This window comes from Aquila chrysaetos, chromosome 10 (genome assembly GCF_900496995.4).
Source record: "Aquila chrysaetos chrysaetos chromosome 10, bAquChr1.4, whole genome shotgun sequence".
Classification (NCBI taxonomy): Eukaryota; Metazoa; Chordata; class Aves; order Accipitriformes; family Accipitridae; genus Aquila; species Aquila chrysaetos.
This window is the reverse complement of record NC_044013.1, coordinates 19803790-19875878: the sequence shown is the minus strand read 5'-3', so window position 1 is coordinate 19875878 and position 72089 is coordinate 19803790. Positions and strand designations below refer to the sequence as shown.

At 39.9% G+C, this 72089-nt stretch overlaps 1 long non-coding RNA gene across 2 annotated transcripts; it reads right to left on the bottom strand.

Moving 5' to 3' along the window:
• Positions 1-13571: 13571 nt before the first annotated feature.
• On the bottom strand, positions 13572-44167 carry LOC115347253. Of its 2 annotated transcripts, none has more exons than XR_003925422.1 (3): positions 44040-44167; positions 15978-16017; positions 13572-14374 (listed from the first exon to the last, which is right to left on the bottom strand). It is a non-coding gene; the product is annotated as an uncharacterized LOC115347253 (long non-coding RNA). The 2 variants fall into 2 exon arrangements; XR_003925421.1 differs by lacking the exon at positions 44040-44167 and adding an exon at positions 29120-29311.
• Between the last annotated feature and the right edge of the window lie 27922 nt (positions 44168-72089).

The following is a 72089-nucleotide window of genomic DNA, read 5'->3' as shown; positions in this document are numbered from 1 at the left end:
ACATATGGGGTTCAGCCCAGAGCCTGACCACACAGCTTTCTCCCTGCTTGTGTGAATGATGTTCACCAACAGCAGGAGTGTCTCATCAGGTCTTTGCTAAGGTCACTGATTTCAAAGAATGCAGTTAATGCAACTCTGATGGTTTCCTGAGAGATCCTGGGTGGCAGATTTATTGACTGATATTAATTGTGCAAATTCACAAACGCTATAAACAAATGCAAACCTCTCCTCTGCTGCAGAGGATACAGAGAATAATGCAACCAGAAGCCTAGTTCTTCTCTAGTGCAGGGTCTTCAGACACAGCAAATGTGTCTTGGTTTCAGCTGTGAATGCTAGTCTTCCCACCAGGCCCTGTTGCCTAAAACACACTGCCCTGCAAGCAAGACAAGGGATTAGGCAAATGTATCTGTGGTAAACAGGTCTGTAACTGCAGACCCTACCTTGCGGACTTAAGAAGCTAACAAATGAAAGCTGTAGGAAGCCTCTTATATGGCTAGTGCATCAACATAAATATCTGACATCTTTCTTATTCATCATTGGGCTATTCCTACATGGTGTCAGTAAGAAGTTGGTCTAAATTACCTAAAAAGTGCAACAGATGAAGAATTTATTATGCATTCACTGGGGGAAAAAAAAAAAAGATGGCACTGAACTATCTGATGAGAGACAAAAAAGAAGACAACATCTGTGACTCCTCATTACAAGAAATGGCTTTGTTCTGTGGTATATTTCAAGAGGGTATTTACCTTTGTCCTGTGTTCCACTTTGGATTACAAAGAGAGAAAAATAAGCAAATGTTCAAGCACAGATGATGTCTTTGTGGCAGAACCCAGTCCTATAGAAATAATGAGAACATGTGACCAAGTTAAAAATATTTATTCCTACTCTTCATGTCACTGGAGTTTCTCTAATATCACTAGAATGATCTAAAAGTAGGTGACAAATACGGTTTAATATGTAGAGTATGTTATTGCTGCAGAAATGTATTTTGCTTAGACACATTGTTTAACCAAATGGGCAAGCAATTGCATTATAGAAATACTGTGACTGAATGGCTACGGATACTCACTGTATTCACTCCTTTGTCTTCAGTTATCTGTATGCAATTTAACTGCAAGACCTTTCAAGCCTGACAGAACAAAAGCCGTTACTTGGAGGCACAGGCAAAGGGAGCTGTGGAGTCCTAAAATTTTGTAACCATACTTTGAGGTCCTCAAGCTTTAGCTACAGTAGATGGAATTCAGCTCAGAGGCAAATGTGTGCAGAAGTGTACAGGCTCTGTAGTTTGCACCAGGCCCTCTCTGAACAGGTTTACTGCAAGAGACAACACAACTCATGGCAGCAAGATGTCAAGGTTCTCCCTCACATATACAGGCAAACAACCATGATTTTTCTTTTTATACCTTTAATGTTAGGTAATAACAAGCAGTCATGAAATCTTCTTAAACAGATCCTACTGAGGGGTTTTCCTAATGCAGAGTCCATGCCCCATGCACACACTTTGTCAGTGCAGCCAGTATTTGCAAAAGTCCTGGTCTGACTCCAAAGGACTGACCTTTGTGGGGAAGAGCTGGAGAGGCAGTTGGGGCCCAGGGCCTGTCTGCGTGGTCACAGCCAAAAGCAGCTCACGATTCACTGCCTAGTCTGAGCGCTTGGAGAACATCAGGTCTAAAGGCATCCTTCAGTTAATCTTATGCTGAGCCACATATCTTGCAGGGTCTGTAGCGGTTTCCTTAAGAGAACAGAAGCTGAAGGGCCAAAATTTTTGCACCTCTGGATTTTTAACCCAATCTTGACAGATAAAACCTCATAGTTAAGGGCTTGCTAGCTGCCTGTTTTAGAAGAGCTTCTGGAAATTTTAATAGATGTGATTGTTCCCCAGAACTGTTAGAAACAGCTCGGTAGACTACAAAACACAGTTCTGCATTGCCTAAGGCTGGAGGTAGCTGCCACAGGTACTTCAGCTAGCTGGGAGATGAAAGACATAGCTCACAGCAGCAGTCAGTGCTATAAAGGGTTGCCCCAAACTTAACAGAATAGAAAATACAAGAAGAATATAAATAAAACTAAAATTTAGCTATCAGTAGTATGTGAGGATGATTGCTCAACTGATTATGAAATGCTATAACAACTTAACCTCATGAGTTGCTTAATAAAGACTTAATGGGGGGAAAATTCTGTTTTCAGAAATTAGTTTTGCTGAATATTTTTGTACAATGTGTGTTAAAAGCCAAAAATATCGACAGGCATCACTGGGGTGAGGCAGAGTATCAAAAAACACTGCAGGAAATAAACACTTGGAAGATGATGGGAAATATATTTGGGCCAATTTGCTTTTTATTTATACCAGCAAATTTAGGGGTTAAACTCCAACCAATACTGGTGTTAGAATTATAAAGACAGAAAACTAATGGGAGATAAATGAATTGATTGAAGCTTTTATGCCTGCTTTTCCTGATGCAGGAAGGTAAAAAGAAAACAAGTTTTCAGAAATGAAAATAGAAATATGAAATTATGATATAGATTAAAATCCAGAGAAGATTGGCCAGAAAAATAGTAGACTTAAATGAGCATTAAAACAGCACCAGCTTGTTCCTGGGGATCTCGTGCTATTTATTGCATGGTTTGCTAATGAAAGGTGCCAGACTCACTGTTCTTGCTGTATAACAACACACCAAGGGGTTCTGGATAGAATACAGGATGATACTAGGGTGTCTCAGAAGCATAGGCAAAGCCAAATAATGCCATCTGGTAGCCAGGTTTCAGTGAGTAAATGCAAAAGCTGGTGGAAGGTTATGACAAGCACACCAAAGCTTAATAATGCAGAGACATTAATCCTTTCTCCCCTGCCTGATTACCCCAGCAGAAAGTCTGCACCAGCCTGTTCCCTGTAAATGATTCAATTTACCTTTTTTTTTTTTTGCCTGATCATGCTTGTGCATCATTTAGCATGTTTTCAGCATTGCCCAAATAATAAATTAACAAGCAAATAGAAAAAAACAAATCTATTACCTCAAACACTAACTTCCCCAGGTACAATCTGTGCCTAGAATTAATTTTGTGGAGGAAAACTGTACTCTTAATCAAAAAGAAGAAAAAAAAAATGTCTTCTCTGATTACTTTCACCAGATATAAATATGGCATAAAGAGGTGTGGTTTTCCTTGTGATCATTTGGTGCAGTTCACTCCTTGTGTACAGGATTATCAAAAAGTTTTACCTAAGTCTTTGCACTCCAACATGCCTGAAGGCTGGTGGAAAGGCAGGAATACTTGCAGATACCTGCTCCCAGAAGATGCTAACCAAGTACTTTGAATCCTAGGATCCCTTATCATGCCCTTTGCTGGGTCACTCCCATCACCAAAGGTTTCTCACAGCATCAAGATCAGGGTGAAGATAGTTTGTGCAGATGCTCATCCTACTTTAAGGGCATCACCTTGTGCCTGACATAGGTGGGTCAGGACAGGGTTTCTTTCCAAAGGACCTGCGGGAGAACAAGATCTGTTCGACTTTGGTGCAAATAGTACAGAATATTGGCTGTGATAAAGGATCTACTAACCGTCTTGCTCCAAACCATCCATGCCATCCAGGGCTGACCCTGAGCATATGGTACCTGTACTGCTACAGAGAGCCCACAATCCCTTCCCCTCTGCATTCAAGTCCATCTTGCTTCCCATGCGCGGGCCGCACGCCACTTGCCAAGCTGCTCCTCTGCTCTCAGCTGCCATTTGGCTGATAACTGCTGTCTCCAAGCTGCCTGACGTGCACAGCCAGGGCAGGGACTAACCTGAGCTGAAAGGCAGGCGATCCTCCCAGAGACAGCTCATCCTCCAGGGATGGAGAGTCGTGGTGAACCAGTCTGTGTTTTGGGAAGAATAAAAGCATGTTTTAATATGCACTGGGAATGAAGGAAAAAAACAACCATGCTGTGGGCTGAAGAGCTATTCTGGTCTCTGTTAATGAGCAGATATGATGCAGTGGTTTTAGATGGAAACCTAAATCCATAGTGGTTGGCTCTGAAACTGGCTGTGGCCCATGCCAGAGAGAGCTCTGCCGGGGAGACACCTGCATGTCGTTCTCCATCAAAGGCTGCTAGACCACCTCCATCAATGGCTGCTGGAGGAGACTGAGCCCTCAAGGGAACAACTACATTCTCAAGATTCACCCCTCTGGAGCATGAACCCATTTCTTGTACACAAGAAATGCAGATCCCTAGCAGAGACACCATCCACTGCACTTTCTTTAAGGATCAAACTGTCTTTGTAGTCCTAATGAACTCTTCGGTAGATGTGGAGGCATCAAAGCTGGTGGACAGGCTGTGAGATCATGTGATGGAACACTGGGAGACAGGTCATGAAGTGTTCAGTGTATAGAGGTGGTGCCTACCTATGGCAAGCTTATTACCCTCGCCTCTGCAGCCTGTAGAAGCCTGAACAAATAAATATAAATTGTCCATGGTATCCACAGAGCAATGAGAATAGGCAATGGAATAGTGATATACATACTAGGATAGCCATATGTCCTTTAAATGTCCCCTCTGGCTTGCTGGATGATGCCCGTATGAATACTTGTAATTAATGGTAAGAACTGAGCTGAATACTTCCTAGTGACAGAAAATAATTTTGAGCTAGGCCCTGGTTTTTTAAAAAAGGAAGGTCTGATGCACCTGCCTGTAGTATGTGTGCTCGACTTGGGTACATGCAGTGGGCAGAGCAAGCCAGGCGGGTGCCCATCCCAAGGGCTGGGGGTCCAATTTTGGCATGTGCCCAGCAGCTGTGAGCTGGCCCTTGCTTTGGCCACTCACCCTGAGGGCTTAGAGTGCTTGGCAGGGTTCAGGACATGTGTTGCTCTGCTAACAAGGGTCACACTTGGTACGTTGGAAAGTTCATCAGCCAGGCCTGAAATTCTGTGTACGGAGGTAAGACGCTCGGTAAAGGGAACTCTAGAATATGAAACTAACAATTTTGTACAAAATATGCCTTTTCAGCCAGCAACAAGCTGAGCCAACGTCCATGGCCCAGTGCTTATTAACGCAATCCTCTGGGTTAGGCGCGCATAAAATAACTTTTTTCTGCATCAGTCTGTCAAGCTTATTTAAAGCAAACAGCACCCCTGCAACTTCTTGCAGAATGTGGTTGTTGTTGGTTTTGAAGTTACTTGAAATGAGAACACCCTCAGTGTTTTTCATTGTGGGAAAAATTTTACAGAGAAGCACCCAAGCAAGGCCAGTTTTGGACCTTGCAATTAACTTGGCTAGAACGTCATTGATCTTGAGGGTAGCTCCCCAGTTGCCATTAAAAGGCCAAGGCAAGCAAGGTTGAAAACTCAGTTTCAGTTGATCACATGGAGCAGTGAGCTGAAGGCTGAATAAAAGCTCAGATGTTAAAGGCTCAGAAGCATGAAGCAGACTTTGGTTTGAAAAAGCCTAGGTCAGATTTCAAGAGGTGGTACCATAGTGTTCGACTTGGAAATCATGCAACACTGAACACCCCTCTCAGAAAACACACATCATTCAAATATTTCCGGCATTTTTACTGATAACCTGTAATACAAATCAGCTTGTTCTGGATTGTCTTAAGGTATTAAATAGGTGCTGACTCGATTGCATTCCAGAGGAACTGCTCTGAGGCATGGAGAAGGATGGTGAATGTAACTATCACTCTCACGGTGGAAAACATGTCATTTTATTTCCAACCAGCCTACGTACTTCCATATCAGAGAAGAGTTGCTGGCCATGCCATGTCAACCTCTTATTTCCTGCCAGAATACTGGAGGGACTCCTTCATGTGTAAGTTTCCTTGGCACATTTTTTTTAATCCATCTAGCACAATTTATGCAAACCTGCCCAGCTAGGATATTCTTCCTCCTCTCCATACTTACTCTCCTGTTCAAAGGAGGGAGTGCTCCTGCAGTGGCCCGTTTGTCAGTAAGTTAAGCTCTGCAGTGTAAACCCCTGTAGATTCATGAAGATAAGTACAGCTTTCACTCCTCTGTGCTCCCTTTGGGCCTCCATCTGGCTTGCCTTGTCCTTTTGTGCCTATTTCATCCGACTGTCTTAAGTGAGACAGAGACTCCTGTCATATATCCTGACCAGTGCCCTGGTCATATGTTGCTCTAAAAACACTGAAGCGGGTATTGGATGGTCAAGGCACCTTCAGCTCAGCAGAAACTCTGGAGCCCTCCAGGAAATATTTCAGTGAAGCTGAGGTGATGGGTGGAAAAAGGCAGCAAGGCTGAGGAGGGAAGACAGGCATATTTTTTGTTATTTTAAACATGCGTACTTGTCTTGAATCATAATGGGAATTTGGGTGGAAAGCACAGCTGGGAGGACAGAGGGAGAGGCTTATTTTTATTATGAAAATATATGCTAATTGTGGCTTAAAGCAGGGAGGGAGGTTGGGACGGTATATCATGGACAAGCCACCTGCAATGGAGGTGGGGAAGGAAGAGAAGAAGTGCAAAAGGATACTACTTTTTTCATATCTGTCAACTGAAAACATATCTATTTCTTCTCTAGTGACTGAACACCAGCTAGCCAGGCAGCCTCAGAGCACTGAGTAACTCAGATTCAGCTCTGCTTCTGGCAATAGGTTTTATGGCTTGGTTCTAGCACCTTTTATTTAGACTTGTGTGTACAATTGTTTTGGGGTGGAATGAAATGTTTCAGATGACCCAAAACTGACATTTGTTTTCATTGAGTCTTCTAAAAAGCATATTCTTTCCCTTTCAGGCATCAATTTGTATTATGTTTGTGTTTGTTTAAAGCCAAGTAGTGGAAATGCAGAGGGGCATGATTTATATATGCAAGAAATTGGAAAAAGTTCTCTTCTTTCTCAGCAATGAAAAATCCAGGAATGTCCACATCACTCTCCCATGTTGTAAGAGAACTCTGAGCCTTTTACTTTCTGAGAAACTTTCAACCCCTAGGGTATGGGTGATTCTGAGCATCAGGGTATGTGGCCAGGACTCTGTATTAAATGCCTGACTATGTATTGGTATTGATGCTGATAAGAAGTCAGGCACCCAGTTGCTCCACAAGTTGAGTAAATGTCCAAATGCTCTTTTTCTCAATGGTTACGGTAGAGCTCCGTACAAAATAGAAAAGCTTCATCAGGAGAGACCCATAGCATGGTGTTAATTAATCTCAAACTATTTGGCAGAGAGAGTTCAGGCAGCAACTCAAAGAGCATTATTTGAGTTAATAGACTAATTGCTGCTGGTCTGACTTTTTTGGAGCCTTAGTTTATTTTTATTAATATCCAGAATGTAAATGTGGCTCCCTAGCACAATGTTATCTGGGGGCCTCAGATGCAATCTTGTTGAGATATGCTGGAGAGGTTCTACCAAAAGTGCCAGGACATACATCTTGTTCTGTAGTAAACCATATAAAACTCCAATGGGCTTGGTACCTCTTCTGAAATAGTAAAAGAAGCTCCACTGCTTCCAATTACTATTCTAGTTTCCTCTTAACCTAAATGATTCAGCCCTGCTCCTCTGGAAATGGCTCTTGGGCCAGTGACCCTCAAGAGGAAATACAGCAGGATTTTTTTTTCATTTTGTTTCTTTTAAGTCTTGTGGGCAGCTAAAAAAGCAGAAGAGCTCATAATTCCCACTGAGTACCTTCTGCTTTCACCTTTGAAAAAATCCTGCTGTGATTCTAACTGCATTGTTTATGTGTCTAATACCTCTGAAATCTACTCCTAAACCACTTCATCCTTTATGCAGCAAACTGCAGTATTTTATGGCTGGCTGAATGAGAAAAAGGCACATTAAGAAGCAGATGAAAAGTAAAATTTGGGTTGTTACTCTCTCAGTTCCAAGAACCAAAAGGGAATTTTGGTGAGGGAGGAAAGAAGGAAAGGAAAAACGTTAGGATATACTGATATACTCTGAGTCTATGGTCAAGTTCTTCCTACTCTCGCACTTGCACCAGACAATGAGAACTTGTTTTTTATGTGAATTATCATTAACCACAATTTGACTGCTCTATTCTGCTTACCCAGTAAGCACACTTAACAGCCTCTGACAACACTCGTAACTTGCCTATGTTTACTGGGATAATTTCAGTATGAAAAACGCTACATAAAAATCAAACTCTTCTCCAGCTCTTTTGACACGGTTTGTCATGAAAATACAGTAAGCAGATAGTTATAGCTAGGATTAATACATGAAGTCTCACAGACAAAACATTTTTCTTAGGCACGATGAAAAGTTCTGCTAATTTTTTTGTTCTTCACACCCAAAAGTTGGCCAGGAGGTGCTCTTGAGAAGAGGTTTACAGTGAGCTTCACTGAACTCTGCAGTGAAAAAAAAGCTCCTAAGGGACTATGCATGAAGCAATATAGAGGGTGAGTCAATTAGAAAATCATCCGTGTCATGTGATGCAGGAAGTTCTGTGGCTGGTATATATACTACAGTTTTCCCATAAATAGAAGTGAGGAAATTGTTGCTCTAAAACTTGAATGTGTAGCTAATTTGAGCATGATCTCACAGAGGGTTGTTGTGGAGTTCCTATTTGTTATTATTTGGTGATTAAGCATAGCTTGTACATCTGAAACTCTTTGTCTGTTCGTTCCGCTTTTAGATTTGTAGCAGCAGATGCCATACCAACTCACAACAGAAGATGATTCAAGCAGAGATTTCTCTCTATTTTGGGGATTTGCAAATGCTTCCTCAGCCCTCATAATTCTGCTCATTAATTCCTTGACTGCTGTCATAAATCTTGTATTTTGATAACTCACTCATTAGCCCAGACAAACAACATGCAACCCTTGGCAGAGCTCAGGACCCATCTTCTATATAGCAGATAGAAAGCAACAAAATATCTGGCTTCTTCACTGGAAATTTAAGCCTAATACATCTACACTTTGCTTTTCACTGCCCAGAAAAATATGTTGATGCTTGGATTTCCCAGGGTCAGGTCTTTTTTTCAGTTAGGCTGCATTTTACCCTGGTGTACTTTCATTTCACTTAATGAGAGCTACTGTTTTCCAGTGAATAGAGAATCATCAATCATACATTGTCTTCAAACAAAATCCACAGACACTTTTCTTACTCTGAAGGAAACCCCTCCCTCTTTCTCTGAAGTCCCATATTTCACAAAGGTTTCCCACTATTCGGAGACTAACCAGTGACTGGAAATCTGTGTCTCCAAAGGCCATGGACTCAAGAAAATAAATAATTAGACTGCCACCAGCTGTTTAAGTTAAAAGTGAGGTAACTGTTGAGATTTGTGCTTCTGTACACACAAACAAGATAAGCAACGGTCAGGAAGAAGTTTTTCCTAACTACTAAATTATTTGACGTACTTAAATAAGAATTTTTAGTCAAGAAAACACACATACAAAAAATATTTGCCAGCATGAATAAATGTTGAAAGTTTGATCTTTGGTGTATAATCTGTAGCAGACATACAGAAACTGGTAGGAATTTATGAGGTTATTTCATTTTAAATTGTAATTCATGTATGATGAGAATATGGTTAACTGGGAATACTAATAGCATCAGTAAAGGCCAGCTCTTTTGCAGTACTGAAAAGCAAGTGTTAACCTATTTGTCTACTACTTTGCAATCAAATTTCAACAGCAAAACTGCAAAATCTTTTTCTGGAATCTTGACATTACCATGAACTTATTTTTCTCATATCTATTCAGAGAGAAAACAAAAAAGGATTCTGTAAGTCCTAACATCCCTGAAAGTCTTCCTAAATCTCAAAGTCACTGTCCGAAAGGACCGATTTAAAAGGGGCACACAGTGAGTAAGGCCTTCATTGTCAAGCTGCAAGTGAACAAGTTATTTGCATGTTACCGGTGATATGCTGTTGTCAGTTTTGCCATTCACTGTGACAAGGAACATGCTTTGATCTGGACACTTTGGGTCTGGGCCACAGCCATATTATCTATTCCACTGGTGTTAATATATGTAGCTAAATGATTGCTATAGCACCAAAATTTTTACCCTTGATGAGGCTCAGAATGAAATTATGTAATGAGTTATTCCCCAAAAAGTGCTGAGGATGGCTTTTGAGGGTTTCCAAACCAGGTTTCAAGTGATGTTTATGTACACACATAGCAGTGATCCACCTGGAAATCCAAGCCTTGATAATAAATTACTATTTTATTTTAAGTCAAGTGAAATTATTGGGAACAACCTGTTTTCTTGACAGACATTATATGAATCCCCTGCCTTCCTAAGGCTTTTTCCATGTCTTAGATTTTATGATTGACAAAATAATGACAGCTGCATCCTTTCTAATTTGTTAAAGGAATGCAGCTAACACTACCCAGGACAAACAGCCAGGGTTGAGGGGAACTGGGAAGGGAGAGAGCTTGCATGGTTCAGGAAAACAAGCAGTGTAAAAGCTTCCTGAAAACATTCAACTAAAATATAATTACTAAAACCACTTTGAAAGGAGGGAGTTAAATTAATGAGTGTGGCTGTGATCATTCTCCTAGTTTAAATTACTCTGGTATAAATGAAATGAAATAGGACCTGGACTCTGCTAATTAACTACCCTACCCACAGGTGATCACAATATGTGCCATGTAAGATCCATGCAAAAGCAAAAATTTATACACCTAGAAATTACAAGTGTGCATATTGTAAACTGCAAAAATGGTTTTAAGAACAGCAAAGTCCTTTGATAGCTAACAAAAAAAATTGGGGGGGGGGGGGCGTTACATGGAGGAAATTCTGCACACATTTAGAAGTAATGATTTAGACAACATTTCCCTTGAATTAGTTCATTTTAAAAGAGAACAAAGGGTTTGTCCTGCTGGGTAGCTTTTCAGCAGGGATGCCCTGCCTGCCTTATTTCAGATCTGCAACATTATGTGGTTTCAATTAGTGGTAGCACTTGCAAAACTAGTAACACAGACATTTTGGCATGAAATCTGACTCCAAGGCGGTGAAGGGTACTTAAGATCTACTCAGGGATGGGTGGAGAAATACAGTATATTTGAAACAGTGTTGATCATTTGTCATAATGGCGTCACTTCTAAAAACGTCGCTGTATTTTTATAGGCTTGGCTTTTCATTTCTTCGTTGCCTCCCTGTTTAGAATTTGCTTTCTGCTTATCTAGCATCCCTATTTCCTGTCTCTTTTGTTACCTGGCTACTTACTAGGCCCTCAGTTAAGTTCCTCTTCAGGCTTTTAGGGCAGCTAAGTGTCCTAGCTAAACATGCTCAAAATACTACAGTACTTACAATGCTTAACATTTACAGAGTCCTCTTCATCTTCAAAGTCCTTTGCAAACACTAGTTACAATAAGAACAATCCTGCATTGTCAGGGACTGACTGGTCCTTTCAAGGCAAATGTTAATTCCTTTAACTTTGCAGTCAGGAAAACTGACTTCTGTTGCTATTCCACATCACCGTAAGTGCCTCTTGTAATACATGTGCTGGCAGAAAAAAGCCTGTGCATGATTCAACAAAGTTTCCCAGTCCTGCTTATCCTAGATAGCTTGATAGGCAGGTGACATTTTGATAAGCAAAATAACAAATGTCACTGCTGTGGTGATAGACATATACAATATTCCAAATATCCACTGAAAGAGAAGTGTTTAATACAGGAATGAAAAAGGCAACTGCTTGACAGGATTTGAACATGTATAACTATAATATTTTTAGCAATAAAGTCAATAATTTGTCTCACTGTCACATCTATCATGGTGCTAAAGTAGTTTTTACCAAGACTTTCCTATATGCTACTCTAGTATGGTGATTGTCAACAAACATAGCATAGCTGAAAGGAGACTACAGCACAGATATGAGGACTTTTTTTTCCAAGTGTTGCATGCCTAGTCTCCACTAAAGGACTTAGATTTGTTTTGGTGGTACTGAAGGTTGGAGATCAAAAAGAACCCTAAAGATCGTCACCGTGTATTTGTTTTGATAGCCTAATGCTGGTAATAGAATTTATAAAAAAATCTTGCTTTAAAATCACTATGTAATTGGCAATGTTTCATTTTGATACTTGTGGTTGCTCTCAAGCTGAAACAAAATTTAGGAGCTGCAAGTGGAAATGAAATGGAAGTGTGGAAAATGCTGCTCATGTGAAAGCCCACACTATTCATTTGCTGAGTTATTCACATGTCTGGTCAACAGCATTTATTTTTATCAGTGTCTACCTTGACCTTGCTTGCACAGACGTTTAGCCTTACTCTCACTCATGCTAGGAAGCAGCAACCTGAACTAAGGAGTGGAGGAGGGAGCAAAAGCATGAGATGTGGTTAGACTTTCTGATCCACTTAACAGAAATGCGAATATAAATGAGCACTTAGGCCACTGTGATCGAACTCATATGCAGTGTAGTTCAACTCATTTAGAGCTAGAATACCAAATTTACCCCACGCTTCTTCAAAGTCTCTGCAATGGGAGCATCTTATTTTGGTATCAGTCTTTCTTTTTACATGACAGGTAATCCACGATGATCCACATCATACAAGCAGGCTTTTACCAATTTCATTGAGACTGCTTAACAGCTTTATTGCAATTCTAGGAATAAAGATGATCACATTTCACTGACTTAAGAGAGTAGGTTTAACGCACTGTGCCATTTGCCACCATCCTGACGGGACTTTTTTGTGTGTGTGATTAATACATGTATTAATGCTAATAAAACACTTACGGAGTTTCCCAGATGTAGACATGGCCCCTTAATCCTTCCCTGTTCTGCTGGGGATAATCATTTTTACAACATGAGATCACTTGCACCAGTGAAGTGCATTTTAACACCTTTCGCTGTTATCTATATGAACTGATGATCCTAATAGAATCCCAGCAGTGCATTTAAACTTTATTTCCTAGGTTAATCAGGCTAAAAGACAGTTAACTAAGTTTCCCAAAGGGGGCCTTCTTTACATTTAAAAATAAAAATAAAAAAAAATGCTACTGGAATTGTTCATCACCAGAAATTTTGCTCATTGAGAAAAGAAAGGCAGCAACGCTACAAAAAGAAAGGGTGTTTTTGTCTTACAGCGGACAGCATGGCGCGCGCACACACACACACACACACACACAAAAAGAGAAATATTTTCTGAACAAAGAAGTCAGGCCAGTCCCCCTCTTTTTTTGATCTTTAATCCCTTCTCTCCCAAGTAGAATGGCAAAGGAGCCCTTCTCTCTTTCTAATAAATAGCTAGCAAAGGCAGGCATTCAATGCTATGTCCCTTTGATCAGCACAAAGCTGTCAGCTCCTGCCGCTTTTTTTTTCTACCAGCTCTTGTTCCTGGTTAAAAGTGGAAGTAATACCCGCTGAAAGAAATACCCTAGGTGTCCTGCAAATCATCAATCCTATTTTTTTCCTTGTTGTTTTTCAGTGGCCCACCCTCCTGGCCTGAGCAACCTCCTTACTAACACCCCTCTTCCTCTTTCCACCCTTTTTCCAGAATACCAGTTTCATTTGATACGCAATTCAATGTGCCAGTCTGACCTACTGGGACCTTGCTGTCTGAGACTCTACCACTGCGCAGACAGGGGAAACCTTCCTTCTAGCAATAAACAATGTTTACTTCCATACATTTATCTTCCTGTAAAGGAATTAAAAAATACTTCACAGACACAGTAAAGGGATTTTTGGAAATTAGCTTTTAATAATTTATAATACAGCTCTAACTTTAAAAAAAGCAGAACCCAAACAACAAATAAAAAAATTACAGGTTGTGCTTGACCAAGTGTGAGATCCCATTTTGCTCCAATCTTCAGGCTGCTGCATTTCAGACGACATCATTGCATCTCAGCAGTAAACAGTTTGCAAATATTGCTGCGTTCAGACAGGTCACTCTGCGCATTTTAAAGCAGTCTCCTTGTTTACTGCTCATATTATCTGCAATCTGCATTTCTGCTCTTCACAGTGTCAGGACCTGATACACAGTTTGCGAATATTATGCAAAGGAAATAATTCACAAAGGCAAACAATGGCAATCGAGTGTAGAACATGAGACTGGCTGGTAATGGGAGAGCAGGGCAGAGGCTTTGGTGTCTGCGTGTATGTGTATAAAGGGTTGGAGCAGGAGGAATGGGGGGAGTAAGGAAAAGCGACTGTATAAAAGATCATTATTACTAGACAATGTCATATCCTTAGTGACATGTAATGATGTTTAAATACCTTTGCCATTTCCCCCTGGTGATTGCTGCACTGGGTGCGTTCTGTGTGCCTATAGAGATATGTTTTTAAAAAATCAGGATGGAGTGAATGCTGCTCGTTGTTCTGGCTGCAAAATGTCAAACTGCAGTGGAAAGAAATACAGCATTGCAGTGGTGGTGCACTGAGGCCCCCGGTAGGAAAGCAGGAGCTATTAAGTGGAAAATTCCTGCAGAGGACGTGTTTCCATTTCTAATGCGAAGAAAGAGGGTGTTGTTTGAGGCTGGCAGGTCTGTGGAAAATACAGAAAACACAGGGAAGATGAGAAAATGACCTCATTGAACTCTGAGAACTTAAGCAAACAAACAGCTTCAGCCAACATACCACATTCTTGCAGCGCTTCTGCCCAAACAACAAATTGACCTATAAGTTATATAATCACCCACAAGCCCCCATGCCCCATGTAAATGTGGGAGGGAGAGGGGGTTTTTCACGGGGTGGGGGCAGTGCAAGTAGTAAAACCTGCTGCATTAGGAAAGACTATATGGGGGTGAGCTGCCTGTCCTCCCACCACCACCACCTGCCCACCCGAAGTGGAGTACTCACATGAGGTTCAGGCTTAATTGCACTCTGAATACCAGCAGAATGATGGCACTAGTTGTTTATTATAGTATGAACTATTTCAGTACAGCATAAATTTTCCATTTCAAAGGATCCTGAATGCCTGCAGGGAAGGGACTAGGTTTTGTGAGCAGAGGGTGGCCTCTGTAAAAGTTGGTAGGGTTTTCATCTTAGGGATGGTTAAAACTGCATTCTTTGAACTTGATTGGGGGGGCTCCTGGGAGCATGTTTAGGGTCTGTGTTTCCCCCTATAGAGGCCCCCTGTAGTGTTGCCTTGGACTGTCTGAGTTACCATTTTATATCAACTGAACAAATCCTAGTGTAAAAATGCAGGGGCTGGTTAGCCATGGGTTCTTCTGTGGTGGTTGTTCTACATAGCTACAGCCTGGCAGAAAGGGAAGATGTATGCCAGCATCCCCAGCATCTGACTGTGCTGAAAGGTTTGATTTCATTGTACAAATGCTTGCCTCTGTGTTATTTCCAATAACTAATTAATTGAACATAATGGAAAGAAAGTTATTAATTGGCAGAACAGCAGATAAACCATAATTAATAGTTTACAATAATATTACTTACAAATCAGAAAAGGGCTTTTCTGTTAACTAATAGTATATTTGCTGTGGTAACATGTTCTCTGCTACCATGTAGTTCTAATGTGCACTTTTAATGGATAGGGCTTTTTTTTTTTTTTCTTGTTTACACTGTTAAAATTCCATTGTCTCCCAGTTGCAGATGATTTGATGCACATCCAAAACCTGCTCTGCCATCCAGCATTTTACATGGACTTTGCCTGTGATAGGCATGTTAGTTTTGAAAGGTCCTTGCAACTTTAAAGACTGCATGATGCTTTAAAGGAGAAGCATAGCTATGAGCAAATAAAGCGTTTGATTTTGAAGGTGCATCTTTAAAGCATATGCATAGGAACGGGCAAGGTTCAAATATTAGCAGCAAAGAAAAAGCAGCTGACACGAGTGACAAACTACAGATGCACATTCAAATTTCATGTAAGCTGCTAGTTAGATCCAGTGGTTTGATCCATTCTGTCGTTAGATTAGGGACCACTAGCCGTGAATGCACTGTGGTATAATTCAGAAAACCCCAGCAGCTGTAAGGACCTGACTAGATTCAGTGCTCAGCTTCCCCCACCAAAACATTTTAGAGTAAGACAAAGTGAATTAAAGATGGGTGCTGAGAAGAAAGTGAGACCATACCAAACTTGATCCAAAAATGCAATGCTTCCCTCTTTCAGGGTTTGAAAAATGGGATTAAATTACCATTTTTTCCTTTCCAGCAGTTTGACATGTCCTTCAATATCTGGAACACAAGAAAAAAAAAAATGACAGAATTACATACTACAAAAAATCTGTACATACCAGACTTTCAGCATTATTTTGTAGGCATACATTAAGTTGTTTGGACAAAGATCAAAAAAGGTGGGTGAAGATTGGGGCATGTGGCTAAATCAGACTGAAATTCTCTCATAGCTGCTAAGTATTGCTTTTCAAGGCTCCAGATGCCAGTTATTTCAGGTATGGAGGAGATAGTGTTGTAGTAATACAAACAGGAAATAATTCTCATCTATGTAGCTCAGATCTGAAAACCAATTTGCCCAGAATACAGCGCTGTTTCAGTTTAACCCTAAATGCCTGCATCCTCTGCAGCACAATGGCCAAAAGACATTCAAGAGCTCCACAGTGTTGTGTTATTCCCTTTCTGGGAATGTTTAACCAGGGCAAACTATATAGTGCAGCATTTCTGCACGATGCCATGGATTCTGTTTCTCTTTTCCTTGTGCTGTGTAACTAAGGGGCACTGTAAGGGGCACATAACTTACAGACGAGAACAGCTTTCTCCTCCGCACTCTGACAGGAAATAAAAAGCTCCCAAAAAACTCAAGAGAAAAACAAACTTTGTGAATGACAAAAAGAAGCACTGCCAAAACACAAGAGTTTCCTGTACCTAATAAAAGGAAAAAGGCAGATTTTTGCTTATCCTTACCTTGTGGCTGCAAATGGCAAGAAAAAGACATAAGGAGTGCCCTGTGTATCATTAGGGCTCTGGAGTTTAGCACCCATTGCAGGATGAACTCTTCTGAGGAGTGCGGGGCTTTGGTTACACTTTCCCTCTGCTTTTTATAAGTTCTCTTTTACATAGCAGACTCGGCTCATAACAGAGCTTCTGTTTTGTGTTCACTTTAGAAGACTTTAGATATCTAAAGAGACTTCTAAGAGACTGTTTTAAATAAAAACTTAGATAAATCTGGGTGATGAAGTACAAACCTAAGCCAAGGAGATTGCAGGCAAGCCATGTTCAGCTCAGTCATTCATGCACCTCGGTCCAGGCCTACCTTACGCTTTCAGAAGTATGCAGAAATGCCTGGTCAAACTAACCTGTGCAGGAGTTTCATGAAGCACAAAAATAGGTAGTAGAATAAACCAAAAAATGCAGTTTTGTGAGTTGCCCTTCTTTGCATCACAGTATCAAAAGACATGGAGTAAAAGAGCCACAGAAATCATTGATAGAGATCTGGCCTTTAGTTCTTTGTTCTTTTATTTTAAATCATCAGATTCACCACAGCTGGGAAATGTGAGCTGTCAGCATGCCCAAGCTAGCTTCAGGACTGTCTGCTTGTTCTGACCATAGTGGAAATAGGACACTTGGCCACTGACCGCTGATGGAAGTACTGAATCCCCAGGATTTTACTATCACTGATCATATGGGTCTGGTTTCCTACCTTTTATGAATCTAAGAGCTTGAAAGAGGTTTTGAGATCATTGCGCCGAGTGTGAATCAGTCTCTTTCCTCGTTTTGCAGTTCAGATGACTCCCAGTTTGGACAACTGGAGGATGAGGACCCCAGGACATGCTGAAGAGTAAGCTTACTGTTTTATCTGGATGCAGAAAGCAAGCCTGTTGGTCAGTGGTTTCATACTGAGGCAGGAACAAAAAAGGAAACTTCACAGTAGGATGTATACACAGGACTTTCATGGATAAAATGTGTGTAACCTGCCCCAGCACTGGCAAGATGAGACCTTTATCTGTCTCAGGAGTCGTAGCTCAAGATGTGGGTCCTGCTTAGGAGCCATAGAAGGCAACAAGAATCATCAGGTGTTTAGAAACCGTGTCTTGGGAAAGCATTGGGATTTCAAGCACTTGAAGGGCAGCTGCAAAGAAGGAGGTAATCTGTGTTTTCCATGTCCATTGGAAGAAGAATTGGCTCAAATTATATTAAGACAGAGTTATCTTGGACTGTATTAAAAAGCTTATGTTGAGTGATAGGAAGAGGTACAAATGCAAAACTGAAAGCATTCTGCTGAATACAGATCCTCCCACGTACCAGAAGAAATAGATAAATCAGTCAAAGTGTGGGTCAGTTTATGCTTGGAAAAAAGTTTGACTCAACCAGGGGTTGAGTGCTCTCAGCTAGTTTTGACTCAGCTGGGTGCTGCCAGCTGCTCATGAAAAAAGCAGGGTGGTAGAACAGGCCGAGCGTTTGAGAGTTATGGCATGATGGAAGGCTTTGGGAGGGCTTGGACCTTGTTGTTTTTCCCGGCTTCTTGAAAGATCTAAGTCACAATTGACCTCTACAGATATATGTATATATGTATTTTTCTTATAGCAATTGATCTGGCAATGAGGAGTGCTTGATTAGACTTTCTGTAGGCAGATCTGTTTGCAGTGCAAGAGCCTAACCATTAGAATTGAAACAAGCCTAAATTTGCCTCCTCTGTTGAAACAGTCAGTTTCAGTAGAACTTCTTCCAGTTTTACAGCAGTGAAGCTAAGTTAAATTGCATGTGAGGCAAGACAATACAGATACTAAAGATCTGAGTCAAGATCAATCAACCTCATGATTTCTCTTACCCAAGTCTTAAGGAGAGCTCCTTGGAGATCATTAGTTTCTATAATGTGTATTACTAAAAGAAGTCCATGGGGTTTGGGGAGAAGAAATAAGGGAGGCTTTTAGTATACTCCCTTTTCTGCTTTTAGTTGTGATTCACATAATTAATGAGCATGATGCTAAACTCACTCCATCCAGCATGGCGGGAATGTTATGTAGTGTCACTAGCAAGTATTTAGTCTGATTCAGCCCTATAAGCCCCCCCACCTCACACAAGCTAATTGCGAGGATTAGGGCACACCAAGACACTCAAGCTCCACTCCTGTGGGTTTGGGGAGAAACAACATATTTAAACATTCCAGCTACAGCTCCCTTGGCAATGTACATAACAACAAATCAGTAAAACTATGGGTTTCTGTTTTCTTAACCCTTCAGGACATTGACTGAATGAATACTTCCTTGAGGAAACAGTTCAGTCAACCAGATATACTCAAACACTTTTAAATCCAGCAGGCCTTTTCTCTGTACAAAACCAGCAGCAGTTGAATTCCATGTCAAACTGATCTCCCCTAGCATTAAAGGGTTTAATTCAAACACACATATGTACGATTAGGAAACCCTTCACAGAAGTCTGCATGAAAAAAAGACAGGAAAAACCAATCCCAAAAAGTCAAGGTTTCATATCGTTATAAAGTTCCTGTAGATCAGAGGACACAGAGAAGAATACACAAGAAATTCTATAAAGCACGTAAGTACTCTTAAAAAACAAAACAATATTAGCATTTGCGTAGGTTATAAACACAATATCGTTCCTGTCAGTTATAGCAATAACAATATCTATAGCAACTTTATAATGATTCCTCTGGGAATTTAAAATACTTCATAAATATTAACTAATACTATGAAATAATATTTGCACCATCTCTGTGAAATACATGAGATCTGCCCCCAAGTTTATTCCACTGCTCAATAAACTGCAGCTTCTTGTGATGTTAAGCACATCTGCTCTTTAGCAGTGGCCATTCCTATTGCACAGAAGTTTGGAAGAGGAACCTCCAGCTGAATGCATGTGCAGGGTGGTGGAAATCACTAGTCCTCACCTGTACCTCAAAAAGAGCCGGTGTAGATTTTGGGCTGTCATTAGTAGGCAGAATTCATGAACATGCTCACAAGGCCTCAGTTAATAGCTGCAACAGCAATGGTATCCTGCAGGTTTATTTAAGACAATGGTCTGTCCCCTACTGTCTTCCTCAGAAGTTTAGGTTTATGAAAGCATTAAAACCTTTGCCCTAGGGACCCTAGGGTGGGCTCATCAAATGATGTGTAGTGATTGTCTGAAGAGAACTTACCTTGCTTCCTCAGCGTACAAGTGACCTGATCTAGCTTTTTAGGAAAGCAAGAGAAACTATCAGTACCTATGATAAACGTATAACTATTCCTTAACTACTAGTGCACTGATGCATGCTTACATACACAAAGGAAGAGATTGAAGCTACAAAAGTAAATCAGGGATCAAACAGACATTGGTGCAGTCTAAAGCAATTACAGTTCATAACCCAGCTTTTTCCCCTTTCTCTCTGTAAGCTTTAATTTTTGTTATTTTCAAAAGGAGCCTGCATGATCTTCCCTTAGATCTTCCATCCTGTGATGGTGAGGCACCTTGTTGCGTTTTGTAGCTTCAAGCAGATACAAGAAGGAATAAGTACACCTGCAAAATTGTTGAAGGCTCTTTAGCTTTAAACATCTAAGGCTCCATCACTCCAGCATTGCTCTCCATCGATGGAGAGTGCTCACCTTCTCCCCTGCAGCAGCTAGTATGTAAATCTTCAGGAAGCAGACCCCCTCCCCCTCCACCCTCAGCCTTGGCTCACAACAGTGTTAAAGATTATGCAGCATCCTCACTAACGCTTGGTTGCCAGGGCTTCCTTGTTCCCTAGCCAACTACTATACTAAGGCTTTTCTGGCAGCCATCCAGCTGTGCTTCATTTAGGAACCTCTGCAGCAGTAAAGGATGTGTTTTCCCAATTTACTGGAGAAATCAGTTTGTTGCTTGTCTCCTAAAGACCCTAAGCAGTTGGGGAAGCAGTAACTTTTCACAGAGGACCTGTAAGACAAAGAACCTCTCTTCTCCCTGTTCTCTACAAACCGGAATTTAAATCTTACTGCAGAGAGCTTGGATTTTGCCCTAACCCAGCTAGTGTGGATCCTAGACACATCAGTGTGGCACTGTGCCCAGACCAGCACAGGCACAAAGCCACAGATGGTGATACCTTCCACAACTGGGCTGGTAACTCTTAGTTTTTTTCTGTGCAATGTGGTGGTATTGTCTTGCTTGGGAAGAGAGAGGGTAACTTAGCATGTGCTGCTGCTTCTGCGTATCCTATTTCACTAAAGATTTCACAGCATCACAGCAATGCAAATCCTAGCTAACATTGCTTTTAATGTCAAGTTTTCTTGGGCCAACTGCATTTAAGATGGAAGGGGTATGATGGCACTAGATAGCTATGAAAGGGCCTTGCTTGCTGTTTCAATCAGCGTTGGTGACATCCAAAGATGTAGCAATGCTATGGTCACTTCCAGGCTGGACTTCTGCCCAACGGCTTGAATAGGCTTTGGTTACAGAAGCTGATTGCAGGATACACGGTGCCAGCAGCAGGCACAAACTGTTGCCATCACGGTAGTACATGTCCAGAGAGAGCCCAAGGCCAGTGCCCAGACTGAATGAAAAGCCACAGGGAAGGTCACACCAAGAGGACAGCTTGACAGGTTTTTATTGCTCATGCCATGATTCTTCTGTCTATTAAAGCCTCCAGGGTGTCACTGCTCTTTAATTTCTCATTGCTAGAACAATTAATGAGGTGCATTTGTGCCCTTAGTGCAGTCTCATGGTAACTTTATAGTACCATTCATGCAATAAGTGCCAGATCAAGAAGGGAGGGGGGCATCCAGATGGAAATAGGATTTACTGGGTTATATATTCCGGCTGTCCCCAAAGTAGAACAGGGTTCCACACACTAAGGAAAGGATAATTTACACTGAAAAAAAAAATCAATAAAAGGCAGATGCTGCCATCAGTTCAGCTGTCACTCATACACCTAACAACTGCTGCCCATATGTCAGTCCTTTATCTGAGATTAATCCAACCTAAACTACACATACCCTGGAATAGGTAAGTAGAATGGGCAAGGAAAGTTTCCTTTTTCAAGCTCTTTATTTTGAAAGGCAAGAAATGGACTCCTGTGTTTAAGGTCAGGAAAGCTGTACAAATTCAAGTTTTGCAAGTCTCTTTACAACCTTAGGCAATTTGTTATAGTAGCATCTATACAATTTTGCTAATTTGGGCAGCAGTTTACAGTCAAATCCTGGCACCCTTTTTAGCCATACTACTTACGTGTTAGCTTACACTCTGGCTTTAGCCTGGGAGAAGCCAACCAGGTTCTCTAGATAGGGGAAGTCAAGACAAATTAAATACCAGATCACACTTAAGGTTTCTCTCTGCAGGATGAGTAAGCCTCAGTTAAATCACTATTCTGAAACTGCAAGCACAGCTATTGATGCCAGATGCAAGCCAGGTCTAGTTCCCAAAGCGTAGAGTGGATTAAAACGTATGATTGCAGATCTAGTTAGGGAGACTTTAACATAGCTTGTAACAGAGGACCTAAAAATGATATGCATTACTAGCACAAAAGTAGAGATTTTTGCACTCTAAGGCTACCTGAGCTATCACTTAAATGTGCTATATAATAAAAGTGGCTGATCCCAAAGACATACATCAGACTAGTTAATGGACTGAGGTGCATTGGCAGTGGACTACATTTTATATATATGTATAAAAATATATATATATACACACAAAAAATACATAAGAATTATATATATGTGTGGCGCTTCTTATTGATAGTACCTGAACAATTTATACTCTAGTCTTGCTAGGGGAAAGGACATTGTATTTGCAATCCATTAGATCTCCAAAGAAATAGTAAACACTGTATCTATCTGTGCTACTAAGTAAATATATAAGAGGCCAAAAAAGCAATGTAATAGCAAACAAAAAGAGAGCAGATGAATTACAGAGCTACATCAAGCCTTACCCTGATGCCACCCAAGAAGGCCTGATCATCAGTATTCAGCCCTCAGTATTGCACCTATAGCTTTAGCATTTCAGACCGGGGCAGGGGGCGGGGAGGAAGCAAGAATTTGGCTTTTGTTTACTGTGTGAAAGGGGAGTGTGTAGCTCCTCACATAGTCCCACAGGACATGCAGAATTCAGTCACTCGCTCTATACAACCTTTCACTGGAGGATTGTGCAGGCAGCAAAAGTATTTGTGATACTAATTAAAGATTAGAAAATCCTCATTTAGGGAAAATGCCCCTTGGCAAAGTATTTCAAAATAAACTAAATATATTTCTGTCCAAAGTAATGGAAAGGGCTGTATTTCTCAACTTAGAGAAAAGGGGATTAAAAATGCACCCTGGTTGGGGTGAAATGGTTGTAAAAAAGGAGGCATAAAATGTTTTTACTTCAGTTCCGACAAAGGTCCAAACTAAAGAATAGTCCTTTAGTCTAAGGACTGAAAAATAACAGACATCTAGCTAGAATAAAGTCTCATTTAATATAACAAGCTATTCAAAAAATTGGTAGCCCTCTTCCTAAAATAAATCAATGAAAAAGTGTCACTCTTTTTGTCACAATTAAAAAAAAAAAAAAAAAAAAACCAAGTAAAAATGTTATAACCAATATTATGGCTCAATGGAACACAGCCTATGGTTGCAGCACCAAATTTTACCAAGAGAAAGACTTTTAAAACTGAGAGAATATTTTGAGACCATATGGTACCCAAATCTAAAACTTGGAACATTTTGACCATTTTGTACGGACCTTGTCAGAGTAGCAAAAAAAAAAATCAAAGATAAATTAATAGGGTACCTGGAAAGACTTGCATAGCGTACAGTTTTGCTGATGAAAAGTAATGTACACAGCATGAACTGATGTTAATAAGTGTAAAAAATAATTGTTATCCCTCACGGTGTATATATGTGTTGGCTATAGTTATGGGTTTTTTGGAAGTACTGTTGTCATGGTTACCATTCAGCTGTCTTTATATTTTAATATGCCCTGTTTTGTAAGGTTGAGGTTCAATTCAAGTTCATATGAAGCAACTCAACTAAAGTTTTCAGATATGGTCTCTAATTTAATGTGCATCATTTTCTGAGAGGCCAACTTGAAATACTTCTGGCATGATTTTAAGAGATGTCAGGCACCTTCAGATGCAGCAGAAGTCAATGCCTTCTATGAATTGACCGAGTCATGAATAGTCTGCCAGACAGCATCGTCCATAACAGTCTTATTTTAAAAAGCTATAAACCTGTTTCAGTTGGTATAGGGAATGTTGCTGTACTCCTACAGGCTGAACCTGCCACCATTAGACACTAAATGAACAACATGTCATTGTTTCAGCAGCATTTATTTGTCTGAAGCTATAGGAATGCTTGACTGTAATGTTGTAAAATATAAACTTAATTCCTATGTGTAACATCAATAATCCAATACTTTTGGTCCATTGAAATGGAAAACTCCATTTCCCCTTTCCTTATGCAAATTTCCTCACGTTCCAATGTTGCAGGGGGGACAAAAGGCATTTTGCCTTTTGTAGTTCATTAAAAAGCTTGAGGTTCAAACCAAAATATCTAGACTCAATAAAAAACTCCTACCCAGGGTAATCGAGAATTGGCTCAGGTAACTCTGTGTGGTGTTTGCACTGTCCTCTGCAGGTATACCCAAAGAGTCAAACTGACATGCAAGTCCTTTTTGCTTTTCTATGGAAACAGATGAACCTGCTCTTCAAAGTAGCTTCTTTATCTTATTAGCTTTAAGAAAATCCTTTTCACTGCCTCCAACAAGCCACCTGGAACAGCATAATACTCCAGGAATGGCTCTTTCTTTGCTTTCCCTTTTCTCAATTTAGAATGTGGCTGAGCTAACATTTAGAATGTTAGCTGAGCAATGTGGCAAGGAGGTGTTGATCTTTTTTTTTTGTAGTGCAGTACATAGAAGTGGAGCCTGATCATAGGGAAAGGAAGCTTTTTGGTAAAGTTTCAGTATAGCTGACTTCTTCCCTATGAGCATATTACATCCAATTTAGAATTAAATTTAATATCTCCTACTTTTCTTTTTGGTATAAAAATGGGAAAGGAAAGTGTAGGGGGGAAGGCAAGTTCTAGATCAGTGTCTCTGTATTCGATGTTCAGCTCTTGCATAGTCTTTCAGCTTTTAGTATTTCTAGGTCTTGACTCCTGTTCTCCCAAGGGTGGACACAGGCAAGCTAGCTGCATCCACTGTGTTCCCCATGGCAGGTCTTCCTCTGGCTTTAGTGCTCATATTCTCCTAGAAGTATTCAAAGACTTTGGTTTCTTTTCCTCTTGATTGCTGGGCTGATGGTTTCTTCGGTTTGCTTTGTTTCCTTAATGAAATGGTCCTTGGGGGACATCCCTCTGCACTGGGGTGAGCCAGAAGCATCTCTTTTCATATTGTCTCTACTCAGTCATACCTCTCATAAGTGCATAGGATGCGATTGGCAAAAAAAGTCTTGCCCTTACCAACAGCTCCAGAAAATTTCTGGGGCACTAATTTAGTCAAAAAGGAAAATTCAAAGTGTAGGACACAAAATGCAGCATAAACCCCAAAAAGAACCAGGTCAGTGTTTGTGTTGCATGATCACCTGTGTCCCTATGTCCACATATACAGTTGTGTGTGCGTATGTCACATGTGGTGGTATTCTCACAGAGACACGTAATAAATGTTATCATGGGCTTTAGAAAACACACTCCCACCCCCCACCTGCACATTGTTTATTCAATTTATTAATTTATTCACTCATTCATCTATCTTTTGGGGACCCATTCAGACATGTAAGGAGGGTTGATATGTCTGTGTGTGGGTGTGTGTATTTGTAATCAGAGATACTCAATTGTATTCTTTTTTAATCAGACATCTCAACATTATTTCATGACTTGATTTCACAGTGTGCATTCTTTACGGCTCTTCACCTATTTGGATACTAAATGGGCCAGTAATTTATAAGCTTTATCTCCTAAACCCTAGAGTTAAGCATCAACAGAGAGCTGAAGATGAGTTTTAAGCAAATTGGATTGAAGGAGGCCTCTTTGGCCCCTGTTTCCAATTCCAGTGTATGTTCAGATGAGTAGAAAATGTTTGCTGCTAACCTCAATGCAGAGCTTCCAGTTCATTGCACAAGTGATACACTTCCATACACTTGATGATGTGGTCTGTGATCTATGGAAAGAGGAAGAGAGCTCTGAGATGAACTCCAGATGCACCTATTCATTATGCTGCGGGCTCTGGAGGCCTGGAATCATGCAAAACAGCATTTCAAAAGTCACTTTCTAGGTCATAGCATGAGATGGTAGCGATAACATCTCTAAACAGGCTGCCTTTGCAGAGAAAGGGTCACCTGCTTTTGCACCATGTTAAACACTGAACAGATGAAGAGACTCTCTGGCATTGCAGGGTAAGCCTTCTCTTCTAGTGAGTGAGTTTACAGTATAGATGTGTGAGAATATTTTTATCACGAGCCCATGCTTTTAAACAGGTTATAAGTAAAGTACCAGCAGGGGGCCAGTAAAACAAAGACTACTTTTTGATTTGTTCATTAAAATCAAATAATTATTTAGACCCTAACTGATCAAACTCTGTACTTTAAAAAGAAACAAAACCCAACATAGTCCTCATTCTGCCTGCTTGATGTTAAATGGTAAAACAGCACAGGGGTGAAAATATCCTGGAGCCCTGTATCATCTTCATTATCTTCACTGGTGAAGTGAGTGAGTGAGTGAGTGGAGGTGTGAAATTCCAGCAGAGAGGAACATGCTGTTTTAAGAGGAAGTGCTGACATGCAGGCTACAATTAGACAAAAAATGACTGCTGACATTTAGAAATCATTACAGAGAGGAAATTGTGAGTGTAATTATGTCATCATTGACACTGTTCAAGTGTACTGATGCATTTTTGCTGATCAAAATCAAGTGTTTATATTTGTAAATAGAATGCACTTAGCAACTCTATCAATGGAAATGTTCTAGCCAAGAACTAAGGAAAATGGAGCCAAGTCACTTTGACAAAAACTTTTTTCCTTTTTGCTGATTTTCAGTATTTTGATTTCAGTATCATTTCTTGTTAACAAAATTGTGTCTTGTTATTTAGTATTTTGGATGACTGGCTGAGTTTTGTTTGTAGGGGTTTTATTGCATAGAACAATAGGAATGGCCATTCTGGAGCAAGCCAAAGATCCATTTTGGCAATATGTATCCTGCATCCAACAGTGGCCAACAGTAAAAGCCTACAGAAGGATATAAGAAAACAGTAAGTATGTAATGATATTAGCTACACCAGTCTACCAGCTTCCAAAATGTGCTGCTCAGGGACTTAGACTGCTCAAAACCATCAGACTAATGAAGTCTTTCTGACTACCTTTAGAAATAGTCTGATACTGGAGTCAGTGCAAATGGAGACATGATGTCACCATGTGCCAAAATATGTAAATGTTATCATTTACTTGGAGAAGAGGAGTTTGTTGACTGTGATAATACTGAATTCTTGTCGCTGCATTATATAACACAGTTCTGCCTTAAGGCTTGCCATAAGTCCTTTACCTATGGCATATTATCACTCAATGACAGGGAAAAGTGACCAATCTATGATACGTAAAAATGCTCAGTTTGGAATGGACAAAATATGTGAAAGGGTATGTTTCTAGCTGATTCCAAAACCAGATTTTTTTTTTTTTATCTTGGAGACTTGGGAGATTTTACATAAAGCCCACTTTATAAATGTGAAAGCAGAAGTGTTTACAAAGGCTCTTGAGAAAAGTAAGAAAAGGTCTTGGCTTCTGCAACGAAATGGCCACAACAAAAAATGTCTACAAATGCTACCTACTGAGGATGGCATTTTGTTCACAGTATTCTTGAAAATGTTTATGGTGGAAATTAAGAAAAGGACTAAAAGTGTGAACAAGATAAAGGATGCTTAATAATGAGGTGCTCCACATATCAACACAGTTATTCTTGAAGACTGTGGCAGAAACAGAAATATGAATATTGAATGTCAACTATTCGGGTTAAAACTAACTACTCTTCAGCCTGCATCTACTGAGCTCTAAAATTCCCCTCAGTACCTCTTTGTTATTTTTATAAGAAAGTAATATAAAAATTGGTTTGTCTTTGCCTTTTCTTTCTGTTTTTCAGTCCTCTATTGGCTTAGCCCTTTACAATCCATCTATTAATTTTCTGGGTGTCCTCCTGCAGCCAGTTTTTTTCTTTTGACATTGGGTCCATCAGTTTCCATCAGTGTCCCTGTTTCCTGGATGTCAAAACACATATCCAGTCAAATTGTGTTACCAGAATAATGTCAAGCAACTCTATAGTCACCACATCAGCAGAAGAGCTGCTTTCATAATGTCATTTTATGATTAGATGAATACTGTAATTCATTTTTAGAGTGATAAGGGTTTCCATGTCAAAATACAGAATTCTTTGTGCCATTAAAATACTAGAAATCAGTAGTTAGGGAACAACCCACAGTGGGTGTCTTGGGAGAGGCCAGTCCCACAGGTATTTTGGATGACTGCTTATTGCAGCAGGGAATACTGAAGAACCCATGAAAGAGTAGGCCACAAAAAATAGGTAATAAGGCTTTACTATTGTATAAAAATATGACAGAAAGAATAGTATTATGTTACTGTGTTTTATATTATAACGTTTACTTATAAGGCTACTTTCATCTTTATCTCCCTTTTCACTAATTCATACCTTTCTAGATTTATTTTCTCCTTGGAATCAGAGTTTTCCATATGTTATCTTAGTTGAAAGCTTATTTAATTACTGCTTCTAACAAGCTAAAGAAAAACCATTTTTCCTGTTCTCTGCTTGTTTTTGAAAGACAGACGTTGAAAAAATTCATCTTTCTCTGCACAGTAAACTGGTGCCACACACTTAGTCTTTTTAAACACATCATTCCAGAACAGCTGAACTTTGAAACTTGGCAATGTCTAATAATTTATTTTTTTTTTTATAATCTATCATCTCTAAGTGTATTTGAAAGACATTACTTTGTCTGAAATTTTAATAAACACAAGATTGACAGGGTATTGCTGAGTATCAGGACTGTCAAGTAGTTAAAGCCCCATTCCTACCAAAGTGAGGTGAACACAAATCAGTACCAATGGGCAGCCCTGTACAGTCCACCCAAATGCAAGGAATTGAGCATCAGTTCAAGACTGACCCCCGAAAGCAGCATTGGAAAGGGCTGTGAGAGGTCCTCTGGTGAATCATCAGTGAAGAGTCAGATCTACATGTTGTCTTTGCTTTTAGCTTAATGATGATTGTGTTTTGTGGGAGATTTTATTTTTATTTTATTTACTATTTTTAATTTTTTTTTTTTGTTAAGACCATGATGGGCATTCCACAACTTCCCTGATAAAAAGTACCCATCTTCACTTCTAGAGACCTTTACCTAAAGTTTAACCTGAATCTTCCTTGAAATTACCTCTTTGAATACCTACCATGCAATTCTTTTTGCAGGATCAATCTTTCAGTCTTTGAGGTTAGCCCCTAAGCAAGCTTCTAGCCTCTGGAACACGGCAGCCTGCATTTTCTTTACTTCACTTTACAAGCACAAGTGGTGTGGGTCTCAGAGTATTGGTCGGTGCTTTGTATGAGGCAGAAGGAAAAAAACCCACTTCCCCAAATGAAACACTGCATCAGCACTGAAATTAGAAAAAATATTGTAAGTGATAAAAGCCCTTGGAGACTGGACAGTGTCTCCTTATATTGTCTGCATTCCACAATATTCTGTATAATTATGCTTTCATTGCAAAACAATTTGTCAGTCTCTCATTTGCCAAGACATTGTCAATATAACATAATTCAAGTCATGAGCTTCTGCTCTGATAGCCCAATCCTGTAAGCTGTCTCCATTTAAGCATAAAGGCCCCTTTAACAACAAAAATAAACCTGTTTTGCCAGTCTTTCCTCAGACCACCCACCACAGTGAGGTGTGAGCTTCAGAAGTTATATGAAGATGAGTAAATCCTAATATTGAAAGACACCTGCAGTATTGTTTTCTTGCACTATGTACTATTAACAAAGCCAGTACAAATAGCAAGTGTAGTCACAGTGTTCAGAAGAGTGATTCTACTGAAGGACTTTGGGTATAACGGTAGGAGAGGCTATGTAGTAGTTATAGTAATCAATGCAATTTCATATCAGTTTTGATGACATGGAATGATCTACCCTGTCAGCTTTCAGACAGACCAAATTTTAAGCCCTTTAATCTCTATTGTGAATAATTATCTATCCAGGTTGTCTTTTCTCATCACCATACCAAGGCAGGGGATTTACTAGTACAGCTAAACAAACCAGTATAATCATTAAAACAATAGAGCTCTACTTCCTGATGCTACTACTACAGAAATGTTAAATAGTAGTAACAGAAAAGTGTGTTGCCTGATTTCAGTAAAACATACTGCAATAAGAATAATTATTCCTTGATCCATTCCAGTTTGAAAGGCTTCAGCTGAGCCTACAACTAAGTTAAACTATCAAAAAATGAGACTATAGCAATCAGTCTCAAAACCTCTTATATCTTTCAATTCTATGAATATAATACGCTATTTCTGCTGTACAATGAATTAAATTAACATATGACCAAGGTGTAGATAAAAACATGCAGCAGCAAGTCTGAGGGCCATGCTGGATAAAATAAGAACAATTTACAATGGAATAATATGATTTATCAACTAAAGATTTTCAGCTATAAAACAACTCCTCATTCTCTTCCCCCACAGTCAAGTACAACCAAAGAGAAGATCGGGAAATCTGCAAATGTGGGAGCAGAATAACAATCCAGCAAAGAATGGTAAGAAAGGAAAAAAACGTAAGATAGCATCCAAATTTGATTGCTGAAACATTTTTGCTTCTGAAATACTGCAAATTAGCACTATTTACTCAGGTTTCATTAGTTAAATTTCAATTGCTATATGTGTGAAATAAATTATGCAACCTGTAAATCTTAATTACATTGTTAATTGGGATAACTTTATGATCATTTTGTGATGTCTCAAATCAGTGAGACAAGTTTTTTTATTTTAGAGTTGATCAGAGCTGGCGGCTCTTTGAATATAACGCACTGCTGGTACATGTTGATAGAATTGAAATAATTAATTATAATCTTTTGATTACTGAGTTTTAAATACTAGTATCCATAAACCAAAAAATACAGCAGTATTTGGATGTAATATGATTTTAATACTTCATGCAGCAATTGCTTCTAGTTAAATAATTGGTATTAATTATGCAAGCACGAATTATTCCTACACCAGGGTTTTATGTCCATCACAACAGTGAAGCAGGTTTAGATTTAGACACAGATGCAGTTGGCAAAAGCAGCACTTGTAGTGAGACAGATGAGGAGGCTTGGATATTTTGATGCCAGGGCACTCGTAAACCTGGTAGGTTCACCATGCTTAGATAACGTAAGGCAGTATAGTTTACAGACATTAAGACGCTGAATCAGTTTATGCCAGCTGAATGTCTGGCTTCTCTTAGCATCAGTTTATCCTCTTTGCTTTTAATTAAATGTTGAAAGCAGACATTGGCATCTCTGGTGAAAGTGGTCCTACCAGAGGGACTGAAAGAACCATAAATCAGCCATGTGACAAGGTACTGAACACTGATAAGGCTTCAACTTAAGTATCAGGTCCAGTGATGAGCAGATGACTTCCAGAAAGTTGTTAAGTGACAGGAGAGAGTGCTATTAGATGAGAGCTCTAAGACGAACCAAAAAATCTGGAATATACAACTTAAAAGGTAAGATTGAATAATTGGAGATAATTAGCGTTGCAGAAGAGGTGACTGGGATAACGGTCTGCACACACAGAAAAGGCTAGTATAAAAATGAAGAAATGTGCTTAGCAGATAGGAAGAAAAGTGAAAACGACATAATTGGTGGCAAGAAAGACTCATACTAGACATTAGGAAAAGCCTTCTAATGCGAAGAACCAGCTCAGAAACAGCTTGCTTTTGGGGAAACTATGGAGGTGGTCCATCACAGAGGTTTTAAGAACAGGCTAGACTAATGTCAATCAGAAATGAAACGGGTGCAGCTGGGCCTACCCTGGGGCAGTCCTTAAATGACCTCTTATGTTCTCAGCATCTTAAGCCTTCTAGGATGCAGAAAGTGCTCCAAACTCCTGTTAATCTAGAAGTTCTTGCAAGAACTGGCATTCAGTAATTCCCTGCTGCTCTACACCCTAGGGAGAGGTGGTACTTCTGTTGGGGCAATACACAGCTCCCTAACAAGTATGCTAAATTGAGGTGCTTCATTGGCCAGCGTGCTGCTGCCTGATACCTATGCCCAGCATACGGCTCTGGATTATACTATTAAGCAAGGCTGTAGTACTGACCTTTTAAACACCTAAATCTTAATTATACTTAGACCTTACCCATGATGTGTGAGCCAGAACTTATAAATACCAAAAGTTATTCTTCTATTGGCTTCAGTGATATCTTCAACAAAAATTGAAGTACTTCCCAACTGACTGAGGTATGAGAAAGCTGGATTGCCCTCAGAGAAAGATAACTCACAAGTGATTCCATACAAAGGTGTACAGTCTTAGAATCATAGAATCTTTTAGGTTGGAAAAGACCTATAAGGTCATCGAATCCAACCATCAGCCATGCCCACTAAACCATGTCCTAGTGTGCCTTGTCTATGCGCTTTTTGAATACCTCCAGGGATGGTGATTCAACCACTTCCCTGGGCAGCCTGTTCCAATGCCTGACAACCCTTTCAGCAAAGAAATTTTTCCTAATATCCAACCTAAACCTCCCCCGCTGCAACTTGAGACCATTTCCTCTCATCCTATCACTAGTTTTTTGATAGAAGAGACCAGCATCCACCTCACCACAACCTCCTTTCAGGTAGTTGTAGAGAGCGATAAGGTCTCCCCTCAGCCTCCTCTTCTCCACACTAAACAGCCCCAGCTCCCTCAGCTGCTCCTCATAAGACTTGTGCTCCAGGCCCCTCACCAACTTGGCTGCCCTTCTCTGGACACGCTCCAGCACCTCCATGTCTTTCCTGTAGTGAGGGGCCCAAAACTGAACACAGTACCTGAGGTGTGGCCTCACCAGTGCCGAGTACAGGGGGACGATCACCTCCCTGCTCCTGCTGGCCACACTAGTTCTGATACAGGCCAGGATGCCGTTGGCCTTCTTGGCCACCTGGGCACACTGCTGGCTCATATTCAGCCGGCTGTCAACCAGCACCCCCAGGTCTTTCTCTGCTGGGCAGCTTTCCAGCCACTCTTCCCCAAGCCTGTAGAAGAAGCATTCTGAAAATTGGCCTTTTGAACAGGAAGGTGCAGTAGGGACTGGATACCCTGAATTGTGTCTGATCCTGTCCAGATCCCTCTGTAGAGCCTTCCCACCCTCGAGCAGATCAACCCTCCCTCCCAACTTGGTGTCATCTGCGAACTTGCTGAGGGTGCGCTTGATCTCCTCATCCAGATCATTGATAAAGATATTAAGCAGAACAGGGCCCAACACTGAGCCCTGGGGAACACCACTTGTGACCCCCCACCAACTGGATTTAATTCCATTCACCACAACCCTCTGGGCTCGTCCATCCAGCCAGTTTTTTACTGAGCGAAGAGTACGCTTGTCCAAGCCATAAGATGCCAGCTTCTCAAGGAGTATGCCATGAGAGACAGCATCAAAGGCCTTGCTGAAGTCCAGGTAGACAACATCCACAGCCTTTCCCTCATCCACTAGGCGGGTCACCTGGTCATAGAAGGAGATCAGGTTGGTCAAGCAGGACCTGCCTTTCGTAAACCCATGCTGACTGGGCCTGATTCCCTGGTTGTCCTGCACATGTCTTAGACCAAGGCAAAGCCGGTGTAGGTGTATGATCTTCACTAGAACCTATTATTTGCCACTGTAAAAGGGCGGGACGCTGCAGATCTTTTGCAGCCCTGGTTCTAGTTGTCTTGAAAGTTTTCATTGTGCTCTTCAAGTATGCCACTCCACAAAGCAAAGGTCATGTTGTGCTTCAGTGTGATCCTGGAAGCTGATTCATGCACTGTGCCTTGTATCTATTTTTAAAGACCAGGCTCTTCCCTAGCCTGCTTTACAACACAGTCAAATTCCTTTCAGATCTAGATTAAAATGGTGCTACCTCTTGGGCTACTGAGTCTAGTAAATAAGTGAAATTAAAAATTACCAAAAAAGAAAGCAAAGACAAATGGATAAGAAAGCCTCAAAATCAAAAGTGTCTATGTTTTTTCCATCTGCATTCAATTCAGCATTTCAATAGACAAAAGAAAGATTTGGGGAACAATGTTCATAGGTAATGTAAAAAATCCCCTGGCATCTCTCTTTCTTCTTCTTTAAGAGAATGCCTAACTTCCTGGTGAGTAAAACAGCTCTAGACCTGATCACAGGAGAGGTCCACCACCCTGCTCCTGTTACTGGTTGGGTGATACAGTGCTTTATTTCACTGCAGCTGAACATCTCTGTCTTATCAGCAGTCACTTTGTACATGAGGTTTTAGAAAAGCTTTTCAAGTCATTGCAGAATAAGTAGGAATATGCCATGAGTATACTTGTAGGTAAAACTAAGAAATATTCTGGTTTGATTCTAGACAGTTGGCTACAAGCCCTGCAGCTGAAGTTTTCACAATATGCTTTCAAAATAAAAAATCCTCATTACATGCCTCTTGAAAGAGTAAACAGCCAAAGCAGCTTTGAGCTTCACTGTGTGCTTCACTTGCAATAGTTATCTGACCCAGCCTCACACCTCCCAGCCTCTAACTCTGTAACAGGTCACCACAGCATAGTGTTACATGCTATAACCTTGCCCTGCCATTCATGCTTAATGTGGTCACGGCTTGATTTCTTATGGTGTGCTGGGACTCCTGTCCAAATTTCACTGCTAATGGGAAAAAGTCAGCCTGACAAACTGAACATTTTCAGTGCAAGCAAAGGAAGACAGAGTTGCTTTTTACTGCAAAAATATATATACACACACACACATATACATGTGTGTGTATATATAGAGAGACACACTCATATACATATATGTGTATAATATCTTGCTAGGTGAAGGCTTCTTTATGTTGCATTTAAGACTTATAGTGTTCTGAGAGAAAAGCAACCATTCCCCTTGTCAGAGAGCTGCAACTCAGCCAGTCAGTTCAGGATGAGGACGCCAAGTGAGCCATTTGAGACGTGTGATCTTTCAGCTGCACAGCATTGCATTCATCATATGCTTCAGAAACATAATATGTAAAGCTGGAAAAAACAGAAGCTAGAGGCAAAAAATATCAATTAGCAGGAAAGCCCATATATGGAAAAAGGCCTGCACAGAATCAGTACGTTGCCATTTTGAATTTCCTACAGTTACCCCCTCCTACCTTTTGGGTGATCTTGGAACACGTTCTCTATATTAGGACGAGAGGAATCTTCTAGTCCCCTAATTAAGCACTAATAATTTAACAGAACGCTGCAGGACTCAAAGTATATGAGATAGCACTAAGCACAAAGTTGGCTTTATATCCTTTTCTCCACACCCCTGCCCCACCAAAAATTTCAGATATGGCAAGCCTCAATGTTAGGAAAGAGGCTGTTATAGTTTGCAAATAGTTTCCATCCTGGAAGAAGGCACACCCAACAGAATTTAAACAATGCATGCTGCAATCTCAGTTACAGTAGCATAAATTAGGATCAATTCCACTGAGGTCAGAACAGTTATATCAGTGTGAGACACATGAGGATTGAGCCCGATTAACTGCAATAGAGAATTCTCATCTACTCTCCCGTAAGTCAGAGCAGAATCTTGCCCTAGCTTTCAGTCGGGCTCTGTCCACATAGTGGGCCACATCTGGCTTCAAATTTCAAGAGAATAAATGTGGAGATACTGATTTTATTAGAGCTATTCCCAATCACAGTAGTGCAAATTTTGGCCCAGTGACTATTTAGAGTCCAGGCACTGAGCAGGGGCCAGCAGTTGAGGTCCCATCATACTTTGGCCTAGGGGGACTGGAACATTCAGAGTCCAGACTACAAAAGCATTTCTGTGTGGTTTGGGGTACCACGTTTCAGGCCTATGTTTGATCACAATTATTTCTCACAAGGATGAAGCCAGCAATTCCAGAAATAAAGCTGACATGTGGCACACACTTATCTACCTAATTTCTCTCCCACTCCCAGAAATATTTTTTGAGTTGTTAACTACTGGAACCCGATCCTTATGTAATACAGGAAATGTGTAACGGTTATACTGATGACCTTAGTAAAGTGCAAGCTGTGAATAGCCCTGGTGAAACTGAGCAGCCAGAAAAGACAAAAATGTTGGTATGCCAGCTGTTTACTTCTAATGCAGGTGAATGGCTTTTAGAAATATTTAAACCAGTTGGAGTATCCTCAACCCAATCTTCATTAATGGGAAAAAGGAAAGAAAGAAGAAAGGCAATAAAACATAAGTGCAATGACCACATATACTAACATGAACAGCAAAGCTTATTCCTTCAATAGCAGAAGCAGTGATATAGGCAGTGGCAAAAAGGCAGAGCTTAGCAGAAGTCTACAGAAACACTGGTGCAAGCCCTAAGATTTAAATGGGCACTTGACAAGGAAGACTGTCCTCTTTGATGAAGAGGAGGAAGCAGCACCAGTTTAGGGTGCTGGGGTCTGTCTGCCACCTCTTCTCCCAGACAGGTGAAGGCTGCCTCCTTCCTGCAGCAGCTCCGCACGGCTGGGTGCTCTCCGTTAGGGTAGTAATTATAAGATGAGTGAGAAATGTAGCCATATACAACCAATTGTCTATTAAGCATTCTCCCATTATTTAAGGTTGAACTGAGACAGAGCTTAATGAATCACTGCTTTTTGACAAATAATAAATATACCACACAAATTTCAGAGGGAGTGAGACTCTTCCTGAATTTGAATGGAATTTAGCAAATAGTCCCAGATGAAACAATGCAGAGAAAAAAATTTAAATGTCAAAATACTTCATTTTAGTATTTTCAAAATGGAGTGTTTAATTCTAGAACTGCCAAAACACTTCCAAAAACTTTCAAAACAAAGCTTTTTAGCTGTCCATTTTAAAATTGGCCTAAATTTAAAAAGAAAAAAAAGCTTTAAAATGTGTGAAACAGCCCAAGACCAAAAATGAAGCCATTCCTTTGAAGCTGAACTAAATATTTTGGGCTGAACAAAAATTATACTTTTCCTGATTATTTTTTATTTTGCCAACATTTTTTAAAAGCTTGATTTGGCCAAAACTAAAATACAATTCTGAAAGAAAAAAATAAAGTTGTTAGATAGAACCATTGACTAAAAATTCATGCATTACTAAGCTTCAGTTCTAGGTAATCTTCTGCCCAATTAATGCCTCTTTACATTTAACAGAGCAGAGTCAAGCCCATTACTTTCCAAAAACTATTCAAGCTTATTGATTTATTTTTAATTGGAAAAGCTGAAGAGATTTCTTTTTATAATGGTGAAACAACAAAGGTTCTATATGAAAACTGCCAGTCAGAAACACTTCTCTAGCCATGCAAATAGCAGACTTAGGTGCTTGAAGACTTTGCTGTTCTCTATGACGCTGTATCAGAATAAGCATCCTGCTTAGCCTGATCCTGGAGCTCATTTTCAGCCCAGGGTCCCTGAGCATCCCTGCTGCCCCAGCTTGCTTGCAGTCAGGCCCTAGACTTGCAGGAGAAGTGGGAGAAGAAATCAGCTCACATCCAAATTCTGCTTCACAGGCAGCATTGCTGTCATGTGCTGCAGCCATTTGGCTGCATGAGCTCCTGTCCCCACTTGAGCTCAGCCATGTAAGGCATTAAAGATGTGCCTGTTGTGAGCCCCCTCACAAAAAGCATGGAAGTGAAGCACCAAACTGCCATCCTCCCGAGAGGTGTGGCAGCAGTACTCCAAATCAATACTCTCAGCCAGAAATATTTGGCTTGCAGGTGTTTGGCTTTTTAATGAACAGCTCTAATTTTCTACAGAAAGTAGATACTTTTTTGTGGAAAAAATATTCTCACAAAATCCAGTTTTCCCTTTAAGGAACAGATGGAGATAGAAAAATTTTAACCTATAAGATGTAGCAAGGTATGTGATTTTTTTTCCCCAGTCTTTTCTGCGTATCCATTGGCTTGACTTGCTACAGAAAATTGCACTAAATGTCACTGGCTCTGAGCCCAAAACATTGCCTGCTTTCCCAAGCTCTATCAATGGATTTATTAAAGATGTTTCCATGTGTGGACCTTGATTTTTCTCATATACCAATCTTATTAGAAGTAGAACAACATGCTACTGTATTGCATCCCCCTGGATATTATAATCATGTTCCCATGTTGGCCAGTGGAAAAAAAAGGGTGCTTGCAAGGACCTGTAGGCACAAAGAACACAGAACAGGTCACCAGGAAAGGGGAGTCAGGTCTTGTAGCTATCTTAGAGGAATAAAATATGTTATTACCAGTACACATGTACAGACATTCTAGAATTTATTTGCTTCCAAAATAAAAAGCAAAGACATATTATCGTAAGAGCAAAAGAAATTAATCTAACTATGTTTGGGATTTGCTATGATTTAATCAGCAAAAGGAAGGAAATTCAGGGTCAGAGATCACCCCCTCCCCACTGTCTATCACAACGGGTTACCATCCTTAATTTTACCCAACTGTGTCATATTGTGACCAAATACTGGAGGCTTGATCCTTAACTTTGAAGTTTTTCTCTTTTGTGGACTTAAGCCAGAACCACAAAATTTTTGAAAATGCAGTGCTTGACTGAATTGAATGTAGTTTTTCTCTGTGAAAGTAAAACCAAACAGAAAGCTTCTGCCCTTCCAAGGGATGGTTTTTAAATTGTCTTTGACCCTTTTTCTTTGTATTTATATTGGCTCTGGTTATTTGATTAAAACTGTAGGAAATCTAATTCAAAAGATTATTTTTAAAAGACAAATAAGGAAACTTTGGTTCTGTTTGGTTTTGTTTTTTTTTTTTTCCCCAAGGATCTCCTGCCTTTTTATAAATGCTTTCCAGATTTGGCTTGACATTCTTACACATTTCAGGATTATCTGAAAGTTAATTCAAGTAATTGTTTTCTTTACTTTTTAGTATTCTGATGTGTCAGTATGAATTGATTTTAAGAGTTCTCTTTAGGAATATTTGATATAAAATAGATGGTTTGGAGATCAAAATCAAATATAGATATATATACACATATGTACACATATGCATACATATATATATTTATGTATACATATATGTACAGATGTATACATATGTATATGTAGCCCACAGAAATTAATCATAAAAATGTAATACGTGTTCAACTAGCCAAATACAATAAACACATCATTCGTTACTTTAAAATTCTATTGACTTTAGTGATAAGTTTTCCTGAATAAAGAATGTTGACTCTAGCCACAGTAAAACTTACTGAGTTTAACAAAATATTTTAATAGAGCTATGCCTAAATACAAGAGAACTTCACAGCAGGAGGTTTCAGTGGCTGATATGAAGGGAGGAAGTTTTCATATCAATAAATATGATGGCATCTGCCAGGTAAAATGTTGTAATAATCCTCTGGGTGCTACTTGCCTCCCACTAATGTGTTGGACAGTTTAGATTTACACCATATGCCTGTTCATAGCATGAGCTGGAAACCAATGTAAATACAGAGAGAGACAGTGAGTTCATTTCACAGCCTTGTTTTCCCTGCATTCCCACTATCCCAGGGCTAAGAGTTGGTAGTGTGTACAGAGTAATGGAAGAGGAGGAAAAGAGCCCCAGGAACAGGCAGAAGCACGAAGTCAACAGAACTGGGGGGAGGAAGAGAGAAGGAAAGGCAGTGAAAGAGTTGTGGAGAAATTATGAGAACTGGAGGGCAGGTTAATTTTTGGTAGAATAAACAGACAATGGGGTGTTGTGGCGATGGCAGTGTTCAAAGGTGACGGCAGTAAGTCAGAAAGGGGAGTGATTCTTGTGGAGATATGGTAAAGAAAATGGGAAAGATGAATTATCTCCATGTCTAGAGATACATGGGTAATGACAACAGCACAGGTGGGAGACCTGGAGTGAAAAGAAAAGAGTCAGGCAAGCATAAGCACCACAGAAGTTATTACTCACTGTTAGAAAGACAGAACTGGGACCTATGTGCCATACTGCTCCTATTGCTGCACCACTATGTGAGGCACAGTAAGGGAAAAGAAGGGAAGTAAACAACCTGGCTTTTAAGTCCACGTGTCAGCCTTCAATCAAAGCTTCAGTCCAGTTCTCCTTTAGCTCCTTCTTAGCTCTAAATGGACAAATTAGTCTGGCTAGCTGGCCATGGTGCAGATAAGCTTGCAACCTCATCAGAGAACAGCAGGTATATTTAGGAAAGCTCTTACAGCTGCTTTCTAGTAGATTGAGGCTTTCATTCTCTTCTGTATTGTCTTATTGTCCTCTTCCCAACTTTTGAACTTGCCTTGCTTTGCCCTCACATGGGGATTGAGCTCCTAACGCTGAGCTGGACTGCCTACACCTCACCCTGTCCACAGTGTTTCTCTAATGCGGGCTAACAGCAGTCCATGGCAATGATTTATTATAAACTAGGTGCAATTGAAGTTCTCTTTTCCTTTGGGAAATATTTGTGGATAGAGATAGTTGTGTAGCATCTGTAGTTTCCAAGTATCCATATGCAGGATAAATTAGTCAAAAATTATTCCCTGACTCTGTGTTTACACTGTAGTCTTCTTGGCAGAAAAGATTGTTTACTCATGTGTAGCAGTATAGTAAGACCTTTACCCTATTGTTTGCAAGCTTTAGCCAGCAGATAAGAAATAAAAATTACTTCAAATTAATACTTGTACCAAGCTCATTTATGACTGAATTAAATTATAGCTTCAGAAATGAATGTCAGAATTGGCTTGCACTGTGCTTCATTGTCACTGTTGTATTAAAATCTATGGTGTTAGGCCTGTCCATTTAGACATACATACCTCTCCATCAGCAGATGAGTTACTGAGTTACACAGACATGTACTGAGATTCAGATGGAACTCCAGAAAATTGGCTCTAAACAATTTCTATGGATTGGCTTCTTTAGATAAAGGGCAGTGATGAATGCTCTGCTATGCCAGAGGCAAAGATGTTTTTGTGAAAAACAAAACAAAACAAAAAACAAACCCAATATTCTTTTCAGCCCTTAATGAAGAAATATGTTCCTACTGGAGGAGAATGCTGGAGTAAATGGCACCAAAGTAAGCAAAATATTTGCAGGTCATCACATTGGTTCCATTTTTAAATAAAATATGGGCCAGGAACATTGCAGGCAGATTCACTGCAATCCATCTCTGGTAAAATAATGACAAAATACTCATAGTTACTCAATTAAAAATGCCAGAATTCAAACTAAATGTTATTCATAACAAATGGTTCAGCTAGCTGAATCCATGGTGTGACAGTGACAGCTATAATAAAAATCAGCAATGCTATGATTTTTTTTTCCTGTCAGAGAATTCATAATGTGTTTTTAATTAGAGGGAATCCAGTTTTCAAAAATCATGGGACATTTCTGTGTAACCAGTCTGCCACTGCCCGGTCCACTAGTGCCAGCAGGAGTTAAGCATTAAAGGTGAGCCTGTGGCCCAGGGCCTGAAACCCCCAAGCAGGGGATAGCTTCAACTCCAACATTGCAGGTTTTCCTGGGCAGAAGGAATCCTCAAAATAAAACTTATTTAGTAGACTGTAAATGAGAACGTCTAAATAATGGTTCAAAATACTACAAACACTGCCATTGGAGGAAAGTGCAGGCTCAGAGCTCAACTGCATGGCTTATATGCAAAGAATTGTAATTTTTTTCCTCAAAACTGAAGGATGGCAGGGATTCAATATTTTCTCTTAATCCTTGCTTAGGTAAAATGGATTTCCAAGAGTTTGGCTTCAGCTCTAAACTAGCAATGAAACAGACAAAAAGACGTGAGGAGAAAGAAAGTGTTTTCTAACAAAGTTGCATAAACCTGCCTTGCCAAAACTGTGCAGTGACATAGCAAGGTACATTATAAAGTTAAGCACTTGAGTCAGCTTCTTGGCTGCAAGATTTCCATCTGAAGGCAACTTACTCTTATTCTGATTTCTGTGTTCCTGAAGCCAGCAGCACTATTTCCTAAGACAGTGCATGGGGTAAGGGAAACAACATGAACTGTTCAGCCTTCTGCTCATGAAAGTTTCACAGAGCGTAGAGGCTTGCCTGACAACAGAAATAGCAGCTGTAAAAATTATTTACACTCAAACAATCAATATTTCAGGAAATGCTAAGAGATTTGCATCACAATACATCAACTAATTTAGAATAGGTAAAAACAAATAAGGATTGATTCTAAATTTTAATCCATTTTCCTTGTTTTACTCTTGTTTACAGTCTAAACTCTTCTTGCTCCACAACCACAAGTCTTCAACGCCTATGTAAAAACCAAGGGGAAGCATTAGACCTTAGACAGGTGTAGGACTCTGGGCTGGTGGTCGCCAAGCAAAGAAAATAACAAAGTCAAATCAGAGTCTCTATCTTTTCATTTAGGAAGTGCAGAGATAATGTTTCCAAGTGAGAATTTCTATCCTACAGTCTTAAACAATGACTTTGATCCCAGTGACCGTTAAGCTATGACAGAGCTTGCCCCTTAAATAATGCTATTTTGTTAAAGATGTATAGATATACACACACATACAAAGCAACAAAACTGTACTTAATAGATCACTTCAATAATAAAAGAATTAGAGAATATAACTGAGATCTTTTTCATAGGAGTGGTCCCATTTATGTCAATGGAATAATTTGCTATGACAAGGGTTTAGAGGATCAAGCCTGTATAATAACCATCTGTGCTCCTTAGGTTTTATCATCAGATAACATTATTCTCTAGCAACAGAAAGAAAATGCTATGTTGACAGGTAACCCAACCAATTTCCAAACAGCACGCCAAGTCCACTGGCTGCTTGGGTGTGACATTTGACTGCGGTTGCTTTCACACTTTGATTTATTCTGCTACTCTCACCAGTGCCCTGTTTCCCCTGTGCAAAATCCTGCAGACACATTAGCATGGAGACTGTCACACTGCTTGTCCACTTGTCACAGCTGAGCTCTAAACTATTCAGCCAACACCCTGAGATTGACCCCAACCAAGGTGGTTGCTCTACACACTACCTCCTGCATTGAAAAACATAGCAAGACGACCCTTACCACTGTAGCAGTTGCTACAGCAGACACCACAAAACTGCTAATTGTTACTGTGAATATATCCTTATTAAGACACCAAATGTTGAACCTTCTGCAAATATTTTAAAGTTACACAAAATACCTTCACTGCAGTATAATATTGCTGCTATTACTATACTTAATAAATTAATCAATTTTACAGATTTTCCCTAACAAATGTTCTAAGGGAGACTAAGACCAGACTGCAGGATTTGGCATTTCCCAGTAGCCACAAGAAACAGTGTCTTTTTTAGGCAATATTCTGTCCATATAATAGCAGTTTCACTGTAAGAATTTATAACCTGTTTCTGATCAAAGTATTGCAAAATCATGATGCAGTTAAGGATTTTTGTCAGACACAATGTGCCAAGCTTTATTTTAATTTTTAATACTTTAACTTGCAAATCAGAGAGGCATTTTCTTAAAACCAAAGAGAAAACCCCTCCCACTTGTAATGAGCAGCATAGAGAGAAGATAAGAAAGCTTATTAGCAACAGTTGCAAAAACATATTTAGGGTCAGCATCACAGAATCTGGCCGGTTAGATGTCTTTGCTAAAGACAGGTTTCCCCAAGAACCTATGCAGAGAATTAGATTTCTAGAAAAGGCTACCAAAGGGGATAGCTAAGAAATGAGATGCCAATGGATGGAGCAGGGCTTAGGCACCTGTGTATTTCTTTCCCTAGGGGAAGTTCTCAGACATGAACTTTCTCATGGAGTCACCTGTCTGATGTGGTGGGAGAGGATTTCAGAATAATCAGCAGCTTCTTCTCAGCCAGAGCAAGAATTTCCTTACCAGCTGAGTGCCTCAAGCACCTGGTAACTGGCTGTCCTGGACCGAGACACAGGCTATCTTCCTGCTAGGGCACTTCAACCTCATCTGAATAGCAAGAGAGTCACTGAACCAGCTAAAGAAGCATTGCCAACCTATTTGGTAGTGGCTAAGGCACTCCCTAGAACCTGGGAAACTGTGATTCAAATCCTGTTCCGGAGTGGAGTGGAGAATGTCTAGGGCACAGAAAATGACAGAGAGGTAAAGTAGTGAGGGGCCAACTCCAGCCACTTGGGAGCTTCAGCTTGAGACAGGGCACCTAGAAGTTAGTTAGCTGACGGTCAGCTTTAAAGCCTAATCCAAAGGGACCACAAAGAAACAACAGGAGAACAGAGTTATCTGTGTAGACATACCGTAAATCCTCAGCAGTATCGTGCTGACTTGCATCCTCATCTCTTGCAGGAGGATTCCTGCTGCTTCCCAGTAGTACTGCTTCCCAAAGTGACTTAAAGGAAAAGGTTCATCAAGGAGGGGAAGCAACCAAGGTGAGTCTAGAGGAAAAAGACTTCATCACCTAGTGCAAATCTGTTCAGTCAACTCCACCCAAATGCCTACCAAGCTGTAAGACGAATGTGGGGAGAAATACAGTGAATAGTTTCTGGCTTATTTATGGTGGTACTATAATATCAGGATGATATTTCAAGTAGCTTTTGATTAGCATAAATATAAGGTTATCACAGAAAACTGTTGCTGTAAATCTTCACAATTTAGCATTGTAATGTTCTTCCAGTTGCCTCCTATGAATGATGTGATGCAGAACAGGGCCTGCTGTTGGAATGAGATAACTCAAATGCTGTGCATGCACGCTGAAACTGAGCATTTGCATGGTACACAAGAAGGAAATAAACCACCAGGAAATAGTAACATTGACTTTCAGAAGAAGAAATGCAGCATGAAGCCATGAAGTTTTGCTAGAATTGGATAAGCTAGACCTAGAGCTGTGTGAAGCTCACAGCTTTAGTTTACCTATGCTTCAGCAAATTTTGCCAGTAGGCTGGTTTGCTTTGCTTGATTTCCCACCAATGAATTTCAGATTTGTGTGTTGGAAAATCAGAGCTAGTGCTGAACCTAGGCAAATTTTGCCACGTCCACTTTTCCCTTGCACGTTATCAGCACAGTTAATCTCTTGCTGTCTCTGACAGTGTAGGGGAACAGTAGTATCATATATGCTCAGAATCATCACACAAAATGTTTCAAGAGCAAACAAGGAAAAAGACCTAGTGCCAACTTAATATGACCTACTGCCACAGCACTTCCAACGTCATTTACCTGTGCCTAGAGACAGAATAGATTTTTTCTGAAGGACTTGCATGGTTGGTGGGATCTTGAAAGCTGCAGATCCATGCCTGCCAGCCATGAGCTTTGCTTTGTAAATACACTCCTCCCATCTACCAAACAACAGGCCATGTTATTGTTTCAGGTTGGGTAGGATAGAATCACCTGTACACAGCGCTGTGCCAGGGTAACAGAAGGTGCGATACTATGTGTTTAGTAAATAGGTTTTTTGCATGGAAAACCATGTAGTCATTTAAACCAGAGTTATGTTGGATCACACTGGGGTTGGATCAGGTGAAATTACCATCAACGCCCACTCACTTCATTGCACTCTTTTAACAGATCTCTTTCAGATTAACTCCTTGCAGCTTCTATGTGTAGAGAACCTTTTCTCAGAAACTCCTGTTCTGACCCTGCAGGCCATAAATGTGACTGGAGACTGTCACAAGTGAGACACAGTGGCTGGTATAACGCAGTGTTCTGACGTGAGTGTTAGGTAGGTTCAGCATGTCTCCTGGAATAATTTAGCACTCCATGTGCAGTGATTAGCACAGCTATAGCCTGAAGTGGAGGCTTCTGCTTTCCCAACATAGACTTTTGTTCCACCTGTTCTTCATATCCCACACTCACAGCCCTGTATGACCAAGAAGGTGCTTTTGGAAGAATGTTCTGTTTCCCAGCAGTTGCCTGTGAACAAGTGTTGCAGTTACCAGCCTGCTACAGCAGCTTCAGTAACTAATGGCATTTCAAACCATCATGCCGCTTTTTGTCAAATGACTATATCATGGATTTGGCTTGTGCAAAAAGTACTGTTCAGTGAGAGATGTAACCACTGGAAAGAACATTTTTAAAAGAATGTTTATATTTCCTAAGAATTAAAAAAAGTATATGACAATTTCCTGTATCTATAAACAACACAAAGTTGAATAAGGTATTGTGCTGATAACCATGTCAAAATCTTGTTGAAAAATGAACACGAAAGCTCAACTTTATCAAATCATTCATATTCCAGATTTTCTGTGGGCGCCAGCCTAGGCTTTAAGATGTATCATTTGTGCAAGAGAGAATAATTATTATTCACCTCTATTTCTGAAAATTAAAATCCAAAAGATGTACACAGGTAAACAAGTTTTCCTATATCTTTGCTACAGGAACTGAATCCATTGTTTATATTAAATGTGAATTGTTTTCCTGGCCACTGTCCCACAGTGTGGAGAGCAATTCAAATTCATGTTTCCTTGAACATTTAGCAGCTGGCAATTGCTGGCTGCAGACTACCTGTCAAGACGACACGGTGCATACAAACAAAATATACAGTATTATACATCTACTTACATATACAGAACAGAATAGGTCATGTTTATCCCTACATTAATAAGTATATCAGCTTTCACAGTGCTGGAACAAAGCATCTTCACTAGGCAATTGCTTCAGCAATAAATTTGCCACTAGTACTGACTTTGCAGGGTACATTTCTTAGAGAACGGACAGTAGCTTCCAGTATGTCTACTGTGAGTGCAGCAATAAAAAGAATTGATCAGATGAGTACTGAAAATGCAGCTCAAAGTTACTACAAGTTTCTACCTTGACCATTCTACCAGTACAGACAAGATAGATGTATTCTGTCTGTCTGACCACCCTAAGGATATGGATCTCCTACTGGTATCAGCCTGGTGGATGCAAGAATTAATTACAACTGCATTTGTTCTGTAATGATAGTTTCTTTGTTTATTACTCCTTTTTACCCCTCACTGAGAATGGAGCTTGCAAGATCACAGCAAAACAATGCTGTAGCACCACAGTAGGCATTAAAAGGCCATATAAGTATACAGGCAATTATCATGTAGTTCAGTGAATGGTAAAGTGAAGTAGCTACTAGTTGCAAGGCAGCTAAGGAAGGAAAAAGAGTTCAATGTGGAGAAATCTAAAACTTACCTCTTGAGCTTAGCTACATTTCTGAGACAATACCAAGTCCCTCCTTTGATGGAGGGCCACAGTGATAGAGCGATCATCCTGACAATGCTAACACCAGGGCTTTGTGATAAAGGCAACCCGGCCCAGAGTCATATATTACCAATTATTTCTTAGTGTTCAGCAACATTCTCACTTTACAGTACTCAGGACCCTGCCTCAAGGCTAAATTGTGGTGGAAGACGTGGCCTGCTCCAGAAGCAGTGGTAGAAGTCATTGCAACCGAGTAACTGCCTATCCTGGTTACTGCTCCCAGAGGTTCCAGGGTAGAGTGTATTTGATTGTCAACTTTTACTTTACCTTTAGAAAAAGTAGCTTGCATGTATGCACAGTGCTGCAGTTCCCTGGTCTGGTGCAGGTGTGAGGGACTCTCCCCTGTCTGACTGATCAGCTAGCACAGCTGGTAGCGACAGGATCCAGGCGGCTGCAGGAATATGATTCTTTGATACAGAAACATTAAAAAAGTACTGGGTGTCCTTGGTAGTTTCCCCACCACCTTGACATACACTAGCTAGGGAAGCCACAATTTGGATACGGGTTGGTACTTAAAACTGCAACAAATTGCTGTCAATAATAATTTTTTAAATGGGTTAATTAAATACACAGTAAAAATAGAAAATAAGATTAGAGGTGACACTTAGACCAGGAGGCCTTTTTCAGGCTGTGGAAAAAAATAGAACACAGTTATTTTTCCCACAGCCTAGAGAAGGCCTCATGTCCTAAATGTCATCTCTAATCTTGTTTTCTATTTCTAGTGTATATTACTCTGCACTGCTAGTGCCGCTATAGTTAAAGCAGTGTCAGTGTTTCCATTATAAACCCCTATTTTCAGAGGTTTGTAACTCAACCATAAAAATTTTGCTCTGGGCTGAAACTTGGCAAACAAGTTATAGAACTGAAACATACTTAATTTTTTTCTCTTCCTATAATTAAAAAAAATTTGTATTTTAAAAACAAAATTTTGCAAGCCATTAGGCTATAAGAGAAACACACAACATGTAGAGTTTGAAATTACTCCAAAGATACTGTTAACAGCTTAACAGGATAATTCTAAACTTTTTTTAAAAATTCCAAATACAGATATACTACAGTGGCATTTTCTTTTTAAAGAATGAATAGTTATACAATCAGGTCAAATAATTTGAGTTTTAAAACCGTGAGTTAATATTATTAGGACTGGGTCAATAATCTGCATCTTATAAAGGCTCCTAAGTACATATTTACATGATAAAATGTAACAACATTGTATCATAGACAAATAAATCAATAATGTGCTCTTAGAAAACTTCATAAATGTAGTTACACAGGCCAATAATTGCAAGTTTTCTTCACATGAAAAGGGCCTCTATTTAGCTAAGAAAACCTTATTCATGCAGAAATAATCAGATCTGGTTCATCCATCTTTCCTTTTTCCATGTGTCGTGGTAATGAAAGAGTTGTATATATAGTTTGGCTAAGGCAGGAAAGATATGATAGATGGCTACTGAGGTTTGCAGAGCACACTATAAGACTGTGGAAGAATTATTTAAAGGAAGACAAAGGGGTTCTGGCAAGGATTGCAGTAATATCATAAAATTATTACTACTGGAAAATAACAACCAGGAAATCCTGCCAGATGACTGAGGAGCTGACAAACACGGGAAAACCCCATGATTTAGAACATGAGAAATAATACTGAAGCAAATAATAGAAACATACATTTGACAGGGAAGTACTACTAGCAGTATGGATTTAATACTTACATGCACTTTGCACTTATTTTCTGTGCTGAAAGACACCAGTAGACTAAGTAGCCTAAGACTTTGATTTTGCAATTGGATCTTCACCAATGAATCCTTTTGGAAGGTTTTCTGGAGAGGAATATCTGACTCAGAGTGTACATATGAAGGGCAAGAGATTGCCGTAATTTTCTTCACCGAGGTCTAAATAAAAACCATGAGTGGTAATCACATTGGGAGTATTGCAAAATTAGCTAAAGGGGCAATCCAGAAGTGCTAATAAAACAAGATGATAAATTTCTCTTAATACCAAACTAGATAAAGACATCTTTGATTTAAGGCATGTTTGTAACTATCTGTATATTCTTTTGACCTCTAACACATAGATAATTGTACTACAGTTTAATAACAAGGAAGGCAACTATCATTACTCTTTTTCATAGTCAGGCTTGAATTTTATTGTATATACTAGTATTAGCCCTGCTTCAGGTATTCTCCCTAATTTATTTATTATAAATTACAATTTTCTAATAATGCTACTGTAGCTTCAGTTCAGTTCATACCCTTAGCTTTATAACCCCAATTTAAACATTACAGGGCATGCTTTTATAATCCCTAGAACAAAGTCCATTAAAGTCACCAACAATCACTTGAAACCTGGTCCAAATCCTGCTGAGGTGAATGGCTCCCTTGAAGTAAATTAATTGGGAATGATTTTTTTACTCCCCTTAAAACTCCAATAAAATCTCCATTAATGTTTATGGGAATTGTAAGTATGCATTCCCTTTATTTAAGTGGCTAAGTCATCTTTCATATCTTAGAATTTAAGATAAAGATTCCTGATATATATATAAGTGTAGTTTGTGATAAGTTTTATTCAGCATAAAGATTCCAGTGTCTTGGCACTAACAGGAAGAGTCTAAACATTAGTCCTGTTGTCCACCTCCTCACTCCCCAAGGCGTCCCATTAATTTCAGTGAAACTGCTGGAGTAAGGTCAACATGGACAACGATATCAGAACCTGATCCTTGACTATCATTAAAAAAAAAGGGGGGGGGGGGGCGGGTATTCTTCTATCTATCTATTAAAGGAATACTTATTTAATGCCAGCTGCATTCTCGAATGGTACAGGAAATGTTGTATCTTTTTCATAATTGACCTGGCTTGTAAAGTTGTAAGTGCGTAGCTACTGAAAGACCACAGAAACTATATTGGAAAATGTGACCAAAAGCTTATTTCTTTGAGAAAAGGGAAGTGGAAGGCTCTAATCCTAATATAGTACAGAGTGAAAGAAATATCTGGGAGAGTTCACTGATTTAATGTGCTAAAACACAGGAAAGCATGCACACTGTGGCCTAAATTCCAATCACCTTTCTCATGCAAGAAACATAACTGGGTTTAAAGGGACCAAATTTTTTTGATCCTTTCATGTTTTTTTTTTAATAACTTATTCATAGTTGCAGTCTCAGCACTATGCAGCGCTCAGTTTAATCACTGCAGCTTTTAGGAGGAACCTCTCAGTCTTTCAACATTTAAGCATCTAGTTGTCTGAATTTATGATTGTTGCTTTGCCAAGAGATAGGAGACAAATCTGGGCTCAGAAAGAAGATGGATCCCTCCAAAGACACAGTAAACACTTGGTGAATGAAACAGCATGACACCACATTTTGTTAAGGAATTTACAAGAAGTGACCTGTCCCTTTTCACAGTGACAGCAACTGTATTATTCACTCCACATAATGAATTGGTACGTTATGCTAATCTGAAAAGGGAAGCTATCAATTGTATGTGTCCAGACCATCTCTCTCATTGATTTTGTAATTAATGATGAATGTACATTTGGGGAGGGAGAAATTGCTGAGGAGGGAACTTCACGTGCAGAATAAAAATGTTACAGTAGCCTAATCATTTAGGTACAGTTGACAAATGTGTGCAGGATAACATTTAGGTACAGTTGACAAATGTGTGCAGGTTAACACTACAAAGTACTGTGCTTGTGTGGTCAGAGTCAGAGAGATGTCACATGATATCTATATTAATCTTTACATGGGTTAAATGTGATCCATTGCATCAGCAGGACCACAAGAAAACTGTTTCTTATCTCAATATCACAGGTCTTTGATGCTAACTTGAAACATGTTTGCTTTATTCACTGACAAAAACATTGTAATGATGCACTAGATGCTGAAAAGATCATTTGTCATTTTTAAGCCTGGTAACAGGATTGAAAGCCATGTAGAATATCATTTTAGGTAACCAATAGCACACTTTGGACATAAACTTAACCAATCTTAAGCATCAGGAGAAGAAGGTATGCCTTTGGAAGCAGATAATACATCATCTCTTTGGATGCAGTCTGTGCAGAGGTTTATCTTTCCATCCCCATGACAGGCCTTTCAGCCTCTCAGTATAGCATCAGTTGCCACAGGGTGAAGCAACAATACATATAACCAACTTAAACATTCAGCTTCAGCTATGCAGTGACATTTGGATGGACAACATACGCAGCAAGTTGTAACATTTCTTCCCAACCAAATCTAGAAGCCTGCTGCAAAAATGCAGCACTTAATTGCCCAAGTCTGACTCATGAAAATGCCCGCTCCCTACACATAGCTCTCTACTGACTTGACTGTAATTATTCATAAGAATGATAGCGGTTGGCGTAACAGGGTCATGCCTAGGACAACATTTCCACAGCACACCATACCAGACAGCAAACAATGCTGCTTCAGTTCTTCAGGAAGGTTGTCCTTACTTTCTGGTGGGCTGAAGGGCTTACATATTTGTGTGTGTGGATGTTTATAGATGTATAACATATACAACTTACATTTTATTTCCCTTTTTTGACTTTGGAAATACAAAGCAAAACAAGACTTTTGGAGTGACTAAGAAATGTGTAGGTGAGAGATCTGTCAGTTCTTAGTTGAAGGATGGCAAGTGCTAAATTCTTAGAAAAAGCATTTATTTTTCTGTAATGGTTCAGCAAAACGAGTAGTGCAACAAAAGCTCAAAAGCAAAGACATATATTCTCTAGGCAAGACTGACTTACTGAAAGGACTTTTGACTCAGTGCAAATTAAAATCAAACTCAGCACACTGTGAAGACGAGAAATCACTTATTTCAGTATAAATCAGGGTTAACTTGCCTGATATCTATAATATCCTAAAAAGATCTGTTCTCATGTAATTCACAGAGGCCTTCAGAGAACTTGAATTGCTAAGTTAAAACTGAAGGAGCTACATAATAATCTTCTACCACTGCACTGTTCACCTTTGTATATCACAAATATACAAGAAAATGACATGTCTGGGCTTTTGAGGGGGATGGTGGAGTGGGTGGTGTGTGTTTGTGAGAGTCGAACTCTAGCCACCTGCACCATGTCTCTGCCACACATGGAAAACAAAGCAATTACCTGTGTACATATACCACCTATGCTTTGCAAACCATACAAATGTGCTCATCAGTGAGTTTCTGCAGAGAAACCACAAATACTGGAAACACTTTAAGGTAGGAGATCAGATCTGTGGAAACACCAGCAAATAGTGATCTTTCTCCAGTTGTGGTGCTTTGCTTTACGTACATTTCAGAGGTGCACTGGGATGATGACTACTTTTAAGATACTGTTTACTCTCACTTTGGACCAAGAAGCTCTGTACAATTAACAACTAGCATTAAAAGGTAATAGAAGGGAGCTGTGTGACTCCATCATGTTTTAGGTTTTTGTGTGCTCTATGACAATGTCACATAGCCTCAGTTCAGCACAAAGTAACATGTCATTATTATTATGCTTGTTATCTCCAGCTGGGCACCAGCAGTCTTTTTTAATTATAGGCAGGCAGATTCCTGAAAAGGTATTTCTATCTACTGGGAGGACATACAAATTGTATCAATTATTCTTACCAGTGAAAATAGTCAGAAATGTTATTAATTTCAGTATTTAAGAATAGGTACAATACTAACTGGGTTTTCCTATGTGTAAAAGGAAAAGAGAATAAGCTATAGTCACTTGAGAACTTGCATTAAGCTGCATGTTTGTGGACTGGAGCTGAAAGGAAACTGAAATGTTTTCTGGTTTCCACCGTTCTAATTCTGTAATACATCACTGGTTTCATTGAATACAGGTAGTTAGGGGAATGCCGGTTTTCTTAGTTTGAAATTTGTCTTTCTCAAAGTACTTCGTTAGTATATTGATATCCCCGTTTCCTAGCACATGTTGCAGAGTGAGTTAGTAGAGTGGGTACTAAAGAAGGGAAAGACAGAAAGAAAACCTAAGTGTCATACTGAAGTTTAGAAGCCTGGAAGGCAGGAGACAGTCCACTACAGGATCAAATTCTAGAAAAATCCTTACCTATTACTCAGAAGTACACAGCAAAGAAATTTAAGATGGTTACTCTTTATATGCATAGATATTTGTCCTGTGAGGTGGCATAACAACAGCTACAGGATTTATTTTCATAAAGCAGACTAGTATCCAAATTAAACTTTATAGGGGAAGAAATAATAAAACAGACAAGATAAATACCATCAGAAGAAAGAAGGAACTGTAATTATTGGTGCATCTTTTCACATGGGAATTTGGGCTCAGGTGGAAGAAGTTTGTTATTTGTTTTTACAGCTTTACCCCTTTAGCCGTTTCATAAACAAACTCCCATAAGATTATAGTGCCAGCCTCAGTCATATCTCTATAGAGACAGTTTGTAAACCTTTGTTTAAGAGTTTCATAAGAGCTCTATGCTATTTAGGTTTCCTTAACACATGTTTATTAAGTTAGATAAATCCATTCTTGACTTCTGAATTAAAGTAGTGAAGTGTGCAGGAGCCTCAACTTTCACTACAACTTATTTCAAGCTTGGGATGCAGTGTCTGAGGTTAATTCTCCAGTGGGTCCCTAGACTTAAGAAAAGGAAATGAGCACATTTCAGAGAAGAGGTAAAAGTCAGGGCCAAGGCGACTACTTCAGGTAATACTATACTGGGGGGGGGGGGGGGGGGGGGAGGAAATATCCTTGGGAAGGTGGTTAGCGTGTTCCCTGTGCTTCTCTTTTACAGTAACACTTTACTGGCATCAACTACAGCTAACTGACGTCACCATTTAAAAAAATAAAAAACAACAATGCATTGGGCCTTTTAAAGATCTTTTAGCTTCTCTTTAACACTTGAAATATAAGTGTCAAATATTGTCCAGACATTTCATTTTGCTGGTGTTTTGAGACACTTTTTCCTTTTCAAGACTGGGCACTTTTCCAAAAGCTACACTCCAGCTTGTGGCTTGAATAATTTTTGTGAATTGCTGTGGCCCATTTTATTCATAGGGTCAGAGCAAATGATTATAGTCGTCTCTTCTGGTCTTAAAAGCTAAACAACCCTCTGCTAGCCAAGAAATCATGTTTCAAGTGGTGGAATTCTTTTTAATGAAACATCTCAGTAGTCTGTAATTTTCCTAACATGTCAATGACAGTCAAAACCTAATGGAAGTTCCTTCTGTCTCTTCTTAAAGAACACCCCCTCTAATAATGTATTTTGTATCAAGGCAGACATGTTTTCCCTCAGGACACAGAGTTTCCAACTGGAGTGTCATGAGTCATATTGCTTTTCTTTCTTTTGTATAATTTAATTATTTTAGAGGATTTTTTTTCTTCAACTGGGTGAGTTTTTGACACATTTTCATTTCCATTTTCAAGATGTAAGGAATCACACTTAGAAATTCAAATAAAATAATTCTATCTGTTGATTGTGGGTTTTTATGACTCAAGTGTCCATTTTTTCCAAACCATTTTTTCAGCTTACCACACAAAACCCAGCACTTCTTCCAATAAACCTTTCCTTCTTTCTATCCATAGAGCTTTACATTTGTAACATAACTAAAATTTCCAACGTTGAGATTTTAAACCACTAAAAATGCAGAATTTAACAAACATGAATTCTGTGTTACCTAGTCAAACCCAAATCTTCTGAAGCAATTTAATGATGGAATGGAACATAATAGGATAGAATGAGCTACATTTTTCACGTTATTTCACACCAACCAATTAGCATTCTGGATTCTAACATCAATTAAAAAAAGCACAAATTCTTATTTTTCATCTCCTTAGAACATACAACGAGAAAAAAATCTGTATATGCAGTAAAATAAGATAAGATTGAATTCTGCTCAGTCTAACTCTTCAGTCTGTGAATAATTTTGAAGCTAAAGGGATTAATTAAAAAGTAATTCCTCCATGACACATTCAAAATGCATTTCCTCTTTCTTCAGGTAAAATGAGGTAGTTTTCGTTGGCTACAATACTGGTGAAGCTACAAAATTATGAATACAGAATAAAAAGAAGGCTGCTTCCACAAAAAATGGACAATCATGTACATGCATAAGTATATCTATATAAATGCCACATCCAAGAAAAGAGATGGGATTGTACAGAGAAACCAAGAAAAAGCATAAATCCATCTGCTCTATAACGGCTCAAATACAGCTGATGAAATTCCTGTGTTTCTTTTCCATGGAAAAATTGCAACATTTTGAAATTTTCTTTCATTCTAAATCAGAATTGGACCACAAATTTCAAAACGTCCTTCAGCATAGAAACTTTAAAAAAGCCCATGTTAGGTAATACCAAAATGAGTTCTGAAATTAACACAGTATAATTAATAATAAGAGAATAAAGTGAAAGCATTAGCTTTTTGAATCTACTGATGTGAAAATTCTAGATTTTTTTTGTATTTGTTAAATCAGTACATTACAGTGAAACCTTTCTAGACTGATATAAAATTATTTAATATACATTGATCTAGCCATGATATATTTGCACATATAATTGAAAGTCCTTCTGCTAGAACATTTTAAAATGGATTTACTTGAAAGGCAGTGTTTACAGATCACACATTTGATCTCAGAAAATAATCCTCTTTTACTGGGACAATGATGTGACAAACTACAGTCCAAAATAATACGATATAGGAGAACCGAGCTTTGGCAGTATAAACATATCCCTCCACTTCCAGACTATCAGGAACTTGGGAGCAAGTGGAGGTATCTGTTCTTGTATTTTTTCTCTGGAGCAACGGGGAAGGACTCAAAAAAGGGTAGAGAAGAGATAAATTTTGATCATAAAACCCCATTCAGCCACTCACTAGGGCAAGGGAGCTCATGGGTCCAAGCAGCTGAGCTAGCAATAATGAGTTTTAATTTGCTGCTAATGTACAGCTGCAGTGGGAGAAACAGAAGAGTCATGTGTGGGCTGTTTCTTCTGAGCTGCAATAGCAACACTGCTCCCATTACTGCCAGCACATTTCCTGGACCAGTAGTACAGTTTACACACTGTCCTTCCTTTAGATTTGTGCTTTGAAGTACAAGCTTAGTAAAGTAAATTTTCAATCTACTACAGCGGTATATTGCTGTAAATTAGGAAGTCACCAGTGAGCAATCAGAGCTGATCTTCCTACAGCCTTTTGTAACTTACTTTGTAACATTGCTTATGCAGAAGCTAGATTTCTATTCTTTTGTCTATCTAAGAGCTACTAGAAATAAATTCACAATGAAGGAAATACTATCACAATTTCTGATAGCTTTTCCTCCTGGGTAATGCAAAAGATGTTTTTGATTTGTTCTGGGATAGGTAAGACTCTGGGTCTCACAGGTCTGTCAGCTGTTATAGTTGCTTGCTGCAGGTTTCCCCAATACTGCAGAGACGTCTCATTTTTAGAGCATAGTCTAAAATTGTGCTTTATCTAGCAAGGCAGGTGTGGTCAGGTAATGACCAGGTGGTCATCTGTTGCTTACTCAACAGATATGTATCATAGCATCCAAGAATGGGAAAGAAAGAGAAGTTTCTCCCTCCAACAGCCATTAGTACACAGCCCAAATCTCTCCTGACACCATTGAGGCACAAGACCAGAGTATTGTTAGAATATGAAGACAGCCATAGTGGATCACACCAAATGTCCATGGAGCCCAGGATTTGTCTCCAGCAAAGTTCATAAGGAGCTGAGCAGGGAAAAGCAGAAAGAGGGCATGTATATATGACAATCCCCACAGGTTCTCCCAGATAACAACTATTTTTTAGCTGCAGGGATTTTCTGAGTGGATGCAGTTTCTGCAATTTAATAGTTCTTAATGAATTTCTCACCCATAGAGTTGTGCAATCTCTCCTTGAATCCGTGTAAACTTCCAGCAGCCCCCACGCCCTTCGGAAAAAGTTACACATCTACTACCTGTTGCATGAAGAAACCAAACTTCCTTTGGTTTCTGCAGAACTTGGCTCCTACGAGCTTCATCTGATGGTCCTTCATTTTTGCATTAGAAGAGACAGTGAAGAGCCAATTTTTACCCACTTTGTCCATTCTGCTCATCAGTTTGTAAGTCTATCACAACCCTTCTAAACTGAATGGTCCCAGCATATGCTGCCCATTCCTGCTATGGAAGTCATTCCACCCTTGTGCTTCTGTAAACATCTCCCAGTTGTACTATGTCCTATTTGAGATGAAAGGAGTGGAACTGCATATGCTATTCAACACGTGGGTGAACACTGATTCATAGAGTTGTCCTCTAGTCTTTTTTCTCACTTAACATTTGGTTAACTTTTTGGCTGCTACTCAGCAGTGAGACAATTTTTTCATGGAACTATTATAATCCCAAAACTGTGATCCTGAATCATAATGGCCAGGCTCAGAGCCTATAATTTTGTATGTGAATTTAGGATTGCTTTTTCCCACATGCATCAGTTTAGATTTATGTGTACTAAATTTCACTTGCCCTTACAGTCTCCTGAGGTACTTCTGTGTTTCCTCATAGGTGGTCTTCATGTTTACTACTCTGAATAACTAACTTTCTATCACTCTCAAACTTTCTCACCTCTCTGTTCATCTGTTTGTCCCAGCAGTTTATGGTTTGTTTACCAGGACAGACTCTGCAGAACTCCATTAATGAGATCCATTGTGTATTTTCTTGGTTTCCCTTAAAAGTCTTTGGCACAGGACTTCATCAAAAGCCTTTCAAAAATACAAGTATAGCAACTAGCTTACCCTTATTCACTTCCTTATCGAACCCTTCAAAGACCTCCAATAGATTTATAAAGCATAGTTTACATCACATCAAAGTTAGCAATGGTATGAACAGTTTTCATTCAAATTTTCCTTTTAATTTTAGTCAATATAATCAGACAACAGTTAATGGATCACAATCAGCCTAAATGTAAGTGGAAGCATCTCTACTTATTTAACAGATTGTGCTTATTTCAATCAAGACAAGACTGGACCATTGAAGTCCCAACTGCTTATGGGTTTCTGCTGAATCTGATTTGCTCACTAGGAATCTGTAGGCAAGGCCATAGGGACCCTGAGAGCTACAGCTTACTGTGTGAGAGTAACTATCATTGAAAATGAAAGCTAGGGTGCCAAAAAGGGCCTAAAGAGGGTTAGAAGCTCATTAGCAACCCCTAATTCCCTAAGTTTCCCTAGAAATCTCAACCGGATTAGTTATAGATAGGAGATACTAAATTGGGATTACACACTGACATGTGCTGGATTTCCTACATCCATCATGTCATTGTTTCAGGGAGATGTCACAACCTGCTGCTCACAACAAGCACACTAGCAAGGGCAAAAATGACAGAACAACCCATAATTCTGTTATTCAAGGAATATTTGCCACTGTCCTCTCTGTAAGTTCTGTAAACGTCCAGCCATGACAAGGAAGAAGAAAAAGTAACCTCCAGTCTTCATAGCTGAAAGAGCTTTCAGTCACAATTGGGCATTTCTGTATATTCCCTTCTCTATTGCGAAGTAAATGCCAAAGAAAAAAATTAGCTTTTTCTAGCCCTCCCTGCCTCTGCCATGCAATGATGCATATGTTAATTTATAATAACATGGAAGAAAATAGATACAAAAGTTTAAGTAAGAGAGAAACAGGAGAACAGATCTTGCAGAACAGGAGCTTAGTGAGCAGGAATGTGATATCTGTAATTCACTATTCTGAGAACATGAACATTAAATGGAAAAAATACTTCTAGGAATAAGTCAGAGGCTGTGCTGGTATCAATCATGCTCCCTTGCTGTGGAATACAGGTACAATGCAAAGAGCACTGAGCAGAGCAGTAAACAGATGGGCTTCCACTCCACTGCAAATTTTACTGAGTATTTGCACTCTCACATAATCAAAAAGGAGAAAAAAAGTCTTTTGCTCTATTTTTACCAATGTAAATAGCTTTTATAGAATGTGGGTTTGTCTCTCTTTGCCCTTCTGTTTTACAGGGGGGTAAATTCCTTTACAGATTATGAAAAGGAATACACAAAAAGAAGCATGAAAGCAAAAGTAGCTAAATACCCTGATTTTCTAAAATTTTATTATTATCAGCAAATACCTCCCTTTTAAGAGTAGCCCTAATTGGCTATTAACAACAGTAGCTAACAATTTCAAGGCAATTAATAATATTTTAAAATAATTTGATGGCTAATATATTACATTAGAGCATAGAGTAAGCACAAGTCTTGCTAATTATATATATTATTCTCCCTACTTGGCTTAATGAAGGTGTCTGGCTTTTAGATTAATTAATTCTTGCTCTATTTTTTAATTTTTTTTAATCAGTGTAACTAATCCTCCAACACACTATTGTAGCATAAAAGCAGAAAGATGTGGATGAAGCAGTGAAAGAAACACAAAAAGAACATTAAAATGAAGATTTAGTTCCAAGTTTCAGAAGCAGTTGCACAAAGCAAATTAAGATGTGGGAAATTAGAGAGAAAATGCAGAAGCCTGAGTCAACATTTATTTAACACCTTCTGCCTAATACTGAAAACATAAATCTCTACACAGAGGTAATCACACCCAGATCATTTTGATTTTCAGAACAAAGCAATTCTTCTAGCAAAATATTACCACTCCATAGCTTAAATGATCATTTTTCCTGTTTTGTCCAAAAACAGAGACAGGAGAGAGCCTTAGATAAAGGGAGATTTGTTCCATATTGAGATCTAATCTTTCAGGAAAGAATAGCAATGAATAAATTGTTTACAGTCAAAATCTTCTCATTTTTATTAGCCTTAACTACATTTCACTCAAACATTTGAGTGTGTCTGTGTGCTCAGCAACTCTCTGCTGCTGTGAGTGCACAAGTGAATTACCTTCACTGAAAGCCAGAATATACAAGTTCTCCTGCCCTGTGTACCAGGAACATACTGTATCTTGCATTTTTACCCCTCGGCTCAAGAAACAATTCCGAACTCCCTGGGAAAATGATCCCTGTTTTGGAGAGAGGGAGGTGGAAGAAGCACCTCCTTTAACATTTGCCCACGAGACAATGGGCATTCCCATGTCCCAGGCTCAGCCCTGCACATTTGCACACCCAATACACAAACACACACCGAGCACACAGCCCCACACCCACAACTCAGGGCCTCTGCCCCAGCTCTGAGAAAACCCTTCTCCAATTTCTCAGTGAAGCCTGAGCAGTACTGACTGGCTAAAACATCGTAACAGCACGAGGAAACATGAGGTCAACCTATCCACTTAATTACCCTACTGCTCTCCTACCTATACATAATCTTCTTTAGGATCTAGTAGGAGCTGTTAATCATCACAAAAACCAACTGCTCTGTAAACAGGACAAAATCACAAAAGGAACTGTTTCAGTGCATTGAATGTCTCTCAAATATCAGACCAAGGTCATATTTTAGCTGTGAGCTTGCTGTTGACATGTACGAATAGTATGGCGATAAAAGTTGTCTATACTATGAAATATAGAGTCTTTACACCAACAATGCCTTATTAGATTTGTGCATTTGAGACACAAAAAAGCACAGTAAATGACCATGCCTGTTAAATATTTGTTTGTAAACATTCAGAAGATATGCATGCTCACCCCAAAACCAGCATGCTCCTTAATTAAGCATAAACCAGTAAGTATGGATTTCCAGACAAGCAGTTATGCACCCAGCAATAGCTCACACACTTACAGCTTACCAGTTGTACATGCTTACTGTCTTTTGTCTTAGATCGTGCCAATCAGACACACAGAGCATCTTTTTGTCCTACATTTGCACCATGTTTACAAGGAAGCAGACTTTTTCCAAGACATCTCAAAATACTGTTCTACCACTTTTGTTTTTCATATTGTAACCATGACAATGAATGTTGGCTCTTGGGAACCAAGACCCAGTCAGGGCCATATGAGGCAGGCTAATAATAAATGAATACATAAATGCATCCTGATTCTCTGAACATTATTTTGTTTTAGTTCTGTAGTAACTAGTGCACACACAGATACCATATATTGAGGTTGTCCTACCTTTGTGAAAAATCTTTGCACTCAGGTTTTAAGTTGCTCACAGTATTTTTTCATGTAGTGCTATGTAGCAGATGACCAATTCCTTTTCTCATCAGAAATCCAAGGGATAGCAAAAAATACTGTGAAAGACGTCTAAAAGTAAAATTTTCCAGTAAATTCCCTTCCAACCTCTGTAGTAGTTTCTCTTGGGTACTAATCTGTATAAGACTTTTTTCTTATTATTTCTATTTAAGTCACTGGGGAACACAAGACTAACACGACACATTTAACACACATATCTACTTATCAAAAAATAAATATATTACCAGTTTGTTGGAATATGTTGCAGTATGTACCCTGCAGCAGAGATAAAGACTAACCTTGGCCCACAGATCACAGGATAGCTCAACAAACTGTTGCTTTGTACCTTATCTGTCTTTGGTACCCACACATGGTCCCTCAGCTTCAAGCCAGCTTCCTAACTTTTCAACCATTACAGAAAAAAGAGCAGTACAGGCTTGAGGCAAGTGCTCAATGGTCATTAGAGTAAGCAGCAGCTCCCTCCAGTCAACCCCACAAACACTTTAATTTTCAGTCTAATTATGGTCCTTTGAGGACTGATGTGACAATGGGAAAGGGGATAAAAGAGCTTAGATATATATTTATAGATATATTATATACACACACTTGTGTATAGGATATCAGTCTATCTCTACATCCTACACACAAAATGGGCAGAATCCAGTGAAGATGATAAAAGATGGAAAAAATGGCCTTTCTGGTGTCTCCCATCACTTGGCAAATGCTCATTATTGAGCTGCCAGCAGAGAACAGAGACCTCGTCCCCACACCAACCTCAAGGGCTGACATTGGGCGGTGATGCTACCAGCTTCACTTTAAGCAAAACCTGAGGGAAGCATTTTATGCCATGCCCTGAGAAAAAGGCACCAGGGAAGGAACGCAGACTTCCTTGCAGGCACAGAAGCCTCTTTTTGAAACACGCAAAGGAAAAGCCAGGTTCAGGGTTGCCAAGTACCTGATTTCAGGGTTCATTCTGTTACTGAATATAAATTTCTCTGGTGTGTGTTTGGCACGACATATTATCCTAGACTGATCATATGTTCACAGATTGTGGAGAGTGTGTGAAAGCCTTTTTTGCTGTAGTTATTGGGCAAAGTCACGTCTGTTACCTGGTACTCATGCAGAGAAATCTGTAATCTGGGAACAGATGGTCTGACTGAGAGAGAGAGAGAGAGACACGCTGTCTGGAAGACTGCAGAGTTTTTCACTCAGAGGAGATGAAAGAGGAATGAACAAACCCACCACAGCATGATAAAAACATGAAAATGTAGAAGAATGTCAGTCCTGAAGGTCATTCCTTTAGAATTCTCCAACTGTCTATACACCATATGTGCATATCAACACACCAATAAGAGCCCATCATCCTGTTGCACAGAGTGGAAGGTAGCTTCGACAGCCAAAAATTGTGGGATTGTAAACTTACCATTTAGAAAAGTGACATGCTCCGTAGTCTAAGTGTACAGTCTGAAAGGAATCTGGAAAAATATATAGAAACTTCTGTTCTGGATTTTTTACAAAATTTGATAGCAATAGACCGGAACAGAAAAATTCACATGCTAGTCTTCAAGCACTGTCTTTGTGGGATATGTTTGGACCTGAGACTTTTGCAGCAACTTGAGAGATGCAGAGCAAGCCTGGCTTTGGACTCCAGGTGCTCCTGGAACTGGTGACATCTGCCATCAGAACAAGCCCATCCTTCCCAAACAGTTACATGAAACTGGCTATCATTACCAAAATACCGCACTGCATTACTCCTAAATAATATTACTTGGATCTAACCTGTAATAAAATCTTATTCAGCCTTCCTGACAGTGGGAATTTTGGTAATCAACAGCCTAACCAAAGCTACGGGGTGCTGCCCTCCTCACGTGAGCACCCACCTTGCTGGCCTGAGAGCCCACGTCTCCAGGTGGGAGCTCTGATGGCCTGAGGCCGCTGTAGCTCTCCCAGGGACAGGAGCACACCCAGCTAACATAGGCACAGATCACGTTGTAGCTGTGACAGCACAGAAGTCGCCAAGGTGCAAAAATACCCAGCTGAGGGTCCAACAGCTGAGGGTCCTAAGGCAGCAGAGTCCTTGTGATCGCCGTGTGGCCTTGAACACACCCCTGTCATCACCCACACCAGACAGTTTAGTGCATCTCTGCTCTGCCCCCACAGCTGCCATCACATCTTTGGCCATAGAAGACACATACCCTGAAAAATAAACTGGCCTCTTGCACTCAAGTAAAAACTCATGACCATCCCAAGCCCCATGTTCCCAAAGACATTGTTTGGGATATTTCAGCCAGAGTGAAAACAGACAAAACCCTTCCTGAGAAAGCAGCATCACGGCAATGGCAGCAAGAGGTCTGGAGCGAGGTGCGGGCGCTGCCTGACGTAGCTGCAGGCCCCTGGTCTGGCAGGGCTGTGCAGAGCAGACTGGGCGGGAGGAGCAGAGGCATCAGCCGATCGACATTTTGCTCCCAGAACCAAAATGCCTCTGTGTGACAGGTATTTAGGGAAAGCTGGACCTAGTGACAAAAACCCTCCAGCCCTGTGAATTACACACTGCAGGGACTCTCAGCATAGGCCCTTCTAAAAGCTTCTCACATAAAACCTGCCCACAGGAGCAGGAAAGAGAGGAGAATCAAGACATTTCCCTGGTGTAACTCACTGGATGAAATCGGTGGTATTACCCTCACATAAAACTGATTTGAAAAGATAATCAAGCCCTAATCGAAGAGGATGATTTCACCAGAAAGGTGAGGGGTTGCAATCTCACCAAATTATTGTCTGAATGAGACTGAATTTTTAGCCCTTTCAGCCTACAGCTGAAAACTCTACTTGTAACACATCAGAGAAGCCGATTTTAAGAACACTTCAATTTTTAGCCAGCACAAGATTTTACATTTGGGTGCTATCCAGTACTTCAAACAATTTTTCACAAGAAATCCACATTGTCAGAGATAGACAAGTAATGCTGTATTTTACTATTTATTCTTCCAGGAACGTGTCAGTCAATTTGCAGAGTTAATTTCCAAATGGGACCAATGTTTTTTTGCATCTCGATAGAAATAAGTGACTTCACCAGAACACTAAAAGGCAAAATTCCTCTTCCGTCTCCTCTTTCTGTCCACCTGAATAGCAGCAGAGGCAGAGTAGAGTAACAAGACCCAGGATTAAACATGTTGCCAATAGAGTGAAAAAATCCATTCTTTGACAGTAACAAAGTGATCTATCATGGCTCATACCTAAGCTACTACAGAAGACAACGTCCTTTTGGTCACTCAGTTATTAAAAGTAATTGCTTGGAGCCAAAAGCTGGCTAAGACACTCTGGAAAAGCATAAAGTATCTTACAGGAGAAATGAAATACAATATCTCATTGTGCAATATAAAACAAAGGCTTTGACTACAGCTTTATGTGTTTGCCAAGTCAATTATGTAGATGGTGATCCTGCAAACATGCAAAAAGGGCAAATATCAACTTAAAAGCCCAGAACAAGCGTCTCTGCTCTCCCTCTCACTTGCGTATTTTTACCCCTTTCTGAGGCAGGCTGAATTTATACTACATGGGTATTACAAAGGCTGTGATAGCTTTCTTTTCCTTCTCCATAGCTGTACGAGAGATGGCTCTGTCTTTAAGAAACTAGTTTCCCAGCCTCTAAAAATCTAGTTAGGGTGCAGGGAAGTTTTTGTTACACACAACTAAGTGGAGTTGGAGACAGACCAAGACAGATCTCTTGGAAGAAGTTTTAAACATTGCACACCATCACTGAACAGCACATGGTACTGAGAGTAAAAGCTATATTGGCTGTCTTCTAACTGGGAGAATAGAGCTTCTGAAGCTTCACAGGAGCTGAAGCTTTCAGAAGATGAGAAAATGACTATGAGTTTATACCTTAAGGATATTCACATACCTCTCTAATGGCTCCCACTATCCCCTAAGCTCTTTAGGCCCTTAATTCAGACAATTGTGTGATGTTCACCTTCTAGCTGTAAGCAGTGGGTGTCAGCAAACAGAAACCAGTCAGATGACAGAACTATGCAGGGAAATGGTTGATTCAGAAGCACTGTAACGTTCTTGGTAATTTGCTGTTAATTAGGCAGTGGGATTACAGACATCTGAGTATTGCTCGTTGCACAAAAATGAAACATAAAAAAAGCTCTGTTTTTAAACAAAAGAACAAGGAAGCAGAATAGCCATCTTCAGCTAAAGCTGAACAGTGAGTCTCAGTACCTGGCAAGACATGAACTGGTGACTGGGATCTAGGAAAAGATACTCGGAGAGAAAGAACAAAAGGACCCCAAATTAACTCTTGATACATTATCACAATTTGACAGACGCCAGTCCCCCAGCCTAGGCCAAAGCTATGAAGAATGCACAGGAGTGTGCCACTAAGGATGTGACAAAGAGTACTTAAAGACAACATAGGACAGAGAGGAAGGAGAACAGCCCTCCAGGCACGTGCTTGGACTGCAGGCCCAAACACAAGCACAGGCCAGGACAAGGCCAGACTGGGAATGGTGTCACTTGAGAAGAGTTTGTACTTGCCAGCAGAGCGGGCACAGACATAGGGCCAGTGGACATCTCTGCTACAGAAGATGAATGTGCTATCAGCCTGAAAGCAGATGGCACATTTGCTACTTTTAAGTTGGACACTGGTGTAAAAGCCAGCAGGTTTCAATTATGAGAATGAAAAAGCACTGGGAATAAATAAGTAAAATGCAGTCTTTTTACAAAGTGTGTCTCAGGTGTATCCTCCATCAAGAAAGGGAAGCTAAAGGCATCTCATACCACTGTTGTGATGGAGGTGAAACATATTTTGGAATAGCAAGGGGACTGAAAAAAATGGATAGGAAGTCTGCCATAGGAACACAGAAGTTTAGTGAGAGTACAAGATTAAGTTGAAAGAGCCCAAACCAAAGCAGCGGCTGTGCTAGCTTATTGCTCTGGAAATTACAGTGAAAGAAGAACCAACAAAATAAATGTCCTGAACAGATCATGATAGGGAAAAGAGACAAAATTCTTTGTTGCTACAAAAAACAAGGACAAAAGGGTTAAATAAAGAGGTAATAAAAGATCATCTTCCATTATCCAAAGCGAATAGATCAGAGACACCAAGTGTTTCTCTACATTTGTCATGCTCAGCGGGTCAGCAGGCTTCTGGCACTTGGAAAACTGCAGATAAAAGGTCTCGGGCAAGACTGGAAGTTTCATCACTCTCCCATGGGAGCTGTACTGAAGTGGGGAATGAAGAAACCCAGTTTCATTAAAAAAGGGAAAAAGCAAAAGGTTTCTGAGGATCTGTGTCTGAAAATTTAGTCTGAAAGTAGAAAAGCCTATAGGATCTATTACCCACAAACTGTGCTACTAACAACTATATCAAGGCTATTTACTTACTAAACTGCATAATTTGCACGTGAGACTAAAAGGACAGAAGGGCCTTATTTTGTGTCACACCTTGCAACAGTCTCTCCTGGCACAAAGACAGTGGAAGTAAACCTGGGAGACAGTGGAAGAGGAAGGAGTCAGAGGGCCGCGTATTCTGCCTGCTCTAATATCCCTTTCTGCAACAAAGCACAGCTCTTTTGATGATCGTGTCCCTGAGTGTTGGAACCAGACAACGCATGATGCCGCTGAAGTCATTTTGGTTATACTCGGTTATACCAATTGAGCACCTGGCCTGTCACTCCTGCCACCATGGAATACACAAATTACTCCTATGGAAATGCAGCAAAACCTGAGGTTCTTAAAAAACCATAGTTCTCTTCACGCCCAAATTTTTTGACATGCCAGTAACAGGAAGGTGATTCTTCTAAGGGTACACAGTAGCAGTGCAGAACATGGTGCATGTACAGAGACCAAAAGAAGACAATAACCTTTAGCTTCCTGGTACTTTCACAACCCTTAAGCTAAAACATGAAATAATTCCTGGACTCTCTATATCTGTTAATAGATCACACCTGGGCAACCTTTTAAACACTATATGATTTTATCTGCCAAGTACAAGTTTAGTAGCAATTCTGATAGATATAATTGCGAATATAACAGCAGGATCTAAAGCTCTTCACCGCTGGTGCCAGCTAAGCACACACACGAACACCCTGCAAGAACATACACACTTGTTGAGCTCAATACTCCTTGTTTGTAAGTTACTTGGCTCAGAGTATAATGCCAGCTCTTGGCAAGGTCCTGGTGAGCCTAGAATCTGTAGAAGTTTCGGTTATTGGTGCTGATGATAGGGATGATTTAAATTACAGAAACTGGAATTACTTTTAACATTATTCAAGGGGAATGTTTCCAAAGACCTGACTGTTGCAAAAGCTGACGGTAATGTCTCTTCCAAAATGTTTGCCGTTTCAGAGAACTCCAAGCTGCCAGTGTCTAAAGTGCAACAGTTTCATTAAGAGAGAAGAACCCGTGTTTGGTATTGAGCAACCTCTGCAGATCCTAAATGTGCTCAGCACCTTGCAGGGTCAAGCCCTAAACAGTTTGTCCTGGCACATTTGGAAATTAACAGCAAGACCAAAGAACGAAATTTCTGTCCAAGTTCAATTTAGTGTATGTTTGCATTGAAGGCCACACAAAATCCATCAACAAAGTAATCTTTTCTTTCCTGCACTCCCTTTATTTGTATGGTAGGAGCTCCTCAGAGGTCCAGTCATGAAACAATTATTCTAGGTGCTGTACAAACACAGAACACAGAGATGATCCCACCTCAAAGACCTATTTTGTACACAGCTCCAAGAAGAGCCAAAACAGATAATGTCATAAGCAAACAGGTAATCATAGACTCTGGTCTTTGGCACTTACACGGTGGTGAGTTAATGAGAAAGCGTTATGCTTAGGTACTGGATTTCATTGGGTGCTTCAAGGTGTTTCAAACCTTTATGGAACAAGTCAAAGTCTATATTCTTTACCTAAATTCATTCCATTTAAGTCAATATAATCCAGAAGAGATTCAATTCTCCATATTGCTGCGGAAAACCTTCAAGTATAAATACATGTTTCAGTGACAGGAATTGCCTCATACTTAGCAAAAGCTGCCATTTGTAACAGTATGAAAGAATTAGCATTTTCTAAGAATTCCTGATTTTACATATTCCCATGAGGTGCCCAGAAGAATCTGTTACTCAGATAAAATCCGTGACTCCCCAGATTACAACTGTTCTTATCAACAGTGCATGGTAACTGTTTTCTGAAACATGCCAAACTGATCATCATAATTCATTTAATATGTAGGACCTGAGCTGCTCAAGAAGATACAGCAATCATGAATCCTCATTTAATTTTGTGGGATGGCACATCAATAGCAAATGAGAAATTAAGACCCGATGTGAAATCTTTGATGGTAATACTGAAGGAAAAATGAGACTTACTTAGAAATAAAATGATGGTAATATGGAAAAGAGTAATTAAAGACAAATTACTCAAATAGAGCAAGTGTGAATGTGCTCCTAGCGGACAGGATAGCACACTTTCCTCAGCTCATGAACAGTCATTAAGAAGATGCTGTGGTACTTGTGGCCAGTAGGAAGACACAGTGAAAAGTCAGTTCTCGCTATTAATTTGCAGCATGTTTCAGCACTCAGCACCATCCCTGTCCCCCCTTGCCACCCAGGATGTGCGCTTCAGTATTTGCTTTCATCAAGGCCTTCCCAGGGTTCATGCAAGAATCAACAGAATGGAGAAAAAGAGATTTTTATGTCTCCTCGGTCATACATTTAAACTCACTCCACTAAGAAGAGGGAGACACAGAATTTTTTTGTTTTTCCTGAATACTAGGAGATAACAAAGCTTTGTGTCTTTTAGGAAACTGCCCTAAGTGGGAGCCAGTGCAGGGCTGCACCAGCCAGGGAGAACGAGATACCTTACCTCTGCAGCTTTCCAAGTCAATATCCCTACTGACATGAGTATGGTCAGTATTTTGTGTTACTGTGAAGACCCCTCCTCCTGATTTACTGTATGCAGATGTGGTACATTCTCCCCATTCAGATAACAAATTATTTCCAGCAGGAGAAAACTGCAGAGCAACATACTTGCTCCTTCTTTTCCAAACTGATCAAGTACAACTCCACTCACCCTTCCCATCTCCTCACAACATTTGGTGTCTACTATTTCCCCAGCCTTTTCATAGAGGTGGCCCATTTAAACCACCCACAACTGCAGTAAGGACAATCAGGGTTTTTGTACTGATAGGAAAACATGGAGCTATTGCATATAAAGGATGTAATATACGGTACAGTTCACAGAACAGGCCATAGAGCATCTTTTGCTCAACAACATTGTAAGGCTAGGACTTATGTACACACATTAGAGGCACATGTATCCTCACCAAACTTGTCCAAGTCAGAACAAGTCCTGCACAGAGAATATTGCACCCATTTGTGAGAGACTGAAAGAGTTAATGTCTCAAACATTGTGGTGGGGCAAGTTCTGCTTAAAGACAAACCCTGCACAGCAATGAACCAAGGTGAAAAGCCCATCAGCTCAGACATCAGCAACAGGAGGGGGAGGGCATGCTGGAGGGTGCGCAGCTCCCTGTTCTGATACAAAGATCAAACAATGGCCATGTCTGCAGGGAAGAAGTTACTCCACAAACCACCCCCAAGCCCAAAGGCTCACAAACTGCTCATTAACCTGACAGAGTTCGGATGCCCGCCCGAAAGAAGGGGCAAGGATGATAAAAGGACACAAACTGAAGCCCCGGGCGCACAAGCCCACCAGAACTGGACCCCTCGGCTGACTGAACCAACGCTGGACCCAGGACCGGTGAAATCTTTCTCTCTTCCTTTTTCTCTCTCTGTCTTCTTCTCTCTTTCCTTTTTCTTTTCCGCAATGCCTACACCTCATCCATTTCAAGATATAAACTGTTGACCAAGTCTGAGACTAAGGGTAGATCCAGCCGCCCCTGGGCCCTTCTCTGGGGAGGAGTCTGGAAAGCAAGGGGGTCTGCTCTGAACCTTGCAACTCAACGGGAGGGATCTCCTTATTCTCTGAATTGATGTATATGGTTACACGGTTTACAGAAGTAGTCTTATGCCAATTCCTGTTGTGAGAAACCCTGCCACCTACTACCACGCCTCCCCAGTTCAGTTTGCTTCTGTCATGAATAAAATCTTTAACTGATCATTTGGTGTCGTTTCACCTTAATTTAGCCCGAGGGAATTTCAAATTAAACACGACTCCCTGGTGTCTCCAGTCTGGGTCATGACACTGTTGTAGTTGGACATGGAGGTATCTTTTGAACCTTTGTTTTCTCTACTCCTGTTTCAGTAACTTATCTTGAGCATTTAGAGTACTGTACTTCTAACACTTTACCATGGTTCTTACTATTACAAAAAGCCAGTTTTGGAAGACGCAAAGATCACTTTTCTCTGCCAGGAGACAACTAAGGCGGACTCTGTAGTGATGTTGGGATTCACGTACTAAGTTCGGAGGTAAGAAACACAAGTTCAAGTCCCAGCATTACTAGTGTCTCAGGACAAGCCACTAGCACCCTTTCCTTGGCTAGTGGGATTTTACATTCTTCAGCATGGGTGAAATAGTACTATGTGTTTGCACAGCTCCTGAGAGACTCTTGTAATAACAGCAGTGCTGATTAACCTAAGAAAGCAGCAGGCATGCAAAAGGAGAACAGAATTTTTGCTACAAGCAGGATTTTGCTTGACTCTTCAAGAACAAAGTGTAACTTTTATCAGGGGAATTAAATCTTCTAAAATCAGGTGATTTTTCTTACCTGCTAACACTGTTCCCTCCAGTCCTATTCTTATTGCAGGAGTATTGTGAAATTGCTGCTTCTACAGCCAGCATAGCTTACCACTCACCTTGTTGAAAAGTGTGTCACGGTCATTGCTTCAATCTCTAAAGTCACTCCCTACGATCTTTTATTACTGAGCAGTGCTAACTTTTCCTGAGCTAAGATTCTGTTTTTTCCATTTATTGGTTTAGTTTTATTCCTATCCCCTTTCTGAAAGCCTTCAAAGACGCACCTTAAAGTATAGTGTGGGTGAATAGATCTGCCTGCCCGTGGCTCAGGGCATAGAACAACACCTCCTGATCACAGCCCAAAAAGATTGTCTCATGGTCTGTTGCCACCCTGGATAGCAGCAGCACGTACAAATGACTCCCGGCAGGGCTGATTTCACAGGGCCTGTGAAAGCAATCACATGTACGGCAACATTTGAAAAGTTGAAAGGCATATTGAAAAAGTTATTTAGAACACAGTTAAGCACATTAGAACAATACTTTCCAGGAATATTTCTCTGACTTTATTTGTATTCAGAAAATTGTCTGGAGTGGTTTTGATATAAAAAAAATCTTGTCAGACTGCTAGATTAGCTACAGATAATGTAGTTCATCTCTACCCCCTTTACATTCCCATCAAAAGGAAGTGGGACTCCTCTCCTGCTCAGAGGGCAGCTGGGTAAGACACTGGGTAATTCAGTCTCTAAGCACATACAGCCCGTGACATCTCTGCTGAGCATGCCAGCAAGCATAGCGGTTGTGAAAAGAGGTGTTTAACCCAAGTGATGTAACCTGCTACAGTTCACTCGGTGTCTTGCAGAGACTGTGGCTTCCATTCAAAGCATTACAAACCCTATCCCAAAACTGATTCAGCCCAAAGAAAGAAAGAGTTGTTACAACAACCCAAATGGTGCCAGGATTGCACAGAAGGCTCCAACACATTCTTTGTTATGATTATTTTTATTTCTATAGTCCAACAATGCCCGCTGCGGGAATACATGGGAACCCACTCTGATTTAATCTGCTCTACTAAGAGTCAATGAAGCAAACTGTCAGTGCAACATAAACTGGGATAACTGATAACTGTACTAACATGATAATAATTTTATACCCAGGTAGCACCTCAAAGCTCCAGCCAAGACTGAAGCCCTGCTAACTTGGCATTCTACAAACACCACAAGGGACAATCCTTGTCCAGGCATGCTTACAAACTAAACAGACAAGACAGGCTATGTGCAATAGGGAAAACAAAAACGCAAAAGAATTAAATGTCTGGCAGAGGGTTACACCAGCCAGTCAATGGCAAAGCCAAAAATAGGATCCAAGTTTCTTAGTCTACTAGATGTGGCAATGGGAACTATGTGGCCCAT